At 49.5% G+C, this 71,488-nt stretch overlaps 2 protein-coding genes across 2 annotated transcripts; one reads left to right on the top strand and one right to left on the bottom strand.

Moving 5' to 3' along the window:
• The first annotated feature begins 33,896 nt into the window (after window positions 1-33,896).
• On the top strand, window positions 33,897-45,764 carry CAV3 (caveolin 3). Its single transcript, XM_006083907.3, has 2 exons — window positions 33,897-34,086; window positions 45,024-45,764. Exons 1-2 carry the CDS (start codon window positions 33,973-33,975, stop codon window positions 45,363-45,365), a joined length of 456 nt encoding a protein of 151 aa, XP_006083969.1. The 5' UTR covers window positions 33,897-33,972; the 3' UTR covers window positions 45,366-45,764.
• A 7,026-nt stretch (window positions 45,765-52,790) lies between these two features.
• Window positions 52,791-70,115, bottom strand: OXTR (oxytocin receptor). Its single transcript, XM_023749406.1, has 2 exons — window positions 69,197-70,115; window positions 52,791-53,180 (listed from the first exon to the last, which is right to left on the bottom strand). Exons 1-2 carry the CDS (start codon window positions 70,113-70,115, stop codon window positions 52,933-52,935), a joined length of 1,167 nt encoding a protein of 388 aa, XP_023605174.1. The 3' UTR covers window positions 52,791-52,932.
• Between the last annotated feature and the right edge of the window lie 1,373 nt (window positions 70,116-71,488).

Genomic DNA, 71,488 nt, shown 5'->3' with positions numbered 1-71,488 from the left:
GCCTCCCTGATCTCTCCCTGCCCAGAGAAAAGTGAGCTACCTCCTATCACACCCACTTCTGTGTGCTCGGGGCACCTCTGCAGCCGTGGCCTTTCAGGGTTAGAGACTCCTCATGCCCCTGTCGTGTCTTCCCAAGTGGACGGGAAGCTGCTGGAAATCAAGGGCTACAACTGTGCTCTGTGTCTGTTCACATCACACCTGTCCCCAAACCCTCAATGACATAGGATCACATTCATCCCTCTGTCCATGCCCACATCCATCCATATGATTATCCATTCACTCAGCAAATAGTTCTGTGTAAGCGTAAGTGATATGGGAATCAATCTCACCTACAGTCAGAGAGGAGAGAGATATGGAAGGAGACAAGTGAAAGACAGCCAATCAATGCCTGGAAGGGGAGGTGGGGGATCCTGGCAGTCCTTCCACGGAAGAAAGCACCTGAGTTGCATCTTATGGGAAGAATGGAGGTTAATTCAGTGCAACTAGGAGACCTTTCTTAGACAGGCTTCCTGACACTCCCCCGAGAGTCTCAGGAGCTAAGGCAACCTCGCAGGCAGGGAGCCTAGAGGATCCTTACCCTGACCTCAGTCTCCCCCACTGGAACCACCCATTGGCTGACCCCGCCAGCCACCAGGGTAGAGAGCAGGGTGGAAAGGGTAAAGGTTAACTCTGCAGGTACAAAGCTGCTGGGGCATCCAGCCATGCATCCCTGGCTGCAGCACGCTTGGACTGACTGCTGTTCCCTGAACCGCCCTTGGCCTTCAGACCCTGTGCCTTTGCTCATTCTGTTCCCTCTGCCTGCAACTGCCTTGCCCAGCTTCCAAGCCCATCAAAATCCTAAGCCCCCTTCATGCCACACCCACAGGCTGTGTCCTCTGAGTGCTTTCCTTATCTACTCAGAAAGCAATCTTTTTAGCGCTTATATCATTCTCTTGTGTGTCTTTTCCCCTCCATCTCCGCTAGTATCTGAGCCCTCTAAGGGCAGGGACTGTAGCTGACTCATCTGTAAAATCTTAAATCATTGTCTCCTCTAAGTCATGAGCCCGGAATCTGTCAGGAACTGTGAAGGGTCTGAGACTTTAGACTTCTTGTTAGCCTGCCAGTTTCATGGATGCTGGCGGAAGACATGAGACACCTGGGTCAGAGACAAAGGACATGATCACTCACAGAATAGCAGTATCCAGGTGGTCAGCATTTTTGCTCCAGTCCTCTGAACCCCAGTTCCCACAGGAGCACATGAGGAGAACCAGGTAACACCTGCACATGAGTGGGTTGCATTAAGAGAGTAACGCTGAGCTCGGGAAACCCAAATATTTTCTAGTGGGCAGGAAGCTCTTTGTTCCAGAGGAGGACTATCTGACTCCCAGGGATGTCTGCTGTACATACATCCGGAAAAGATGGCCCAGAATAAAGGACAGATGGGCCTCTGCTTGCAAGACATGCAGAAACACCAGAGGCCCGTGGAGAAGAGCCTCCCTGCAGAACCCGCTGCACCCCACGGAATGTGGTATGCCTCCCCTCGATCTCATGCTGCCCTCCTGGAAGCAAACATTGGATTGAGTCTCCAGCCCTGACCTGGTCCCTCTGGGGGGCTCCCTTCCATCCAGTGCCAGGACTCGCAGGGGTATCACCATCAGAAACTGGGGAGGGGCTGAGAGGTAATAAAGAACCTGACTGGCTCCCCAAAACCCATGGAGCCCTCAGCCATGCATAGGGATGGGGAAGGGAGACCAGAGCGAGGAGAGGCAATAGAGTTTGGAGAACCCAGAGCAGGGTACAGAATTCACTTGAGCCTCATTTTTCCCAAATGGAATAGAGCCTGAAGGACAGTGGCCAGCTCACAGGGTGGTTGGGAGGATGAAATGAGTTCAGGCCTTAGTCTAGCACACAGTGGGGCTATATGTGTTAACAAAAAAGAATGAAGGAAAAAAAACTGATGTGCACAAGGAGAAGACTGAACACGGGGACCAGAGGGCCTGCCCTGCTCCCGAGCAGGGAGCAGAAGCACAGCTGCAAAGCGAAGCGCCTGGTTACCCCCGTCCCTCCCCTGCTTTCCCAGGCTCTGGCTGGGCTCAGGCAGATGCAATTTCCTACACCATTGACTCCGATTTCCATCCTGCATCTTCATTCACAGACAGGACGTGATGACATCCAAATGGCTGAGCACGGCCCCAGACTCTGGTGGTGCTCACTTGGGACATTTATTACCCACTACAAAGCGGAGGCAACGAAACTGTTTTAGCATCTTCCCGAATGCAAAACAAGTACCCAGGCGACATCCATGCTACTATTCCTACTCTCATCCTCACATTGTTCACTCCCTTCAGCAGCCACGCCGTGGCCCGTATCACTGGAAGGCCATGCAGACAGCCACTGCCACACACTGAGCCTGCTGATGAGAGTGCCAGCCCCGAGCCAGGGCTTTGCCTACGTGCTCCTATCTGACCCCTCCTATCTCACCACAACCCCAGGGACAGCCATTACCAGCATTATCCCCATTTGACAGGTCAGAAAGCTCAAGTTCATGGACGCGAAATAACTTGCCTCGAGTTCTAAGCTCAGATGTAAACCCACACTGGCCTGACCCCCAAGTCCAAGCTTTACCCACTGCATTCTGCTGCTATGGGGAGCCTGGGAGGTCCCCTACCCGCTCCTGCTTGACTACAGAGGAACAGAGGAGTCCTGCAGAACAGCCATGGCCCATGAGTCAGAGAAAGTCCCTGCACTAAAACTTAGAAGTTTGAGTCCTGACCTCTATCCCCCATCCTGTGTTCTCTGATAGCTTCACCTGGGCTTTGTGAGACATAAACACAAAAATACATTAATGCAGAGAAAATTCAGAAGAGTGGTTGAAAGCGGAGGGGGTGGGGGGGAGGGCAGGAACCACAGCATTGTGGCTGGGAATGCTTTTCCAATTCATCCAAGTCCAAGAATTCCATGGTCAATTAAAGTAGCATGCCCACCAGGGGGCGCTATGCATTTGCTAACTGAGTAATTAAGCAGCCTCAATCCCAAATCATTCAGCATGCTCTTAACTTAAAATGTGTGTGTGTGTTGGGGGGGCGGGGGGGGGGGAGTGCGAGGAGAGGGGGGAGACTTGCTTTCTGACTGCGGTATAAATATTTTCCTTGGTTAGAAAGTGAGGGATTCCTTGGCTCTTCAACTTCCAAAAATATAACTTCTGGTGAAAGGGCTTGCAGAATCAGCTTAATAAGCTTTTCTGGTCTTGGCAATGCAAAGCGTGTGCTGACCTGGGGGTCCTGCTGGGGGTTCTCGCAGGACATGGAGCCCCCCAGCTGCTGCTAACCCAGAAAGCACTCACTTGCCTGCGTGTCTATAGGGTGCGGGAGACGCAGCACCCACGTGGGTTGTTCTGTAGCTCCTGGAAGATGAAACTGAGCAGAGGGGCAAAGGGATGTTACATCCTCCAAGAGCCTCGCATCCTTCTTGGCAATTTCAGGACCTTGGAGGAGACTGCCATCTGCACAGCTCCAGGGGCAGGCGCCCATCACAGTCCTCACGAAGTGCCCCTCTTTCCCTGGAGCTGCGAGAGCACAGCCGTGCTTACAGGCCCTGATGGTGAGCAGCCAGCCAGCCAGCCATCCATCCATCCATCCATCCATCCAACAATATTTCTGAGCAACTGCTTTTAGCCAGATCCTATGATAGGCTCTGCTTTTTGAAAAATCACAATCACAAAAATGCCAGAGAGGGGGGTGGCAGCTTTGGACTGAAAAAATGAGTCCCATTTTGTGAATCCCACTCTTCCCATTTCACAGATGAGGACACTGAGGTCTTCAGAAGCTATTTACATGCTGACGATGACAAAACTAGAAAATGGCAGCACTGGCTCAGTGCCAGGCCTCCTCCCCATGCTGCTCTTCAAGGGGCCTTTGACCTTCACAGTATCTCTAACCTTTGGAAAGGACACAAATCATTGCTCCCATTTCACAGAAAAGCAAATGCAGGCATCCAGAAGGCAACCTGGACGTGTTATCAAGATCAACCTTAGGCAACTCTGAAATGTTTCTGGAGAACTGATATCTTCCAATTCCTGCAAGTCATTCCCGGTTGTGAATCACACAAACACTGAGCTTGTGTTCTCGCAGCATCTAGTGCCTTTACAAATGCCTTCCTTAAGAAGAGCTGTCACACACCATCCCTGCCGAACACACCACCCCCTTCTGCCCCTGATTTGCTGCTTCACATTCAACCGTGGGAGTTCTTTTGTGTCGATGTTTCAGAACATTTATTGTCAGAAAGGTAAGAGGCTGACTGCAGCCACCTCAGTTTGGGTGCATTTCAGTTGCCACAAAAGCAAGAGGAAGAAAGAAATAAAAGAAAAGAGAACAAGGCATTGGAAGTGTGGGGGGTGGTGAGAAGAAAAGGGGGTGAAAGAAGAAAGAAGATGGAGCAAGGAGAGGAAGAGGAAGGAAAGACGTTGGGGGGGGGGGTGTATGCTGAGAAGGACAGGGGTCATCTGTTAATTTTCCCAGGAAGGATCTGGAACAGCCAGGACAAGGGCGTTAAAGTGCACTGCCTGCCTGAACAGGAGGCTGTTCCCCTCGGTCTCTGCCTCTCAGTGTGTGGACTGAAACCAGTTTAATGCAACTTTCTCAACCTCCCCTGATTGGGAGGAAGGGTATTGGGACTCAGACAAAACTTCACTAAGAAAAAGAGAATTTTATTATCGAATGAAGACTGTCAGAGCAGGGCAAGACCACACAGATCTCCAAGGGAGGGCTCTCAACCTTCCAACCCTCATCCCCTTCCCATTAACCCAAAACACAAACCAACCAGAAAAAAAACGGCTTCCTTGAAGTGTCTAAACGGATTAATATCACTACTATAAATAAAGCAAGGCTACGGCGATTTTAGATGAAAATAATTTTTTTCCCTGCAAGGGAAATCAAATCTTTATTTTATTCACATGATATCAATCTACTTGCCTGGCCCAGTTTTTCTCTCCTGGGTCAAAAGTAGCAGCTAAAACATAACCAAGATCATTTCTGTACATCAAGGCTGAGGTGTGCCTTTTTTATGCTGACAAAAATGGGAAATGATGTACAAGAAATGCTTACGTGTTTTTAGGAAATGAGAGAGACAATTTACTCCCTAAAATATTTAAAGTCAATTTGATGTAAGTTGTCTTGGTCACTAAGTCAAGCCTGAGTTCCCAAGCACTTGGGGAAGATCTGGAAAAGGCTGGAGAGAAAGGAAAAAAGAAACAGTTTCAAATGTGCTTTTCAGCCTCAAAATTAGGGGGGAGGCGTGCATATCCTGAATTCATCCTGCAGACACATTTGATGAAATGTTATTTTTTAAAGCCACAATATCACCGAATCCTAACACTGACAAGACAATTTTTACATGGATATGATGTATATATAGGTACATTTTGGCTATAATTTCTTGACATATGAAATACTAAGAAGTGAGGTGGATGTTTATTTCATAAAATTTCACTACCAATATATTCAACATTTCAATACATCTGCCGAGTGGGCCACATATCTGAAGTCAGGCTCCCAAGAAGCAATCCCTAGGGGAGGGTGCATTATGGGAAGGATTTATTGAGAAGAAATTGTAATGGAGTGAGAAAAGCAGTATGGCCAATGAGGAAAAATTGGACAAGGGGGCCATATAAGCAGCTCCTAACCTTACCCCGGTCCCCTGGGGACCTCCAGAGAATGAGTTACAGCTTGGAATTTATTCCCCCACCTCAAAACAGGAGCTGGGCTTTCATACCCAGCCCTACAGTCACCAGCTATAGCCACCCCAAGGTGCTACAAATTTCCAGAATGCACTGCTCTCTACACCTGTGCAGAAGGCCCCAGTCACCCAAGGGTGCGCCTAGAAGCAGCAGCAGGTGCAAATGATGGAAGCAAAGCACACAGAAGCTGTGATGTGAATGCTTCGAACCCGTACGAGAGACGCGGGGGCGCCTGCTGAGAGGGTCCACTATACCAAGCTGTGTGGAAGTTAATACTTTAGAAAGTTTGAAAAGGTCTCTCCCTGACATTATTCTAAAGAAAGAGTGACTGTGACCTTCACTGATTCCAGCCGAGTTAATTTCCCTTCGGCAATAAACAAACCTTGGTATTCCGGATCAGCCCTCCACTCTTCACACAAAAAGGCAAATGATGCGATGTTTGGACACACTATTTCTCACAAACTGGCTATCTTGGTGGCTAGCGCGGACTCCCCACACAGTTTTTCACCCCAAGGTATGACAGTGATAAGACATCCTAAAAAAATTAATCTTCTCTTGGATTTTTGTCCCAAAAATCTTAGCCTGGCATTGCCCAAATAGCACCAATATAAAGCCAATCTTATTTTTCCTAATTAAGCTCATTCCCTCAAAGATTTTTGACAGCACTTCAAGGGACACAGCTTCTTCAGTGCGGCATGCGAAAACAAGCAGCCAAGTACATTTTTTTAATGGGTTATGAAATTAACCTTGAAATGTGATTTTTCTCGGCTAAGTCATCTTTTCAGCCGTTGACTGGAAAAGCAAACAAAACAATACTCTGGGATTTATTTTTCATTTTCTCTCCAAGTGAAGATTTGTCAGCACTCAGAGTTCATGGTTTTCATGAGTCTCTTCAACAATAGGAAGTTCTTGTCATTCTTTGTGATTTAAAAAATTAAAAAAAACTATTTTATAACCTTGATAGATTCATGATTCCCTATTCTAGTACATACAGCCTAATGCCAAAGAGAATTGTTCCTTATTTTTTTTAAAAAAGAAATCTGTTATTTAAGATTTCTCTGTGTAGCTCAAAGCTGCGCCACCTCCCTTCGGTGTTCAATGGGGTCATGAATAAAGTGGTCCTATGGCAAGTATGCAGGTTATGCATGCGGTTGGCATTGTGGACTTCCACCCTTCCAACTTGACCTCCCACAGCTAGGGCTGGGTGCCAAACCTGCCAGGAACCTAGACCAAAAAACGGTCCCTCGCACGACACCATTCCCCAAGTGGTCAGGCAGTTGCCTCATAGCAGGTGATTGTATTAGCACTGGCTACAATGGAAGGGGCATTGTTTTATCCTTAATGGTCTAGACTCCAACTCTGGATACACATTGGACTTCCCTTTGCACAATGTTTCTGTAAACTACCATCTAGAGCAGTGGTTCTCAACCTTGGCTGCACATTAGAATCACCTGGGAATCTTTTTAAAATCCTGATTTCTGGGCCTCATCCTCCAGAAATTCTGTTTCTTTGTTATGGGGTGGGGCCATAGACTGAGTTACTAGCACCACATTGGCAGCAATGCTTTGCAGTGTTGGGGCAACATTCCCCAGGAAGTTGCTTAGGCTCTAAACCACTGTCCATAATACAGCACTAATTATCCCAGAGCCAGGATTTACGAGTTCAGCAATCAAGGGTGAAAATGGGTGTGCACCATTCACCATTGCCAATGCTACACGAGTGAACCACAAGCATAATGTATGCTCCATGTCCATGTGCCCTCATGGCAATCTCGTCTAGGAGTCTTTTTCCAAAGGGAGGAAGACGTCCATCAGGAAATACGTGATTTCACTGGACTGGAAATTAAGACGGCCACCCAGGGACTTACAGCTCCTCATGACCCTGAATCAATGGGCAACAAAGGGAGTTTCTGAGCCGTCTGGGGTGATTGAGCCTGATTACCATGGGGTAATTGGACTGTTGTTCCACAACAGACGGACGCATTGCAGGGGATGTGGCACCATTCCCTTAGGGCTCTCTGAGTATTACCATGCCCTATGATGAACATCAATGCCAAGTTACAGGAAAGAAATCCAGGCACGATTAGTGATGGCCTGACCCTTTGGAATGAAGGGCAGGGTCAGTCATCCAACCAAGCAAAACCACAACCGGCTCGGGTGCTTGCGAAGGGCAGAGGGAACACATTCACTAGGCAATGGATGGACCTAGTTATAAATACAAGCTCCAAAAGAGGGACCAGCTGCAAAAGCATAAATCTGACTGCTATAATTCTTCCTTATTTAGTTGTGAGTAAATGTGAGTGTGTATATTTTATGTTACATTTGCATAAATATAACAAAAAGATTGAGCGACGTGTGAAGAAAAAGAGAGCTGAGCCGCCGTGTGTCTGGTCTCCATGTCCTCTCCCATTCAAATGAAATACCAGGTCAACACAATAAAAAGCAGTGAAAAGCAATTTTAATTATTTAGACTTTGCTGTATTGTTTAAGCTATAAGAGTAATCCATCATGCCAAAAGGATACAAGCATCAACCGGAAAGCACTCCCACTAGACAAAGCTGGAACAATTGGAGCAATAAAATACCCCCCACATAAATACATAAATAAATAAATATCTGGGATCCCTCACTGATGAAATTGAATGAATAAATACATAAACAGGGGAACGTGATAACTCTTCCTTACAGAAGAATTCCCATGAAATGCAGAAGGAATGGGGGTAACAGAAAGCCACCGTCAGAGCTCCACAGGAATACTGGCTGCAAGATCCGCCAATGAAAACTAAACTTAGTGGGTAAAAGTTTAAGGAGAAACAGGATATTTGATCATCTTGTTCCCCATATCCATTAATTACACAATGGGACACAGTAACTTTACAGTGAAGAAAGCTGGCAGATACCTCGTGAGCAAGGTCAGCATCAGCAGCAACAGACACACCAATATCATGAACCCCGGTATTATGCCCTGATAGGGCACCTTCGCCTACCCCCCAAATCCATAACCTCAATCTATGTGATCATGAAAAATCACACAAACCCACATAAGGCACGTTCTATAAAATACCTGACCAGTGCTCTTCAAAACTATCAAGGTCATAAAAGACCGGACTGAGAAACCATCACACATTAGGAGGAGACCATGGAGACATGCTGCCTAAATGTGACATGGGGTCCTGATGGGGTCCTGGCACAGAAGATGGACTTCAGTGGGAAATGGAGGAATCTGAATAAAGTTTGTAGTCTACTTAGTGGTCTTGTACCAGTAGTAATTCCCAGTTTTGATAAATGGATCATGGTAACATTACAGGAAGCTGGGTGAAGGGTATATGAGAGCTCTCTTTGCAACTCTCCTGTAAGACTATAATTTTTTTTAAAAAAAATTTTTTAAATAGCACAAGCTTCTTGTAACAAGTCAAACCAAATAGAAAGTATAAAAAAAACTTCACCCTCCCTTCCCTACCCATCCTACCCCTTGAGTGACCAGATTAGTGTTAATTTTATGGTTACTTTTACTCATATAAAAATATATACAGACATAGATATATATACATACATATGCTATATTAAGGTTTTTCCCTTTGCTTTTTATTTTTGTGTCTAAAAAAATTAGTTGCAACAGCATAGATGGTATTATGCTAAGTGAAACAAGCCAGTCAGAGAAAAAAATATATAATATGATTTCACTCATATGTGGAATCCAATGAACAATATAAACTAACAAAAAAAATAGATACAGGTAACAGACTGACAGCTGTCAGAGGGGAGGGGTTTAGGAGTCTGGGTGATAAAGGTAAAGGGATTAAGAAAAAAAGCCTCAAAGACACAGACAACAGTATGGTGATTACCAGAGAGAAAGGGGGGTGGGGGAGGAGGAAGAGGGTATAGGGGACTAAATGATGACAGAAGGAGACTTGACTTAGGGTGGTGAACACGAAATACAATATACAGGTGATGTATTATAGAATTGTACACTTGAAACCTATATAATTGTATTAACCAATGTCACCCAATAAATAAATAAATAAATAAATAAATAAATAAATAAATAAATAAAATAATTGTTAAAAGTGAGGTAAGTATGTCCTGATTTTACCTTTACAGAAATCCCTTTAAAAGGCTCCGAAGGTGACGGGATTAAGAAGTACTAATTGGTAGTCACAAAATAGTCGTGGGATATAATGTACAGCACAGGGAATATAGTCAACAATGTTGTAATAACTATGTACGGGGCCAGGTGGGTACTGGAAATATCAGGGGGAACACTTTGTAAAGCATATGATTGTCTAACCACTAAGCTGTACACCTGAAACTAATATAAAACAATGTTGAATGCGAACTGTAATTGAAAAATAAAGTATAAAAAAGAAAGGGCGCCAAAGAGACAGTCTGCTGTAGGATGCCCATCAAGACATGCGGGAGCCCCTCTGCACCCCCGATTTATTTCTGGGGCTCTTGCAGTCTCTGCTCAAAACCCTTTCCTCTATCTCCACTGTATTCCTCACCTCCAAGTTTCTAACCCCAAGTGATTTCCTTCCCTGTTTGTTCATCTCAACACCGCACCCCCTACCCCGCCTTCTAAATCCACTCTGCGTAGTCCATTCTTCTGTGGCTACTTCCTGCCCCTTTCCAGTGGAAACCAGTTCAACCTTCTGCCTCCTGCCAAGGCCCGTCTCCTCGCCTCCTCGCCGGCATGGGCTCCCTCACCAGAGTCCACAGCAAGCAGCTAAGCATCCTTCAAGGTATCTGGCAGGGAAGCTGTAAATATACCAAATGCTTGTTCCTGCCACACTGCAACTTACTCCAATGTTTTCAAGTCAAGAGTGCTATGTGGTGGCATTGCTCAGTATTTCTAGACATAGCTCATCCTGAGAAATGACATCTTATTCTTCGCATCAACATGGATCCATATTTGTCGCTGATATGAGCCTTGGAAATAGGGGAGAAAAGGATGTTTGCTGCCATCGCTAACATGAAGATCACCAAAAGAAGAAGGGAGGGACGTGACCATGAGGAGAGGGGCTGGTTGCTCTTTCAGGGTGATGGATTGTGTCCGTGGTGACCTGTTGGGGACAGAGCAGTCCCAGGAATCCGTGGGACCAGTTCTTGTTTGTCTCCAGGTACACTATGATCCCATCTCACTGCCTAATGGGATGTAAAGGAGCATCTGTGGGCCCTTATTCTGATTTCTTTTAGGCAAAAGTGGAGGGGGGATTCTAACTCATCAGAGGATGTCATCAAAATAATTGTTTTTTTGAAACTTACAAATCTAACTTTATTTGGCACCAGTCAGGCCTGGCACTGAATCTGTCTTCCCCTTTGCTTGCTGTGTGACCCTGGGAAAATTGTTTCCCTCTCTGGGTCTCTTTTCCTTATATATAAAAAGATAATATTATTCATCTTATATAGTTGCTGTGAGGGTTAAAGAGAGAATATATGTAAAGTGCCTATGCTAGAGCTTGGCATTTAAACTCCCCCCCCATCTTAAAAGGATAAATTATATGAATCATTAATTGATATAGAGATAACAGATAGGTAGAAAGGAAGAAAGAAAGATGTGTGTATATGTAGATGTGACATTTGGAGACGTTTCATTTATGTGGAAGTGCTCACCCACCCAATTTTGCTAGATAAACAAGTAGACGCTGTTCCTAAAGGCCTCTCAGAGCTCCTGGGGGTGCCAAGCAGCGGCTGGTTGGAAAGCGGTGGGTGGGGCTAGCTTGCTCTCAGGGTACACCTGTGGCATTCTTCCAAAGACAGACTGTGAGTCAGATTTACTTCCCATTTGTAAACCATCTCAGTGAGTTGAATGAGCTTCCTTTCTTTAAGAAACCAAGAAAGAAAATAAATTACATATTTTGAATAAGTAATCTACTGCACTCGAGTCACCATCCATTGCCTCCGTGAATGAGTGGGAACAGGTGAAATGAAATGGGTCCTACCAGTGGTGAAACCAAGCCCAGATCTGAAAGGCAATTGCTGTTTATTGAGTTCTGTCTTACACATGGTACCTGGATTATCTGAATTAATCCTCACAAGGATACTTCAAAATCAGGACTATGATTACCCCTTTTTTTGAAGAATTAGGCTCAGAAAGTTATAATGCATACAAAGTGCACATCATAAGTGTGCAACCTGTCATAGTTACCAATGTAATTATGAGTATTTACCAAAGTGTCACAGCTGCTTAGTGGCAAAGCCAGGGCATTCTGAAAACACACACTTTTAAAACCAGGTGCTTCCCAAGACTTTGCAGAAACTTACCAACTTTCCTCCTTCCTTTTCCCCTCTATCCAAATGACAATTTTTTGAGCACCTACTTTTACCTTCATGTCCAACAGCACCTTATTATTTGCAAGGTCTGCTCAATTCGACACTTTCTTTGAGTCTTAATCTTGTAAGGTAAGCAGAGCAGAAATTGTTTCCTCTTTCTACAAACTGACGCTCAGGAAGGTTCTGCTGTTCACAGAATTCTTAGATATAGCTTTTCCTCGGCATTCATGCGCGTGCACACCTGCGCGCACCACCCCCCCCTCCATACCCCCCATCAACCCCCACACCAATCCCCTGGGGTTACGGTCATTCATGTTTTTTCTTTAATTATAGAAATACTGTGCATGGATTTATGAAATTGGAAAACTGCCAAAGCTATGATAAAGACAAGTTCAATTCTCCAGTAAGCGCACTCCTCAGAGACAGTGGCGGCAATGTTGTGGTGTAACTCAAAGGTGGAAGATGGTGGACAACAGGCTAAAGCTAAACCACCAAAAAAAAAAAAAAATTGGGGGGGGGGTCAAAACAGTGTTTAAAAAAGTGTAAATCAGTTGCTAACATTTAAAAATGGGGGACTTCATATTAACACCACGATTTCTAGCTTCTCTTTAAAAATTTGAGGAGTAGCAATACATGGCAACAGCTGGCTAGGAGCCCCCTTTCCAGGGGGCATGTTCTCTCTAATCTTCCTCAGGCCCTGCCACTCCCTCTTTTTTTTTTTTTTTTTAATAAAAAAACATATATTTTTATTGATTTCAGAGAGGAAGGGAGAGAGAGAGATAGAAACATCAATGATGAGAGAGAATCGTTGGTCGGCTGCCTCCTGCATGTCCCCCACCGGGGATCGAGCACACAACCCAGGCATGTGCCCTGACCAGGAATCAAACCGTGTGCCCTCCTGGTTCATAGGTCAATGCTCAACCACTAAGCCACACTGGTTGGGCCCCAGCACTCCCTCTTACTACATCTGGTCTGAGTTTTGAGTTTCTATTAACCACTGGTGCCCGCAGTCATCAAAGTTATAATCATGGAGTATGTCTTTCCTGTCCTTGGTCTATGCAAATAATTTTTTGCATTTGAGATCATCCTGTAGAAATAATTTTTCACTTGCCTTTTTCAGTTGACTTTATCATCATCAGTCTTTCCCACATTATTAGAAATTCTCTAAATATTGTCAATGCTGTATAGTATTCCATTGTACCTTATTTCTGACTTTTTGCCATTATCAAGGACTGTGGTGGTTTCTTTTAGATTACATTGATTTGGAAATTTTGCATGTATATGAGACTGGAAAGACTGGAGTATCTCCAATCACTGGAGTCTCCAGTTCTGGGACTGATCTTGTTGGTCCCCTTCCAATGCCATCCATGACCCATGACCTTGGCTACAGTGGTTACAGCTCTTAATAACCCACTACCAGTGTCAGGACTCCGAGTTCAGGTTCTGAAGTGGTTCCCGTGGAGTCAAGATATTCACTTGTCTGCAGGAATGATGTAGGGCAGTGATGGCGAACCTTTTGAGCTCGGCGTGTCAGCATTTTGAAAAACCCCAACTTAACTCTGGTGCCATGTCACATATAGAAATATTTTGATATTTTCAACCATAGTAAAACAAAGACCTTATATTTTTGATATTTATTTTATATATTTAAATGCCATTTAACAAAGAAAAATCAACAAAAAAAAGGAGTTCGTGTGTCACCTCTGACACGCGTGTCATAGGTTCGCCATCACTGATGTAGGGGGTGATGTTGCATGGAAAGGAGCCACCCACCATGCTGCCCTAAACACAGGACCACCCTGCAATGACCCATCCCATCTGCTGTCCCTGCCACCCTGGGAGTCTCGCTTTTACCCTTACCCACCATGTGAAATGCCACTTGCTCTGGGAATTTCACCTTTTGGAACATGACTCAGAATACAGAAGAAAGCTGAAAGGACCTTGGCAAAGTCAAAGCTACTGTCATCACCAAGTCCACACAGAGGAGCCTTTGCTCAGGCCATGACTCACACTGGAGACAGATTTCTAACAAGGTCAGTTATCTGATAACCCACATCACAGCCAAGGAGAAACAACGAATTAAGAGGGGACAGAAATCAGAGAGCTGGCTGATAGTAAAAAGAGGTGCCAGTTGACAGTGAGGAGAGAAATGAAAAAGCTATTAAAAAGCAGCCAAAATAATTTTTTAAAAAACCCATAGCAATCTCGGGCCCAATGATAATAGTGGCATCATGTGGAGGGGGCAGGGCAGTCAGTAATGCCAAAAGTGAAGGCCACCACTGAGCCAGAACACAATTTCATTTCGCGCAAGGCTGAGCTGGTCTGGCCAGAGAGGCTGCGGGGGTGAGAGGACCTGCCTGAGGACACAGCGAGTGGCAGAGGCAGGACAGGGGCAATCCCTCAGACCCCACCCTGGCTGCAGCACCTGACCCTTCCCCACACTCAGGGTCCTGTTAGCGGTGCCAATGGGTGGGGGCAGCCCAGAGCCAGGAGCATGTGAAAGCTGGAGCTGCCATTCCCACCAGACGCCCCGGTGGCTGGGGGGTCAGAGCTTCTGTAGAAACTGAACATGACCCAGGCGATGGGAGACAGCCGGGACCGCCCACCCCCCCCCCTCCCGGCTTCTCATCCAGTCCTGGGCCCCACCTGCATCCTGACTGGGGGTAATTCCTTAACCCTCTAAACCCCACTCAGCTTCATGTGAAGATTTCTGTCCCTGTTTTACCTGCCTCACAGGCAATCTCAGGGACTAAATGTGTTGTTAGCACATGAGACCTTTCGAAGCTGTTACATTGTGTGGGTAGACAGCGCAGCAGTGGGAAAGGGCTGGGCCTGCTGGCTTCTAAAGGCGAGACAGTGCTCCATACGGCACTCCATCAGCTAGCCCGCCTGCGGGGTTATCAGGACGCTTGCTCCGTGACAAATGGGTGTCAGAGAGGCTTGGTTCTAAGACAGAGCAAAGGGAAAATGACAAAACAGACACTAACCGGTGACTCTATCAGATAGGAAGCCTGGAGTGATCATTTTGGCGAAGCAATAGTTAGGATAAGACATATTATTTTTGTACTTACACATCTTTTTTGAGAGTGGGTGTGATTTTAAACATAGCTTATTATGAATCCACTGTGTCTATTGGGGTTACTTTTGCCTTACTCCTGATGAAGGGTGCCCATGAACGCCACCCCATCTCTGTTAAGACTGGCCAGCTGAAGATTGGGTAAGAAAACTGAGGCCAGAAAGGTGAAGGGACTTGCTCAGCCGGGGGACTGAGTGGCAAAGATGAGCTTCAGATCTTTACTTCAAAGACTTGGTCAGCATAAGGACGGTCTAAGACAGTGGTCGGCAAACTCATTAGTCAACAGAGCCAAATATCAACAGTACAACGATTGAAATTTCTTTTGAGAGCCAACTTTTTTAAAACTTAAACTATATAGGTAGGTACATTGTTATTAACTTAATTAGGGTACTCCTAAGGCTTAGGAAGAGCCACACTCAAGGGGCCAAAGAGCTGCATGTGGCTCGCGAGCCGCAGTTTGCCAACCACGGGTCTAAGAGACCGAGGCTCAGAGAAGGGAGGCCACGGGTGGGAAGCCTTGCACATTTTAGCTGACACTGACCATCGAACGTGGGGTGAAAATGTTATCCTCTTAATGGGCACCTAACTTCATTTGGGAAAATATCTTGATGAGACATTTGGGGAGAAGGGTCACAGGAGGCCGTGAAGATAGAAGAAAATGAGCAAATTGGCATTCCTTGGAATTGCCCAAGAATGTGCAGACAAGGAAGGAAGGGAAAGAGAAATGAGAGGAGATGGACAGGAATTTGGCTGCAGAAATGGTAGGACATGCTGTGTATAATGCCTGCAGAGGGCCGCCTTCCCCCTCCAGGCAGAGATGCCCCAGCCAACTCAGTCAGGAGGCTGCAACCCAACCCCTCCCCCTGGCTCCTTCCACCTCACAAAGGAATGCCTAACACATTCAACCTGCCCTGCATGCATGAGATTTTGATCAGGAGAGGAATTCAAGTGTCACATCTGGGCCCATTAAGTGCAAAACAGAGAAAGCAGGATGACCTACAAGACAGAGAAGCAGGAATTCCAGACTGAAGTCACCCGAAGAAGGAATCCCTCCCAGGAACTCACTGAGACTTTGGGGAGGGGTTCAGACTTCCATGGAGAATGGTCCAGATGGGGCTCTGGTCCAGGTAGCTAATATTACCTCCATGACAAGGGCCGAGGGACCCCACCTGACATCTGGTTACAAGGCATTTGCAAAGAATGTGACTGTCCACTCCCTGGAGGATTTTAACACAGAGCGGAGGAAGCCAACACAGAAACCCCCGAGTCCTATGGTCTCCCTAAGCATCCCGGACCCACACCAGCCTCACCCATCAATGTGACTCCCCTTCCATGCTGCACATGTGCACGGGTGGAGTCCACACCTTAGTTCTAGCATGGCGCTTAGGACGGAGAGCTATCGCAGAAACCTATCTTAGAGCTAATTCTAAATAAGAGTTCCATGTGCACGAGAAGCAGGGATGTAAGAGTGGCAGCTCTGTGAAGGGGGCATTATCTGCTGGGCCCGCTGGTGAGCGATGGGATGGTCTCTTGACGGAGGGGAGATGGAGCAGGGCTTCGGGAGGCAGGGATGGTTTTAGCAGAATGGCCTTGCCGGGAGAGCCCTGGGCCAGGCGTCAGCGCCTGGGCTCTCGTCCCACCGCTGCCCCACCCTTGCTGAGTGACCCTGGGAAAGTCACTTTGGGCCTCAGTTTCCTCTCCTGGAAAATAACTGCAATGACATCTGCTCTCCCAATGTCAAAGCAAATTCAAAGTGAACGTACCGTGAAGAATGGTGGCATTTTCAGAAGTAACAAGCAGGCAGGCTTGAAAGTGTGCCCACCTTGTCCGCCTCCCACGTGGCAGCTAAATGGAGGGAGAGTCAGAGAAAGCCCTGGGCCTTTGTTCTAAAGGCCACCCTGCCACATTCCAAGGACAGATACAAGGGGAACAACCAGGCTCCAGGCTGAGCGGGACCTTTAAAGGAACGGGAATGATGGTGGCAGCAGCGACAAGAGCAACTGAATGTGTCCATGCGCCAGTCACTGTTAAAACACATGTTTCACGTATTATCTCATTTAAGCCTCCCAATCAACCTATGAGGTTGGTACTACGATTATTATTCCCATTTTTGCAGAGAAGGAAACTGAGAAACTTGCTGGAAGTCACGCAGCTACTCTTAGCCATTGTGCTATAATAGTGATTATTATAAGTGGTAATGTTGCTATCATAGTTATTAACACGACTATACAAACAAAATAGTTGTATAGTAATAATAATGATCATTACCCATTGCATTTGGTTCCCCCACAGCTCAGTGAGGAAGGCATTTGATACCCATTTCCTAAGTCAGGAGGGAAAATGAGGTCCGGGAACCACTCAGAGTCCAGGGGGCAAAGCCGAGATGTGACCTCCTGCACACACATGTGTCCTCTTGCACACACATGCGTCCTCCTGCACACACATGTGACCTCCTGCACACACATGTGTCCTCCTGCACACACATGTGACCTCCTGCACACACATGCGTCCAGAGGTGTGGCCAGCCAACGCAAGCTCACAGGAGATTTTGAAATAGTAATAAAAATTACCACCTGGAGAGACCACCTGGCTCAGGGTGAGCCACCCTCCACTGGACCATGTCTTGAAGACTTAACGTCAAAAGTAGGAAGGCAGGTCATCCTAGCTTTCATGGCATATTTCTTAGGGACAGGAAGCACCAATAGGGTTCTCTGACCCTTGAACCCTGGTGATGACAGGGTTGAGGTGAAATTTACAAAGCACAAGTGACTGGTGACAATAAAAGAAGGTTTTAGTCCAAGGAGGAAAAATGAATATAATCAATGGTGAAAAGGGAAGAATAAAGAATATCTTCAGTTGTAAACACAATTTTTAGCTTGTTGGTTTGTTTTTCATAGAAAAGATGCTAGTCAATTGTTTTCTCCAGGTACTCAGAAAGGTAAAAGAATGGAAAATATTTCAGCTGGAAAAAAGGAAGCATGTCCTCCACGTGAGCTGATAAAATACTAGGAAAGCAACCAAACTAATAGATTGAAGCAGAGAATGGAGAAATTAAAAGGTTATTTAGTAGCTCATAGGAGGCTCAGACAACTAGGTTTGCCCCGCCAGGATTAGTGTTAGAAATCATGTCACAAAACTGGGTCAATGAAGGTGCTACAGCAGCTGCCACTGGGCCCAGACGCTCCTATACACCCCACATCTCCCCCATGGGATGGGGCATTGCCACAAGAATTGGTGCCACAGGAAACTGGATGTGGCCACTGCTGCCTGCCTCACTCCTATCAGCAGCCTCCAAATCAAAGGTGTGGTTGCATCTGATTAGGGGATTCCAGGTCTTGTGCCCACACCTTAGCTGCAAGGGAGGCTGGGAAGAAAATGGCTGACATTTTTAACATAGGGTGACCAATTCATCCTGATTTGCCTGGAACAGTTTCAGTTTTTAAACTGCAAGTTTCATATCCTGGGGCTCCCTTAGTCCCAGTTGGGACAGCATCCTTTGATGGGGATGGGGAATCTGGCTGGTGAGGTAGGGAGGGCATAATGCCCCAAAATGCAGGAAGTTCACATTCCGAGTAGCCGAAAAGAATGGAAAATGCCCACCGGATTCTCCAAAAGAGGCCAGAAAGACTCCGCTCCTGATGGAGTTCAGGAAGAAACGACATTGGCTGAAGGCCGGGAGCAGGCTCTGTGAACTTGCCCATTCCCTCAGCCACAGAACCCTAGAATTCTGGAGCACCGGAATTGGTAATCTGCAATGATTCTTCCCAATGACGAAGTCTTGCAGACACTCGAAGCCATGCATCAAACCGTTACACAGAGCTCCACTGCTGCGACGGGCGAATCAAAGTGAACTTAATAAGAACCCAAAACGCAACACTATTTTTCATTCCACTGGAATAAACAGGGGATGATTCAGGATGATAATCACTTCACAGAAGTAAGCCTCTCCCTGCAAGTCTTCCTAGAATCCACAATTGTCACTTCCAGAGGGCACGGCACAGGCCCTGGGGAGGGGGTGGGAGGGGCGGGGGGGCGGGAGGGCTGATTGTGGGTGTATTGGTTGCTTGTCTCCCAGCAAGCACCCCTAATCCTCCTCCTCTGCTGAGGTAGTCAGAGCATCCCACCCCACCCTGAGCCCCACAGCTAGGAATAAGCATGTGACCTTCACCTGGCCAATCACAGAATCCCATTGCCCAGACCCAGCTAACCTGTCCCAAGCCAGGCCTATTGAGTTTCCCAATTTTGAGCTGGGACAGAGGCGCCCTGGCTTGGGCTCTTAGTGCCAGAAGAACTTGAAGCAAAGACCTGCACAGCCATCTTCCCTGTTATGTGGAGAAAGTCTGTTGGCAGCAGCAAGAAATGGAGCCTGTGAGAGACTGGCAGAGACCTGAGAGGTGGGGAGTGAGACAGAGCAAGTGTCCTAGTGGCACCAAACCCCTGCTCCGGTCCCTGAGGCCTGGTTCCTGCAAACTACTTCCCATTCCTTTCAGGCCTGTGGGTCCACAAGGTCCCCCTTGCTTCTGATAAAGTCCCTGACTAACAGGCAAGCTAAGGTCATGGGAGTTATAAAGTCGACTGGAATGGTTACATTCTGTGAATTGCTCTGGGCATGTTGGGGAAGAGCAGTCAGTCAAATGGAAATGGAAGCGGAGCACATTCACGTTTGCTACCACTCCCATCTTAACCTCTTCTGCAGCGAGCCACCTCCACTGAACACAGGGCTACTAAACAGACCCAGCTTCAGAGGGCTGCTGTGTGACTCGAGGGGTGACACATGGAAAATCCTTCCAGCTTGAAGATTTGATGATTTGGGTTATAATCCAAACTCTCGAGTGAGGCGGCTGAGGTCCAGAGAAGTGGCCGGTGACCCTCTGAGTTACACAGCTGGTAAGGACAGGCCGGCCTCGCAGCCGGGCCCAGACTCCACGTCCAGTGCTCCTTCCAGTCCAGCACCACCACATGAAGGACGGAGGTGCCCAGGGGACCTCGTACCGTGCAGAGGAAATGGACGAACTGACGAGAGGCCCAGATCAGGGAGTGCTTTGCTTGGCTCGATGGGTTCCTTGGCCAGACAGGCAGACAGAGCCGGCCCTCCCCAGGCCCAGGGAAGGAAGAGGCCACCTTGGGAAGTGGTGGGGGTGTCCAGACAGGTCTTGAAGGGAATCAGGTGACCAGGGGCATTTCTTTCGCAGGGACTGATGGCAGCAGCAAAACTCACTGTCTGCCTGAGTGGTGCCTGTTGGAGCTCCTCTTCGGCTAAAGAGTTGGACAAAAAGGAAGGGAGGCAAACAGGGCCAGGGATGGAGAAAGCCACCTGCTCAGTTGGTACCAGACTTTTGACATCAGACTCAGAAATCCGTTCCTGCCTAGACTGAATCTAAAGCCAATTCATTTCATTGCAAATTAAACATCCACCATTCCAAGTGCCCAGCCCAGCCGTGGGCAAACTACGGCCCGCGGGCCGGATCCGGCCCGTTTGAAATGAATAAAACTAAAAAAAAAAAAAAGACCGTACCCTTTTATGTAATGATGTTTACTTTGAATTTATATTAGTTCACACAAACACTCCATCCATGCTTTTGTTCCGGCCCTCCGGTCCAGTTTAAGAACCCATTGTGGCCCTCGAGTCAAAAAGTTTGCCCACCCCTGGCCCAGCCTCTGGCAGCACCATGAGTTCATCAGGTGTTATCAGTTAGAGGTACACAGAGTTATGTCACGATAGTCCTCAGTTTAAAAACTAGCTTGAGCTGGGAGGAAAAAGCATTAACCACCTATAGGCAAACAAACACATCAGAGAGTTAGTATCTACATAAAGAGTCAATACAAATAAGTAAAATGTGAAAAAGACATGAGGAGAAAATTCCCCCTGGAGAGAAAAGAAACATAAAATAACAGGGGGAGAAAAATGTTTGGCATCACCAATTACCAAAGAAATGTAAGTAGAAACCATGATGTGTCAAATAATCTATATATATAAAAGCCTAAGTGATGGTTATGACCGGGAGACTGGCCGGTAGCTATGACATGCACTGACCACCAGGGGACAGACGCTCAATGCAGGAGCTGACCCCTGGTGCTCAGTGTGCTCCCACAGCCAACCTCCCGCAGCTGGACAACCTCCTGTGGTCCTTCCCCTGGCTGATTGGCCCTGATCGGGACTGGGCGAGATAGCCCCGATCAGCCGGGAGGGACCCCACCTGTGTACGAATTCGTGCACCAGGCCTCTAGTAATAAATAATACTAAAGTCCAATGATGGCAAAGTTGCAGAAAAACTAGTAAGTTTAAATACTGCTAATGGCAGAGTATTTTGGAAAATAAGTTGAGCCATATAATTACAGATACCCTATGACCCAATGATAACACTCCACAGAATTTTTCCCAAAAGAATCTGAAAGGCCAATGCCCAAAGATGTTGTCCCTGCAACATAATTTAATGGCGCACCAAGAAAAGTTGAAAAACAATCTAAATATCCACAATATGGAAAGAGTTCAACAAATGACAATATGCCCTCCTAATGGAATGTTTTGGAGCCATTGAAAATGACAATTGTGAGGATTATGTAACAGCTTAGAAAATGTTTTTAATATACTTAGTGCAAAAAGAAAAATGTATAGAGGCAAGAGTTACAATTATGGAAAATTTTTATTTTCAGGGGTGCAAGAATAAAAGGAGCTCAGAATAATGGAAAGTGCTGTACGCTGGGAGGACCATGGGGAGTGGGTGGTTCTCAGATTTCTCATCAAGGAATTGGGGGCAGTGTTTCTCTCTCTCTCTCTCTCTCTCTCTCTCTCTCGGTAATTAAGGGGGATTGAGATACCCCCGAATGAGATACCATGTGAGAAGAATCGTGCACAGAGCAGGACCGTCCATGCTCCTCTTCTCTCTGCAGCCCAGGGTTCTAAGAGGGTGTGACCTGTAGGGGCGGGGAGCCGGAGGGGAAAGGGTTAGATATCAGATATGGACAGTGCCTTCTGGCCAGCACTGCTCACACCCCATATGCTCTGTCTGCAAACCCAGTTTATCAGCAGGCCCTGCATCCTTTTCCCTCAGGAGACTCGGGCTTTCAGCACCCAGAGACTGTTCAGAGGAAAGAGAGGCCATAGGAGCCCCAAGCCGGGAGGAGCCTGAAGGTCATGAGCTAATTAATCCCATACTGCCTGAGGTTACAGTCTCTAAGGACATCCGGGTCTTTGGCCTCCTCTGAGACTCACAAGACTTGTGGAAGAAGGCAGAGTGGAGAATATCATTTGAGGAGGAAACTGAGGCTCCCCAGGGTTGCACAGCCAGGAAGTGCCAGAGATGGCAGAAGACAGGCTGGTGACTCCCAAGCCCACATGCTGTTGCTCAATAGGGAGGTCACTGGCAGAAACTGAGCTCCTCCCCAAAGCCCAATTCCTCTTGAAACCTTCATAGTAAGGAGACATCTGCTTCACCAGAAACGTCCCAAGGGAAAGAACTCGGGTTGTCTAGACCTGAGGTTTCCAAACTTGAGCGTGATAAATCACCCGGAGCTCACCGGGCCCCATCCTTGTTTCCAAGGCAGTAGGTCTGGGGTGGGGCCCGAGACTTTGCATGACTGACAAGCTTCCACGGGATGCTCAGGCTGCCAGTCCGAGGACCACACTTGGAGAACCACTGGTCTGGAGTCCTGAGAAGTGTCTGAGCTTAAAGATGCACTTGGGACAGAAGGGAGGAGAGGTCTGCGTGTAACCTGAGGAGAAAATGCATCCTTTCGCTCCCAGCAGGGGAGTGAAATGAGAGAAGAGGATGGAGCAGACAGGAGGAAGGCTGTGGGCTATGAGAAGGAACCTCTCTCATGCCCGGCCAGCATGGCTCACTGGTTGAGCATCGAGCTACGAAACAGGATGTCATGGTTCGATTCCTGATCAGGGCACATGCCTGGGTTGCGAGCTTGATCTTCAGTGTGGGGTGTGCAGGAGGCAGCGGACCAATGATTCTCTCTCAGCATTGATTTTTCTATCTCTCTCTCCCTTCCTCTCTGAAATCAATAAAAATATATTTTTTAAAAGAAACCCACCCACATTCCAGCACCAATTTCCATTGCAGCCAATAGACTTACAATCACCAGCTCAGTGTTAGTGGTTGGAGAGTGTGGAAAGTGAGGGGGTGAGTGACGAGTGTTGTGTGGGAAAAGGGGTGGGACACACGGCCAACAATGGGCAGGTGGATTGGCTGGTGATCTGGATTCCAGCCACCTGGAAATTAGTGGGACAGGCTTTGGGTCCAAGGCTGTGGATTCAGGGGCTGAGGCTCTGTCATAAAGCTCCTGGGGCAGAGCCAGCTGAAGAGGGTGAAAGGATGGTGGTTTTTGGTGGCATCTCTCATGTGCTGGCTCGATATTGTGCATTTCTGAACATGGTGTGAATGAAATGACCTCACCCACTGGCTGCACTGCCCTCTGGGCACAGAGAGGTGAGGCTGAGTGCCTGGGCCAGCAGCCGGAACCGCAGTGGCTGGCGTGAGGATGCCTGAGGTGCCACCACGGGAGCCAAACTCCTCCAGGGAGGGCTTTAGCATCTTCCAGAATCCTCTGTTACAATGTCCTCAGGAAGCTTATTTGCCCATGAGCTCAACAAATGTTTACAGAGCACCTACCGGGTGCTGGTGCTAGAAAACCTCCACACAGCCACAAGCTAAGGCTTTATAGTGTTTTAACTGGCAGCCGGCCTGGTCAACAGAGTGAAGAAGCAGGGAGCCGAGTTAACAAGCCGGTGGATGGCGACTTTCATCCTAGTTGTTAGCGGCTGGCGCTGTTGCGATGGAGGGGGTCCTTGTCAGAGAGGCCAGCGGGGCCCAGAGCTGCCCATGGGCTGTGTGACTCCAGGGAGCCAGAGTCCTCATGCCAAGTGTCAAAGGAGTGTGAGGATCAGGGGAGTGAATTTGGGGGGAGTGGAGAGGCAGCCGGGGACACAGGAAAGATGTTGGCCTGGGTTCACCTTCATGGCCACCCGGACCCCAGGTTCATGAACATGCAGATGGTGGAGCTCCTGGGGTGGGAGCGTCTGAGGGGGGTGCATTAGGTTGTGACTTCTCTGGCAACCATTTTTCTTTCTCCATCCCAGACAAGAACCGATGTTTCCTTCTGTAACTTGCAGTTTCTTGAGTTTGCCACCCTCGCCTGTGCCTCAGGCAGCCAAGACTTAGCTGTTCTGATGCTACTTCCCTGAGGTTCCTTCTAGCTGATTCATTAACTCCTTGAAATGCTGGCCCGTCCTCAAAACAACAGGTCTCCTCCGTTCCCAGTGGCCTTGCCGTGTGCGTTGGTGAGTCTGCAGGGCTGTGTTTGCTCTGGAGGTCTGTCCTAGGGGTGGGGACTCCCTCCTGCCAAATAATCGTGCCAGGGTGCCCCGCTGCCATGGTCTGGAACGGGGTTTCTCACCCTTGGCACTACTGACTTTAACAAAGGGCCAGATAGTCCTTTGTTGGGGGGCTGGCCTGTGCGTTGGAGGATGTTCGGCAGCATCCCCGCCTCTGTCTACCAGATGCCAGGTAGTTTCATTCAGTTTGGGTCCCCAAAAGTAGACCCTGAGACAAGGAATTCAGCACAAGGAGCTTATGTGAGAGATGCAAGGAGAGTCAGTGGGAAAGTGGGGAAATGATATAACAAAAAACAGGAGCCAATAGTGGGCGTGTCATCAAGCCATTGTGGGTGACTGGCATGTGATCCTGCGGGGGGCCTCTAGGAGGCAGTGTTGACACATTCCGCCCAGTCCTCTCTTCCCTGCTCCACAGGGTGAGGAGCTGGGGTACTTACACACCACTTCCTGTCAATCAGTGCCCGCTGGCTGTTCCCACCCACGGGGACCTCTCCCTAGCACCTTCCCTCCCAGCTGCACTCCAAAGTATCCCTAAGATGCCACCCCATGACGGTCAGACTCAGTAAGGTGAATGTCTAGGGCAGTGATGGTGAACCTTTTGAGCTCGGCGTGTCAGCATTTTGAAAAACCCTAACTTAACTCTGGTGCCGTGTCACATATAGAAATTTTTTGATATTTGCAACCATAGTAAAACAAAGACTTATATTTTTGATATTTATTTTATATATTTAAATGCCATTTAACAAAGAAAAATCAACCAAAAAAATGAGTTCACGTGTCACCTCTGACACGGGCAGACTCAGTAAGGTGAACGTCTAGGGACTGCTCACATCAGACCCAGGACCTCCTGTCTCACACTCCATGCCCCTTTGCGACATCAGCCCCAGGATCCCTGGGTAGCATCTCTGCACTCTCCAGCAAAAGACCACCTTCAGCTGCAAACCACAGGCCACCCCGTTCCCTTTCAGAACCACCCCGTGGCCGAGGGAAAGCTCTGGCATTGCGGAGTTCAAAGCACACCCACGTAGCAGCTGTGTGACCCCAGCATAGTGCTGCCCCTCTCTGAACTCAGCAGATCCAATGACAGTGGATACAATGTGCCCAGCACAGTGTCTGGTGTGGAATCCTCAGAGTCCAGTCACTCAGCACACATGTAACTAACAAAGGTCACCCTCCCTCCGTGCGAAATGCGTTACTATCGGTGACCAACAACAAGTTACTGGGCACTGCTGTGCTTTCTGTGATTAACTCATGTGCCCACTCACTGAGTCCTAGGAGTGAGGAGGCATCACCACCCACTTTCCAGAGGAGGAATCAGACCGGGCGAGCTGAATCACTGGCCCGAAGTCACCCTGGGCATGTGGCAGAGCCGGGATGGATCTGAATTTATACCGCCCAATTTACCTCTCATCTTCTCAAAAACACCTCAATGTTTCCTGTGTTTAACGGAACTATAATGGCCTTCGACGTCGACTCAAAGGCACTCGGATTCCAGCTGAAAGCAGCCTGTTGCTTGACTCAGCTCTGACGTGAGTCATTCTGTGCCCAACAAAAGCCGCTCCCGATCGCTTCCAGAGCCGAGAGCACCCCGTCCGGGGGCGTTCAACTGGGCTGGGGTGGGACCCACATTCACAGCCCTGGCCTTGTCCCCAGGGGAGGCAAGCCTGAGGTGCCAGGGGCCCACACCTGTGTAGCTCACGGGGACACATACAGCAAAGCACAACTTTTTCTATCATCTCCATTCACAGCATCTCCTGGCTGAGCATTTTCTACTCCTATTCTCTTCCCAGACATGAATCAATGTGGTATTACCTCCACACTGTGCGGGGTAATTTATTCACTCAACAAATATCTAGAGGGCCACTACTGGGCACCAGGCACCAGTTTCCAAAAAGCGAAGTTCAAAGGAAGAATTTATTCCTACTTCTTATACATTTTCCCTGAATCAATTTCTTCCCAAAGTCATTGTTGGTCCCGGAAAGGGCCAGTACAGTTAATTCCTCAGAACCCACTGTCAGAAACCTTGAAAGGCTCAGTAACTCCCCAGGTGACCTGGCTTCTTTAAAAGGAAAGACTCTCCCGTTCAGATCCCTTTAGGTAAGTCCACCCCAGTCCACCACGCCTGCACTGGGGCAGCTCACGAGGCGGCTGCTTTTCCCTCCACATGTCCTCTCCTTTAATGCCTGTGTCCTGTCAGTTTGCAAGCTTTCTGTCCCACCTCCCTTGGTCTCCTTGCCCCAACTCCAAAGCTTTCTTCTCAGCACCTCTCCGGTTAATGCAAACCCTCCTTGATTTATTACAAAAGGATGTGTGACCCAGGAACATGCAGATGGAAGGGGTGCACAGAGCAGGTATGGGGAAGGGATGGAGCTTCCTTCCCCTCTGGGAGCACCACCCTCCCTGAATCGCCCCGTTCACCAACCGGGAGCTCTCAGATCTTCGTCCCTCTGGGTTTGTCTGAGGCTTCATTAGGCAGGCAGGATTGGCTAAGTCACTCCATGTCCAGAAGGCTGGGGGTGTGGGATGCCAGGAATGAGACAAAGACCAAATCCGACCTGTTATTATAAACCACAGTGTCACACTTTCCCCCAGCCTGGCCACTTCCTTCTCTCCCCACTTCCTTGGCTCCAGGGAACCAACCAACTGGACCACTCTGCGCCTGGACCACTAAATAGGGATAAAACTAAGGTCTGTCCTGTTTCCCCTAAAACAGCGGTTCTCAACCTGTGGGTCGAGACCCCTTTGGCAGTCGAACGGCCTTTTCACAGGGGTCGCCTAAGACCATCCTGCATATCAGATATTTACATTACGATTCATAACAGTAGCAACATTACAGTTATGAAGTAGCAACGAAAATAATTTTATGGTTGGGTCACAACATGAGGAACTGTATTTAAAGGGCCAGAAGGTTGAGAACCACTGCCCTAAAAAAATTAATTCCTCAACCCAAAGGCACACAAACAGCAGACATATATATGCATGCGGGTAAAAATTAAAACAACTTAATGCTAGCTCTGCAACATATTAAAATGAAATATTACAGTGATCCCTCACATATCTGAGCAAAACAAAGACTTCCTGTGTATCTGAACAAAATAAAGACCAACCACAAAAGTTCCATTTCAGTAGGAATAGCTTTTATTTTATTTTTTAAAAATATATTTTTATTGATTTCAGAGAGGAAGGGAGAGGGAAAGAGAGACAGAAACATCAATGATGAGAGAGAATCATTGATCAGCTGCCTTCTGCACGCCCCACACTGAGGATTGAGCCCACAACCCAGGCATGTGCCCTGATGGGAAACTGAACCATGACCTCCTGGCTCATAGATTGACGTTCAACCACTGAGCCACCCCGGCTGGGTGGAATGGCTTTCATTCATTGGGCAGAGGTGCCAAGTCTATCAGATAAATGCAACCTGAGGAATGTCCTTTGCTGCCTCAGTTTAATGATACTATTGAATGTCTCAAAATGTTGCTTCCTGGGCTGACCAAGGACTCTTCTCTACAGCACCCTATTAAACCTCTGACAGTGATTCCTACACTTCCTATTATCTTTGTGTCCTTCGACCTGGGCGCAATTTAAACTAGGAATGGCTGGGACACGTTATTTCCTTTCTGAGCCTCAGCAGCTGGCCCTGCACTTCTAACCCTGACACCGGCCCCGGTAACCACCAAAGGCATCTTCCCGATTTCCAATCTGTCAAGCCCCTTCCTCACTGCACATCTAGATCTTGTAGCTCTTCTTGCCTGAGTTCTGGAAAGAATGTGCTGTTTCCCATAAAAGAACAACCACAGGGAGGGGGCGGGAGACAGGGATATCTGTAATACTTTCAATAATAAAGATAAAAAATTTTAAAAAAAAGAACTGGGAAGAAACACATTTGCTTCCCCTGAGGGCATTTAAATTTGCGACTCTGACACTGTCCTCATGTCATCCTATTAGTATCTATCCTATGTTACAGGTCAGAAAACTCAGGTTCAAGGTCATGACAGGTAGATCCGCTCAGGTCAGTATGACCCAGAAGCCCATGCTCTTCAGACCCACAGGATTCTGCATTCTCCACTGAGCTACCTTGTTTCCTACCCCAGTCCACTCTCTGAGAGCTCTGGCTGTTGAGAACTCCCTCCTTATGTGAAGTCCCAAATCCACTTTTCTCCTGCAAGCATAGCATTCATGTGAAGAGAAAGGGAGGCAGGAGAGTCTGGGGGCTGGGTGCCAATGGCTGCCCAGTAGGCTCGGCTCAGCTGGGGCCAGCAGTGTCTGCTGTCCAGACAGACTGCCCTGGCATGACGGCCCCAGCATTCCCACAGAGCCGGAGGCTGTGGGCTCGAAAGGAATCAGGTGCTCATGTGCCAATAGGCAAAAAGCAGAAGATCCCTGGAGACCAGAAGTGGGGGTTGGGGCACCGGGAGGGCAGAGGGGAGGCAGGAGCCTGGAACACAGCCCTGATGTGGAGCAGGGGTTGACTGGATGCGCTTTGAAGACAGGCAGGAGCCACGAGCCAGAGGACGCTTGGCCTTTGGAAGCTAGCACGGCAGGAAGTAATTCTGCTGGCCTGCTGACACCTGGACGCTAGGACTTCTGAACTCCAGAGTGTAGACAGAAATGTCTTGTTAATTTACAAGTTTTCATTCATTACAGCAGCTAAAGGAAACTAGTTCAGTTAGAATTTTGGATCCTTTCACCATACATTAATTTTGTAGGGCTGTCGTAAGAAAGCACCACAAACAGAGTGGCTCAAATAACAGAAATTTATCCTGCTGTGGTTCTGGAGGCTACATGTTGGATCCAGGCACCTGCAGGGCGGCACCACCTCTAAAGGTGCCAGGGAAGGGTCTGTTCCAGGCATCTCTCTTAGCTTTGGGGGGTTCCTGGGCTTGTGGCACAGAACTCCAGTCTTCACATGGCATCTCCCTGTGTGCGTGTCCATTTCTGTGTCCACATTTCCCCCTTTTTGTAAGGACATAGTCATGTGGGATGAGAGCCCATCCCGAGGAGCACATATTAACTTGATCATCTACAAAGACTCTATTCTAAATAACGTCCCAAACAGTGATTCCATATGCCCCAACCTCTTAAACCATGGAGCCCAAACAAGGCTCCACGTAGAGTCTGACCAGTGTAGAGCTGAGTAAAACAGTCACCTCCATCATTCTAGCAGATACGTCTCTGCTAATGCATCCTGAGATCACATTGTCATTTTTGGGAACCATTACAAAAATCTCCAAAATATCTGGTAGGAATCAGGTACCAAAGTGTGGTAAGAAGAGATGGTTTTCTTATCCTCATTACATAGATGAGTAAACGGAAGCATGGAGGACAGACCAGCTGATTGGCATGTGGCCATTACTCCCAGCTCTCTTTCCAAATCCCAAGCTCTCCCCTCCACCAACCAAGACTCTCTGACTGTCAGATTCTTCATCTGTAAAATGCAGAAGATGGGTCTCTTCCAGCTCTGTAATGCTGTGATTTATCTTCTAAATGCAAACTCTGAAAGCAGTAGTGAACAGAAAAATAGAGGCCTTCTGCCTAGATCTAAAATGCCTAGGAAAAAGAAAAAAGTTTCCTTTTCTATTACTCATCCTAGCCTTTTTTTTAAATCCTCACCCAAGGATATGCTATTTATTTATTTTTTTAGAGAAAGAGGGGAAGGGAGAGGGAGAAAAAGAGAGAAAGAGAGAAATATTGATTGGTTACCTCCTGTATGCCCCAACCAGGGACTGAACCTGCAACCTAGGTATGTGCCCTGACAAGGAGTGAATCCACAACCCTTTGGTGTATGGGATGCTGCTCCAACCACTGAGCCACCTGGCAGGGTGCCTTATTTTTTTCATAATTGATATAGCTTGCTGGTTAGTGGTAGCTCTAAATTTGACAGTTAATTGAGCCTGCCGATTGAAGGGCTACAACTTTCTCAATGACTTGATCTATATCATCTTTCCTATTATTTCCTCTTTTCATACTCCACAAACTTTTGTCTTTTCGCACATCCCATTTTCAAAGATGTTCCTCTCTCTCCAAAACAACAACAAATGTCTTTAAAATAAGAAGCAGAGTCCTCCATAAAACCGCAGGCAAAAATGGGCTCTGGGAAGTCACTCTCCCTCCTTCCCTGTGTCTCACGTCAGGAGCATCGCCCCAGGGCTGACTTGACAGCCTCATCTTTCAGTGTGCTCTTCCCAACGTTTTCTCCAGGCTGCACAGGCCTGTTGGTGCCCGTTAGGGTTTCTCCCTGTGCGTGAGAAATGCGGCAGGTTCACCATCCACGTCTGACAGGTGAGGACACGGGGCACAGAGAAGGTAAATAGCTGAGCCGCAGTCACAAAGTTGGGGAGTGATGGGGACAAAGGACCTCAAGACTAAGGGCTGCTGGGTTAAGTGCTCGTTGCTACATCGCCTTTGGAAACAGGATTGTCATATGAAATGAGAGACAGCTCTGCCTCTCTGCCTCCAATCACCCTTCTGGTTCAGCTGAAGGGTTACCACCCCCAGAAAGCACTCACTGGTCACCTCGGACCACAGCATTTCCTTCCTCTGGGATCCAAAATCTGTATGGGCTGCCCCACAACCTTGGCCCTCATCACTGATCATCAGATCCAGGTTGCAACAGTTTCACACAACAAATGAACCAACTTACACACTCCATGGGGTGTTAGCATAACACCAGCACTCAGTGAACTCAACAAATGGTAGTTGCTATGACTTCTATTATCACTCATGCTCCCAGTTACTATGACCAGGAATCAAGCTACCCCCAAATTAGTGACATTAAAAAAAGTCTAATGCTTAGGGACACTGGTATACATATTTTAAAATTTTTAAAAGGCACAAAGAAGATAGCGTGGCTCTGTTCCATGATGTCTGGGCTGCAGCTGGAAGGTGTGAAGGTTTAGGGGTGACTCGGAGACAGCACTGGAGTCATCCAAAGCCTCATTCACTCACACGTTTCAAGGCTGATGTTGGCTGACAGCTGGGACCTCAGCTTTTCCTGTGGTCTCACCACATGGGCTAGTTTGGGCTTCCTCACAATATGGCAGCTGAGTTCCAAGGGCAAGAATCCTGAGAGGACAGAGCCAGGAAGCTATATCCTTCCATGGCCTGGCCCAACGTGCATCGAGTCAGCTCTGCGGCACCCTGCGAGTCCGAGTAATCCAAACCCCGGTCCAGATTGAAGGGAGGAACACAGACCCATCTCCTGGTGGAAGGAGTGTCAGTCCCATTGTAAGAACACAGATACAGCCAGCCCCGTTCTAAGAAGACAGATGCAGCCATCTTTGAAAAATACCATTTTCCGTAATCATTACCGTCATCTGCTACCATGCCTTCTCCTTTAGGATGCGTCTCTTCCAGGTGGCTCCCCCAACCCTGTGGCAATCCTGCTGCCCCAGTTTTCACCACACGACTGGTCCAGCAGTGGGCGAAGCTCGCGCCCAGGCGCAGATTCCTGCCATGTCCCACATGAACACAAGCAACAACTTTCTTGCTTTGTCCCAATCACTTTGCAGGAGGAAGCGCATATTCCTAGGACCTGGGCCCCAGACAGGAGGATAAAACAAACAAAAACAAAAACCCAGGCAGTTCCTAAGAGATTTAGCTGCAGAGTTTTCTAGTTGCCAATCGTTTATCCCTAGTGCCACTGTGGGGGCTGACCATGTGCTCAGCTTAAAGTCTACATTTCTAGCCTCCTTTGCCAAGAGGGGTGACCAACGAGAAATAAACAGAAGTTGTTTAGTGGGAAAGCTTTCTGTGGCAGCCGATTCAGCTGGCAGATGCCTTTTCCTTCCCTGTGCTTTCCTTTATTCTTGTCTAGACTCAGATGCAACGGCTGGAAGAGCAGCAGTTAGCCTGTGCCCTGAGGTGGCTTTGAGAATAGCAGGGCAGGAAGATGGAGGTCTGGGCCTCATGACACCATGTGGCCACCACCGAAGTTCTGAACTACCCGTTTGTACTACGTGAGAGAGAAAGAAAAAGCCCCTACCGTGTACAAGCCACTACTGTTTTGCATCTTTATTATTAGTAAGTAGCCAATCACAGTTATGAGAGAGCCCTTATTACCTCCAGCTTTTTGATCAGTCTTCCTGCCTCAAACCTCACCCAGTTCCAATCGCCAGTGACGTTCCTCACACACAAATCTGATAAAGACCCTCTGCTGCTCTGAAGTCGCCAATGGCTTCCCAGCACCTCTAGATAAAATGCATACTCTTTAGTATGACATTCAGGATCCTTCATACCCCAGCCCCAGCAGAGCCTGATCTCCTGGCCTACACCCCAGACGACCCATGCTCCAGCCACTGCACACTCCTCAGCTTTCTAGTTCACACTAGTCCTCATGTCTATAGCCCTCCTATGTGAAATGTTCTATGTGGTGATCTCCTGCTTGTTCTTAGCACCTTATTCCAAAGCCTACTTCCTCCAGGAAGCCTTCCCTGATGCCCTCAGAGTGAGCCATTGCCTCCTCTGGACTTCTAAGGCAAGTTCTTTGTAAAAATGCCTCTGATCTGTAGCACTGTATTACAATTTATTTTTTTATAGGTATGTTCCCCTAAACTGAGTTCTTCAAGGCAGGGACAGGGACTGATAGGTCTGTTTAGCCCCACTGTTAGCAAATCCCGAATGAGTGAGTAGATGGATGGATGAGTGGATGTATAGACCCTGGTCCCTGGGGACACAGAGTCTTCATTCTTCATGCTGCGGAGACTTCGAGTGATGGCTGAGTTGGAAGAGGACACATAAAAACTGAGCAGGCACCTAAGAGAGGTGCACCCAGCGATGCCCGCGGTCCATGAGGAAGCTATCGCTATGGGTAGGACCAAGAGCAGCGTAAACGTGGACCTCGCCATGTGGCGTCAAGAAGACAGAGGAGGGTGGGCATCCCCATCGGTGGTCTCCTTCCCTGTCCCACCCCCATGTCACAGTCCATCAACTCCCTGTCCAGGGAAAACCCCAGAAGGATGAAAATCTCTACTCCAGGCCACCAAGTAGCCGGGCCAGGTAAGAACTACTCTAACACGAATCCCTCCCAGCCAGCATTTCAGTTCCTTGGTGAAGCCCTTTCCCACACATGAGCTGGCCTCCTCCTCCCAACAAAGGCAAACAGGGCCCGATTATTATCAGGGGCCCATTTTACAGGCGGGCACATGGTGGCCCAGAGAGGGGAGGTGTGTCCACCTCACACAGCCAGCAAGAGGCAGAGCCAGGGCCCCACCACTCCCCTAGGAGCTCAAACGCTGACACGGTGGTGACATGGTGGGGCAAATTCCAGGACCTCAACCAACAGCCCAGCTGGAGCTGTGGGCGGGAGCAGCGGGGGTGCCAGGCCCTCTGCCCTGTGAGGCCCAGTGCCGCAGCAGCCCCCTTTAAGGAGCTCTGGGCCACCCAGCAGAGCGCCGATCTTAATTTTAGCTTGGAGGCCTGCCACCGAGGCTTTGGTGAGAGGCAGGCTGGAGCTATGTGGGACAGCTGTCAGCTGGCATGCTGGGTGGGGCCTATTTAGCCGGCTGGGGCACAAGCCTGGGGACACTGAACTGGTGTCCCTGCCCCGAGTCTTTCCCCCCGGGTCTCCCAGCCCCACGATGATGGCCGAAGAGAACACAGACCTGGAGGCCCAGATCGTCAAGGACATCCACTGCAAGGAGATCGACCTGGTGAACCGGGACCCCAAGAACATTAACGAGGACATAGTGAAGGTAGGCTCGGGCCTGCCCCGGCGCCGCCCGCCCAGAGGGTGTGGGGTGTGCAGAGCAGTGGGTGCTGGACGGGAGGGCTCTGCTCCACACAGTCAGCTTCCCTGGAAAGAGGCCTAGTCCCTCTGTCTTCTCCAATTCCCCCCTGAAAACCCAGCCTGTACACCCCCCAAAGGACCTTTACATAAACAAGAGCAAGAGTGAGCCACACCCGGGTGACCCAGGCGTTGACTGGGCGGGGAGCATGTCACAGAGCCCTACTACTCTGAAGCGCTTCCCACTGGCTCCTGGCCCTCGTCCCAGGATGAAGACGAGGTGGCCAACATGGGCTCTCCTCCAGGCCAGGGGGCATTTCTGCGGTCTCCACAGTGGACTCGGGGCTAATCCCTGGAGGGCAGCTTCTGCCAGGGCTGGTGGCCCTCCCAGGGGCACTCACCACCCCCGCCCTGTGGCACTGCCCAATGTCCACCCCCCAGGTATGGGGCCATGCCCAGCACTCCTGCCAGCCCCCGACCTGACCCCTGGTCCAGGGACCAGGCCAGGGCAGAGGCCTCTCAGAGAGCACCCAGGCCCCTGAAAGGAAATGCTCAGATGGGGGACAGGTGGGCAGCCTTAGGGAGTCAGCCCCACCCACGGCCACTGCCAGAATCAGGCCCCTTTCCTCGCCCGGCTGCCTCCAGACCCACACCCTCACTCCAACCTCCGCTTGGTACCCACAGGGATCTTCCTACAGCTGACCCGCTGGGAGCAGGGGCCCAGCCACCAGCATCAGAGTCACTGTTAGGGCTGTTAGAAGGGGCCTGAGCCTCCTGATCCTGCTGAAGGCATCAGACCTCAGACAAGCACTTTCCAATGGAAACAATGTGACCCATTACAATTCACCCCACGTAATTGTACATTTTCTAGCAGCCATGATTTTAAAAAGGAAAAAGAGATACTAATTTTCATACTTACGATTTAAAAGGGATATTAATTTTCATACTTTGATTTCACCCAGTATATCCAAAACAGTATCATTGTAATATGTAACCAATACAAAACAATGATCAATGAACTACTGCCCAGTCTTTTTTTGGCTTCAAAATCCAGTGTGTATCTTAGACTCGGGGTGCATCTCAATTCAGACTCCAAATTTTTATCAGGAATCCTTGCTCTGTATGTAATTGCATAAAATGTACAGTTGAAATGCCCAAATAAACTCACATGCCCAAATTGTTCCAAACATTTTTAAAAGTTTGCCAATCCTAGAACCGAATATCAGTTTTTACATTTTAATTAAAATTATACAAACCTTAGAATTCTTAAGTTGTACTGGCCACAGCCGGGTGTACTGGCCCAAAGCTCACGGCCACTGAATGACACGGTGTGGCTCAGAACCGTCCTGAGCACCCTGCCCTGCCATCCTTCAGTGGGCACTGCCCATGCTGAGTCTAACTTCTCCCCCTGGCTTTCAAACCCCAGCACCATCTTGATCCCAACCTTCTCCCACCTTCCAGCCCACATGCCAGGAGCTGACCACACCCACCAGGACACACTCCTGTGTCTGTGCCAGGAGCACCCAGCTCCTCACCTCCACATGGTGAAGGCCCTACTCAGCCTTCAAGACCCAACTCAACCGTCACCTCCACCAGAAGCCTTCCTCAACTCCTCCAGGCAGTTGGTGGCTGGCTCTTCACTCAGGGCGTTTACTCCAGAACAGCTCATGCTATGCTAGTATTGCATTTATATATGTATGTCATTGCTGGTGGAGATAGGATAATTACAGCACATGGTGAAAAGGCTGCAAAGGGAGCATTAGGGGGCAAATTTTGCAAGCTAAAAGGCGCGAGGTAAATGGCAAATAGTATTCGTCACGGTTTGCTCAGTGTGGTCTAGAGGGAACAGTCCCACACTTGACTTTAACAGATCTGGTTTCAAACCCAGGCTCTTCTACCTAAAAATGAGGATGCTGGACAAGTCACCTAGGTTTTCGGAGTCTGCGTTTCCTCTGTGAAATGAACATAATATCATAATATCCACCAGGAACATGAATCTCAGAGCAGCTCTGTGCAATAGAAATATACCGTGAGGATTAAGCGTAACAAGGGGTTTGAGAGTGCCTGGCACAGTCCCTGGCACACAGCAAGGATGTGATGAGTGTGAGCTGAGTGGGAGCCCGGAGGAGCTTGCAGGAAAGAGAACTGAGCCAGCGCCAGGTTTTGCTCCCAGGCTCCCCTCTGGCAGCCCCTCTGCTGGGAATGGAGAACAGGACCCCAAGAGAGAATGTGGTTTCCAAAGGAGACCCGCAGTAGGAGACAAATGGAGACTGTCGGGCCCTCCTGAGCCGGGAGTGGGCCTGCCAGGCTCTAGGCCCAGATTATAAACCAAAGGAGGGATGGGGGGGCCCACAGATGCAGCTGCTCACGCCGCCTCCCCTGGGGCTGAGCCCCAGAAAAATGTTTCTCCCATAAGAGATAATAATCTTGTTAATTATTTGGTAGAGGTATTGGCCATTCCCTGGTTTGGATAGTTATTTAACTTTTCTTTTTCTTTTCTTTTTTTTTTCATGAGTGAAAAGTGAAAACGTTTTGAAATTTAGAACAGGGATCTTAAAATCAAGTCAGACAAATACCACAAAATAGACTTCAATCAGACTTCAGGGTGGTGTAATGGTCTGTGAGGGAATTCAGAGAGGAGGGAGGAAGAGAGGAGAGCGTGGATCACCTGGGCGTTTTTCATCACCTGGGGAGAAGACCAGATGGAAGGAGGAAGAAAGAAAAGGGGGTGAGGGGTGAGGGAGACAGGCTGAGATGAAGGCTCGGAAGGCATCTGCTAGGGATGGTTTCATGAGTGGTAATGGCTCCATGTGGTCTAGGATGAGTGATACAGGAAGGTGTTGAAATGAGACTGGGTACAGAGACCTAAGTTCTGGTCGCAGTCCTGACACTAACTTGCTGTGTGATTCTGGGAAAACACCTTTCCCTCTCTGGTCCTGAAGAGGGAGATAGATCCAATGTGCCATGGATCTGACCCCCAGCAGAGGGGAGGCACTCCCTTTAGTCTTTCCAGAGCTCCAACCTCCCCAAACTTCCTGAGCAAGGCCTGGGGCTGCCCTTGAACCCAGGTGGGAAATAGGTGCTAAGACAGAGGGGAGACCTGTACAGCCCAATAGACTTGAACTGTGTTCTCCAAGATTCTGGGCCAGGCCCAGGGCTGAGGAGCTGGGAAAACACACCCATTCCCTCTGCTCCCACCATCACCACCATTCGTGGAGCACTGACTCCACGGATCACTGCTGAGTGCCTGCCATGTGCCAGGCACTGTGCTGTCTCAGACCCCATGCCCGGCTCTAGGGGGTGTCGGGGGTGAATGTGCGCCAATGGTCCTCGGGGCTCCAGCCCGCCAGTGAGGACACCTTTCCCTGCAGACCCACGTTGCACAGCCTCCAGCCCTCTCCCCATGCATTCCTGCAGGCCCCAGCCCCACCCTGAGTCCTCCTGAGTTATTTCTGAGGGCCCAGGCGGCTCTCTCCCTGCCTCACAACGAGACTCCAGGTGCTGTCGCAGTGACACTTGAGCACAGAGGGCCATGCAGGCCCTTCAGTTTCTGGCCCCACCCGCTCTCTCCTTAGGCACTAAAAGTCGGCCCTTCAAACAGGGCAGGGACAGACACGGTCCCAGCCCAACACTCTAGATTCCATCCCACCCCCAACCCACACCTGCCTGCAGAAAAACACACAAGCCACAGCCTTTGCTGCAAACACCCAGAGGGCCAGCTCTACCAGCTCTGCTCCCCATGTGGGCCCCCTGGACACGCTGGACAAACTGACCTGCACTTCCTCCTTCTTCTCAAGAAGCAGCCAACCCAACTGGCAAGAGGAGATAAAACTAACAAGTGTTCAGGGAGCTGCTAAATGCCATAAATTCAGGCCAGCTGAAGTGCCCCGGAGGGGGGGCGGGCGGTGGTTAAGAAGAAGACATCACTCTCATCTGGGAAAATCAGGAGCCAGATTCAGGGCGGGTGGTATCCAGATGCATTTTTTAAAAAAGGGAACAATTTTAAGTGTGGAAAGGGGAGAACAGGCTTTCCCAGAGGAGGAAACAAAATAAGCAAAGGCCACAATTATTGAGAAGAATGTAGGGCAGAGTCAGAGGCCCCTCCCCCACTTCCCCCACCCCAGGTCCAGGCAGACAGGACAGGACTATCGGGTCACGCACGGCACTGCCCCAGGAAGCCCTGGACCATCAGCCAGGCCGAGCTGGCTCACAGATGAAACCTCTTTGCTGTTCTGACTGCGGGAGAAAGGGGGACTAAGACAAAGCAACGCATCTGAAAGGGAATTGGAGGGCGAGAAGGCAAAGGGGCAGGTTGAAGTTGGATTGTGGGAGGTCACCCAATCTGCCAGTCGTTCCACATGGCAATGCCTTTCAGAAATGCCTTGCCCTCTGTCAGGTATCACCAGGAAGGGCCACTCTGGACTACCTCACACTGAGGTATTTATAAGTTAGTGTTACGGGAACTTCTGGATATCAGCTAGTCTAGAGTTCTTCAAAATATGGCCCACTTCCCTGGGGAGCTTGTAAAATGCAGATTTCTTGGACCTGCCACCAGAAATTCTTATTAACCAGGATCAGTGAATGTTTTGCACTTTCAAGTGCAAATAAGTCCCCTTTATCCTATAGAAGACAAACTTGGAGTCCAGAGTTACCACCAGATTTCCCTAAAGACACACTGTATCAGCTATGTATTGCTGTGTAACAAATCATCCCAAAACTTGAGGCTTAAAGCAACCACCATCTGATGATCTCTCACTGTCCTGTGGGTTGAGCAGGCTCAGCGGGGCAGCCTGCAGGGCTCACTGCCGGCAGCTCCTGTAGCTGCAGTCAGATGACAGCGGGGGCTGCAACCACCTGGGGCCTCGCCTGAGCTGGAACATCCAAGATGGCTCATTCACATGCCTGGCACCTTGGCGGGTATGGCTGGGAGGCGAGGCGAGGCTCCAATGCTGGGATGGCTGGGCCTCTATCTCTATGTCGTTTTGGGCCTCTCCCTTTATGTGGCCTCTCCACCAGTCTCCAGAGCAGGGTGTGGCAATGGACTGGTCTCTAGATTAGGGTATAAAAGTGAACTTCTAATGTGGCTTAGAGCTCCCCAAAGCAGAGGCTGCCACGCCCTCCTAAGGCTTAGCTCTGGAAATGGCACAGCATCCCTTCTCCCTCGTTCTGGTGGTTAAAGCAAGTTGCAGGGCAAGCCCAGACTCAATGAGGATGAGACGATGCGAGATCATAAACGCTGAGAGGCATGACTAATCAGGGGGCATCTTTGAAGACTAGCCCACCCCCCACCAAAATCTGGTGCCAGGCATGCCTAGAACTCAGCCCAGGGCTATTTCTACTGCTCTCCTTCCCACCCGCACCGACTTCCTGAAGGCAGAGACTGACGGGGTAGGAGGGAAAGGACAGGGCTCAGGAGCCCTGTTGGGGGTTCTTCCGATAGGTCCTTTCTCTCGCCCTGGAGCCTTCTGTCATCTCAGTCTCTTCACAGCTCTTTTACATGAGCCCAAGTAAGACCCAGCCCAGGCGACCCAGATCCATCCTGTAGGGTGCTCTGGCCCTCAAGCTACAAGGAACCCCTCACCTCGCCTCCCGCCCTCAGAACTGGCCTGTGCCGCCATCTGTGCCTCATCTCCTGCTGGGGTACCGGGCCCTGCGATGACCGTGGCCAGGGACAGGGCAGAGGGAATTCAGGACTTGGTGTCAGGCCAACGTGGGCTCCACCCTGCTCGCCCCTTACATGCTGGGTGAAACACTAGATATGATCCCTGGCCAGAAACCAGCATTGACAGGGCCAAATTATGGGTGTTGCTATGGTTATTCCAGATTGTACAGAATTATATTAATGTTATTACCAATTACACAAAAAGCAAAGCTTTGCCATTTTTCAACTGTTTTGCTGCAATCACCTCATGTTAGCTTCCTACTTTCTAGGCCAGTGTTTCTTAAACTATCTCAGTAGAGGGTCCCTTTTATTACTATTTTTCCAATCTGTTTATACACCAATACTTTTGTAAAATGTAATAAAAACTAATTACTAGAGAAATCAAATCAATAAAAGGCATCCACAATGTAAGCTCCAATTTTTAGTATGATTAGAGTCAATAGACATAAAACTACTGGGTCAAATGGCTGTGAATATTTCTAAATGCTCACTCTCCACTTCTGCACCTGCCTGGCGTGGAGGGGCACTGACTGAGGACCACCCTTTATGGAGCAAGGTAATAAGCGAACAAACTACGACCCAGCAAAGCTAAGCCACCCCCTGGGTCTTCTGACTCCAAAACTAAGTCTGTGTTATAAGGGTCTTGACCTAATCCTCTGATAGAGTTAAAAAATAAAAACAAAAAGTCCCAGAGGCCCGAGAGGGAAAGCACCAGGCCCCAAATCACACAGTGGTCACTCAGTGGTCAAGTGGAGGCTGGGACCAGACGTCTACCAAATACCCTCTCCAGAGTGTCCAGGGCCCTGGATGCCCAAGGACTGAATCATGTGGGCATGTGGGGGAGGTATTTTTGACAGGAGGTGGCTGCTGGCCTCCCCCGCATCCTCCAGCAGCGCCTGGTCCTGCTGCCTGGCACCCTCCCTGCCCTCTGAGACTGCGGGGGCTGCGCTGGCTGGTTCCGATTAATCAACTGGCCCTCTTGCTGTTCCAAAAATAAATATGCCAGAGAAGGGGGCACCAACTGAACGAGCGGCCACATTCCCCGCCTCCGCCTCCCACCCCTCCCTCCAGCTGCACACGGAGCTGCCCATGGACCCAGCCCCCGCCCCACCACCCTCCCAAACAGCCATCTCCCCTCCAGCTCCTGAAAACGGATTAAGAAATGAAGTCACCGTGTGCTTCTGATACACAGGCATGACTGCCTAGAGCTGCCTGCACCGGGTCTTATAAATACCTCCCCAAACTAGCACGCTATCTCCATGCTTAATCCCAGTTAGGGGAACAGCTGCCTCCTCCCAGCCCAGCCCATCCCTCTCAGGGCACATTTTCTGATTCACAGATCAGTTGCCCCATGCGTAGTGCCCAAGGGCAATTACTGAAAATACAAATGTCAGCACCAATGGCTTCTGCAACAAAATGAATGATAATTAAAAGACACAACAGAGAGATCCTTGGGGGTAGGATTGTTACTGTAAGTAGGAGATGAGGGAAAAGAGGACCTGTCCATTTTATCAGTGCAGGCTGAGGTGTGTGCGTGCGTGTACATACACACACATACACACACACATACACACACACATACACACACACATTTATGGCTAGGTAGGCTGAAGAAGTGCACTTATGATCTGGGGTGTCAACAGATTTCCTTAAATATATTTTCATAGGAAGTTCCAAGCAACTGAACAAATAATGACTATCACCAGCACCTACCACATGCCAGGTGTCATGCTAAGCACTGGCCAAGAGGCGGTGTGCCTAACGCAGAGCGGATGTTGAATCAATACTTGTTGAGTTGAATGGATGGATGAGAAATTATTTCTATTCCTCATAACAAGGTTGTAAGAAGTAGTAAACCCATTTTACGATGAGAAAATGAAGTTCAAAGAGGTTAAGTTGCCAAAGTCATTCATCAGATCAGCAGCTACACTGGGGTGCACACCCAGATTTGGGACTCTCGTCTCCTGCTGAAAGCACGCTGTGACAACCACCAACAGCGAACAGTTCCTAATCAGTGTTCGGTGCCAGGCAATGCTCAGTATTTACATCTTTTAACGTACTGAATCCTCCAATAAGCTTCGTAAGCCTAGGGAAATGAGGCAAAGAAAAGCTACGCCACTTGCTGAAGGTCACAGAGCCATAAGGAGCAGAGCTGGACTCGAACCTTAGCAGTGTGGCTTCATCAGTCAGGGCTCTTCCCACTCTGTTGCCTCTTAGAGGCCAGACACAAACAACCAAATGTGTCGTGTGGAGGAATATGCTAGGATAAGTGAACAAATCGGGCTGGGCTGCAGCGGAGCCGGGGCCTTGCTGACTGCTGGGAGCAGGGTAGGGAGCTGGGAAGAAGGGCCCGGGGCGCTGCCTTGGGCAGGTCTTTACTGACAAGGACCAGTCCTCAGAGGGGCAGTCACCCTCCCCGACAGCAGCATCTACCCCGGGGTCTGACCCTGGCTGGGGCAGTGTGAAGCGCTCAGATTAGAATCAGGACGCCTAGATTCAGCCTGCGCCCTGCCTCCTCTGGCCTGCTTGCCCCCTGGGAGGTGAGAGGCAGGGCTGGGTAATCTGTGAGTGGGGAGGCGCCCTCCTAAGGAGCAGCCATAAGAAGGCTGGAGAGGCCACAGGTGCTCAGTGGGAGAGGGAAAGGAGGGAGGGCTGGTGGGGACACAGGCAGGGAGGCACGTCTGTGCCCAAATGCCTCCCTCTGCTGGCAAAGTTCCTGGGGCTGCAGCATGCTCCAGCGGCCAGCCTGGCACTAAGAGGCATGGGGCATGGACTGGGCATTGGCCACAGCGGAGGAGGGGCAGGCAGCAGGTTCCAGGGCCCATGAGTTTGGCTGCCCCTCCATAGCCATGGTGGGAGAACCCAGGGCAAGTCTGGAATGGTCCCCCGGGCCTCTACTCCCCAGCTGCTTGGGTTTGAGAGCTCCCCTAAGGAGCAGCAACTGGATTTTTGGCCCATATAAACCAGATGTAGATGCCAGCACTTCCCATCCACTCTTCAAAGCCATGAGACATTCTCCAACCAACTTGGGCTTTCTTTTCCAAACATCCAGCACACTACTTTTCCATCTCTGCCTCCAAACCACATGGCCCCCCAAATTCCCAGCCAGCCACCACCTCCTGGAAGCCCTCCAGGAAGAAGTGCCATCCTTCCAGGAGGTGAGGACCATATGCATGCTCTTCCCCTTCTATCCAGGGGGCTTCATGAGGCAGAAAGGGCCGGGGGCAAAATTTACAGGAGGGTCGGGGCAGGCCCTTTCTGATTCCCTAGTCCAGTGGTCGGCAAACTGCGGCTCGCGAGCCACATGCGGCTCTTTGGCCACTCGAGTGTGGCTCTTCCACAAAATACCACATGCGGGCGCACATGTATAGTGTGATTGAAACTTCGTGGCCCATGCGCAGAAGTCGGTATTTTGTGGAAGAGCCACACTCAAGGGGCCAAAGAGCCACAGTTTGCTGACCACTGCCCTAGTCAGCTTTTCCAGATTGAACTGCTGCCTGACATCTCACCCTCTACACTTTGCTCCCTGCTAACATGCCTCCATACGTGGAGCCTCAGCCAGAGCTGTCCCTGGGGACCCAGAGATGGAAGACATGGCGCAGGAGCCCAGAATCCAGTCATACGAGAAAAACAGGACTCAACCTTGAACGTACAGCACGGTTACACCCACTCCCTCCCCCAAAAAAAGTTACACTAGAAAGAATAGCACCAAAGCAATAATATTTTTAGTGCCAGAGAAATACAAATTGGAGATGGTCTTTGTTTTATTTTGTTTTTGCTATTCCCTTAATTTTCTGCAACGTGGCTATGTTATTTTATAATGAAAACTAACTGTAATAACACCATTGTGCATAGAGGAGAGAACCCTCCCCCCCCCAACAAAAGTGGGGAGTGGGCCCACCATGGAAGACTGAACTTTGAGCTCAGGCCCCAACAGCCCCCACCGGGGACCCCTCCCATTAGTCTGATTAGTCGGTGCCTTCATTCAACCAACTTTATTAAAATGGCCCGAGATGGTCACTACCCCATTTTACAGACAAGACAGCTAAAGTTTAGTGACACTAGATGGCATCACATATGAGAAAGCAGCTGGAACAGAGCTTAATGCACAGCAGGGACTCAAGAAAGGCTAGTTAAGTGGCTTAGTTGGAAGCTACCATTTTCTAAATCCACAGATTATCTTCCCACTTCCCTCAAGGGGCCTGAGTCACCCTTCAGGAGGCTGTGTGGATCGGGTTCTCTGGGCACCCACGTTCCAGCTGCACAGAGGGACGTTGTGGGCAATGGGGACAGGACATGTGAGGCCCCTGCCAGACTAGGTCAAGGAAACAACCTGCTTTCTCCTCAAGGTGCTTATCAGCAGGCTCGGCCCCTCTCAGATACCAGACTCCCTCACTGGCCGGAACGGCATGCCTCACTTTGCCACATGCCAGATCCTAGAATAGCTCTCAGACCTGTGCACCTCTAACTCATCCCCACCACCCGAACCAGGCGCCAGGTCCTGCCTGGACTCTCCAGCACGCCCAGCTGGTCTCACATGCATCTTCCCCACCACCCCAACCTGTGTCAGAGCGAGCTGCTCCCTGCACAGAGCCTTCTGAGGCTGCTCATCGCACGGACGTCTGTCCTGCCTGCCTCTCCAGCCTCACTCCTGTCGTCTAGGCTTGGACTTCGGGAAGCACCTGCATCTCCCTGAGAGCACACTGTCCCACCAGCTCCTCGCTCCCAGCAATCACTGCTCCTTCTGCCCCAAACTCTCTTTCTCAGCCCACAATCCTTCCCTAGACAGATGTCTCTTCCTCCAGGAAGCCTTCCCTTCCCCAGGCTGAGTTCAATGTCCTCCTGTGGGTGCACACAGCCCCTGCCCTTCCCTTACCCGAGCACTTATCACGGTGGTACAACTGCCTGCCATGAGCTCTGGGTCCACTGGAACCTTTGCTGCCCACCATCTTATCAGCAGGCACCCCTAAATCTTTCCAGCGTGACTATGATTGTCCAAATCCCTAGGATCATAAAATAATAGAATTTGAGAGCCATGCCTCTAGGCCTGCCTCCGACTTACCTTTGGCTTGAAGCAAGTCCCTCGGCTCCTCGGGCCTGCTTACCCACCCGTAAGGTGAGGGGTCAAGTCCCCCTCGGGACCTGCGGGGTCAGGAGCCCTCCAGGGTGGTCTGATGCTCACACACCGAAGCTTGAAAAACGGGTGGGGGCCGTGACTGAGGATCCCCTTCCTGCCCCCACAGGTGGACTTCGAGGACGTGATCGCGGAGCCCGTGGGCACCTACAGCTTCGACGGCGTGTGGAAGGTGAGCTACACCACCTTCACCGTCTCCAAGTACTGGTGCTACCGCCTGCTGTCCACGCTGCTGGGCGTGCCGCTGGCCCTGCTCTGGGGCTTCCTGTTCGCCTGCATCTCCTTCTGCCACATCTGGGCGGTGGTGCCGTGTATCAAGAGCTACCTGATCGAGATCCAGTGCATCAGCCACATCTACTCGCTCTGCATCCGCACCTTCTGCAACCCGCTCTTCGCCGCCCTGGGCCAGATGTGCAGCAGCATCAAGGTGTTGCTGCGGAAGGAAGTGTAAAGCCAGGTGAAGCGAGGGCAGGGGAGTTAAGCCAGGCTGGCCCCACGGAACTGCTCCCCGGTGACTGCTGGCGAGCTCTTGCTCTGTAAGGACTGCTATTTCCCCCCAAGACGGGAGCATTGAGTCTAGAGAAACCAGAAAGAAAAGAGAGCCCCGCCCCAGAAGCACAGTGGCCTTCCACTCTGCCCCCGTCCCTCCCTGGTGCCCCCGTGACTGGGTACGTGGGAAGATCATTTGCTAAGAGGCAGCTACTGAAAGTCTTTGCGATCACATGTACTGTAACAGCACAAACCAGCACTCTGTTCCCACCCAGGGTCGACCTGTCCACATGCGCCACCCAGGAAGCCACCAGGGACTGTGGGCACTGGGGGGTGGCTCCAATAAAGGGTTCCGGCTGCATTCGGAGAATGCTGTGTTTTGTGCGTGTCTGTCAGGTGCGTGTGTGTTCTGATCAGCTCCTAAAATAGATTTCGCTGCCCTGAGAAACCGACAGGGAACAAGCTGTTTGGCCCTTTCTCTTGTCCAAACCCAACAACCAGGGCAGAGTTTGGTTTCTATTGGGATTCTTCTTGGTAGCTGGGCATCTGCTCCCCAATGTTCCTTGGATTAGTTCACACTGACTCTGTTCCTCCCAGGCCAGCTAGAGGTCAACAACAGAAGAAAATGGCCCTTGGATGGAAGGGGTGGGGGCCCTCTCTGGCACCGCTGAGGCGAGGGCCTGGGGTCAACCCTCTCAGAACCTTCCCTGTGGCTCCCCAGACACTGAGCCCCTGGCATTGTCAGTTGGCACATGCACACCTTCAGCCCTGAGAGGTGTGATGAGAGTATAAGCCAGTGATGGCGAACCTTTTGAGCTCGGCGTGTCAGCATTTTGAAAAACCCTAACTTAACTCTGGTGCCGTGTCACATACAGAAATTTTTTGAAATTTGCAACCATAATAAAACAAAGACTTATATTTTTTGATATTTATTTTATATATTTAAATGCCATTTAACAAAGAAAAATCAACCAAAAAAATGAGTTCGCGTGTCACCTCTGACACGTGTGTCATAGGTTCGCCATCACTGGTATAAGGTCTAATGTGTGCACGTGTGGACTCACGGTGTAAATAAGCAGCAATAGAAAAGGCATGTCTCACCTCCTCCTCAACCCCCCTACCACCCCCCCCAATAAAAACCAGCTATCTTATATTCTTTAGGGATGCTTTTCCCAACTGTGTTATCTAGAACTTAGTCCCCCCACAAAAAGAGGGGATGGCTTCTGTTGTTAAATTTGTTTGGGAAATGCTATATATTCTCTTAAAAGATTTCCAATAGACACTGACACATTAAAAGCTCTGAGAAGTCCTGCAGAAAAGAAATTGGTTAGGCCCGTATCCCCCAATCCTATTTGACTTTTTAATGCAATAAGACTCATTTAAGTCTCATAAAATTAAGGTTTCACCGCACTTTCCAAGTTTTCAAAGGCATCACCTCATTGGTGCCTGGCCATGAACCAGTGGGTCAATGGGGCAGTGTGGTGGGATGAACCACACAGGAACTGGGAGACAGGGCGCAGGCAGCCTCCTTCTAGTCCTGCCTCTCCTCCTAGTTGCCTTCTCTGGCCTCAATTTTATCATCTACAAAATGATCTCTAATGCCCATTTCAGCTCTAAAATTTTACCCATTTTTGTTTTTTCTAGTGTCTTTTGAAGTTTTCAAACACAGAGGAAAAGTTGAAAGGTTTGTGGTGAACAACTATCCACCCACCACCTAGGCTCCACAACGAGCATTTTACTACTCCTGTTTCGTCACTTCTCTATCTGTCCACCAATCTCATCTTTCTCTGTGCATTATTAAATAAGCTGCAGATACCAATATATTTTGCTCTTAAACACATAACCAATCCCTTAGTTTTTTCCAAATGAGAAAGTTACAGCCCAAAGAGGTCAGCAGACTTGCCGAAAGGTGCACAGTAGCCAGCATCCGCTCTGCGGTCCCAGCCCACGCCTCTCTGCTCTACGAGGCTCTGCACATTCTCACGTGGACATGGCGAGCCCAGGCTCCTCCTGCTGAGAAATACTGAAGCCAGTATTACTGGCATCCTCCTCCAGGGACCTGCCCTTCCAACACCTCTTGAAATCATGAGGCCGTAGTTTCACACTTGGAATCTTGGGTTACACAGAGATTTGTCACCCTCTTGGCATTTGCTGAAACCTGATTTGACTAGGACTCCAATTTTTCATGTTCGCGCTCTTTCGCTGGGGGCAGAGTATGGCAGGTGCTCGATTACCTGTGAAGTTCATGGAACTGGAGAAAGGACACCCCCTTAGATGCATGTATGCCTCAGGAGTTCTGTTCCTTCCAGGAATCCCTTGAGAAGCAGGACACGGAACTGCACCCCGGGGAGTGGGGGGTGATGCGAATGGGCCAGAGGAGGGAGGTGGAGATCCACTCCCTCTTGTATCCTGCACCCAGGGAATGAGGCACTCTTGGTTAAACTGAAGGTTTGGGGCCCAGCTCCAGCGCGTGCCTCAGTAGTGGTGCCAGGAATGAACACAGACCCATTTGTGACTTCACAGGTGGCCCCTATATCCCACTTGAGGAAACACTTGCTAGGGTCCCTTCAAGGTGACAATGTAGAATCCTATTAGACTGTGGCACACAGTGGAGGTGGCTACATCATACAAGAGGTATGCTTCTGGGATGTGGAATGTTTTCTGAGAATTCTGATTCATGAGAGGACCTGTGCCCAAGGACGAGGGGACCAGGACCCCACCCCCCACCCCCCTCCCGCTGCCCGCCACAGCCCAGATGCACCTCTGTAATGATCAGGCAGGTAAGCATGCAGTTCTGCAAGGGAATTCAAGTGTGCAAGCACCAGATATGGTCATTGTTCTTAGGAGTGAGAAAGAGGACAAAACAATGTATGAAAAAAACAAGTTTATTAGATGCACCTTTTTTAAAGCAGTGAATGAAGCAGACATCTCATTGCTGGGCACACCACTCACCATTTGACACAGTACACAAGAGCCACCATAGCAGAACAAAATCAAGTAATTCACATTTTGTAGTAAGTGATATTTCATTGCAATTAAATTCAAAAAGGTTAAGCACTTTGAAATCAGGATCTTCATTTAAAAACGCAGCTTCCTGCAGTCTCAATCCATAGACCCATCCTGAGAGGACACCAATTGTGTGACAGATTTTTTTTCAGGGCCCAAAGAAATAAGGCTCAGAGTCTTCAAGTATTCACATTCCACGTCTGACCATCAGAACAATGACACATTCCAGAAGAAAATCTGTGTGCTCCAATCTACTGGCACCTCCAGCCACACGCTGGGTTTGTAAACTGGAGGAAGGAAACGACTGAGCTCCAGGTAGCATTCTGGACCCCATGCTCTTCCCTCCCGGCTTCTGTTGGGCAAAGGCTAAGAAACAGTGAACATATTCTCCAAGATGAGCCTGGGAAGGAGACGTGTACAGCCAGGGGTGCTGCTAAAATCAAATGTTACTGATTTGCTACAAAACACAGTGCCTGTGCCATATGAGACCCAAGGTACCATCCAGAGCTTGCACAGAACTAGGAAAGTGTCCCAGTTGGTTCTGGTGCCCAAGAATCTTGCAACTCCAGGGTTCACAGGAAGGCTGTGCCCCAGTCAGAATAATATACTGAGTCAGTCTCCTTGATCCCCAGTGGCTTTGTAGGCTGCTGGGATGACCACTTCCCTGGGAACAGCAGAGATGGGGGCATCTCTGGCTGGTGAGCAGAGAGGCTCAAATGCCAACAGACCCCACCCTTGCTGCACATGCAACCAGTGCCCCGGGGTCCTGTCCATAAGCACCGAGACCCTGAACCAGCATCCTGTTTGCTTCCCACAGAGCAAGTTGACACTCTGAGAGCAGCCACATCAACACTGTGCAATGCCTCTGGGTCCAAAGGTGATGCTTACTATCTTCAATCTCCAGTTTGTACTGCAGACCTGGAACTAAATGCTGAGACTTGAACACTGGCATGTCAGGGCCTGCCTCTCTTCTCCCTGTGCCTGTGTGTGTAGACTGCAGTGTGAAGGGGGAAGAGGAAAGTGTGTATGCAGAGAGTAGCCTTTTGGAAATGCTCTTACTGTACCACAGTGAGTCCAAAAATATCTGTGGAAATTTTAAAAATTCACAGTGCCCCAGAGTGCCATTGAGCTGGGCAGTCTCAGTCAGAAACCTCTGATCTATAACGTATTTAACAACTTGTAGGTACTTTTTGGACACCGTTATGTTCTGCCTCAAGGCTGAGAGGACATTTGAGAACATGTTAGGAAAGCCTTTGAGACCCCTGTGAGTTGTCTTTCTAAATAAAATATAACACCTGCAGCCACAAGGCCTCCCAGTGCCCTGCTAGAGTAGGGTGGGCGTCTCGTCACTGCTGGTCCTTTGGCCAAACTGGAAACACCAACTCTTGCAGAAAAACTAAGTATGAAAACCATGGGATTCCCGAAATGGTGAGTCACATAGAGAAACAAAGTGCTGGGAGGTAAGAGATTCCAAGGAATTCATCCTTCAAGCTGAATTGAGCTGGTGAAAATTTTTGTTTATTTTTTATATTTTTAAGTGTTTAATTCAGTGGTTTTTAGAATATTCTCAAAATTGTGCATCATCACTACTAATCCCAGAGCATTTTCATCACCCAAAAAAAGGAACCTTGTATCTATTAGCAGTCACTCCCCGTTCACCCCAGCGTCCAGCTCCTGGCCACCACTCTTCCATAATCTGTCTCTATAGATTTCCCTCTTCTGGATATTTCACATAAATGGAATTATATAGTATGTGGCTTTTTGCAATGGCTTCTATCATTTAGTATAATGTTTTCAAGGTTCATCCATATTATAGTATGTATCAGTACTTCATTTCTTTTTATTCTGAATAACATGTCATTATAGAGATATACATTTTGTTTATCCATTCATCAGTTGATAGATATTTGGGTTATTTCCATTTGTTGGCTATTATAAATTATGGTGCCATGAGCATTTATGTACCAGTTTTTGTGTGTATGCTTTAATTTCTCTTAAGTAAATACCTAGGAGTGGCATTTCTGGTGTTTCAACTTTTTGAGGAATTGCCAAATTATTTTCCAAAGTGGCTGCACTATTTTACATTCTTACCACAAGCAATGTACAAGCATTCCAATTTCTTTACATTCTTGCCCATCTCTTTGATTACAGCCATCTTAGTGGGTGTGAAGTGGTATTTCACTGTGGTTTTGATTTGCATTTTCCTAATGAATAATAATCCTGAGCATCCGTTCATGCGCTTACTGGTCAGTTATATTATTTTCTTTGGAGAAGATATAAAAATGTCTATTCACTTGTTAATTCAAATACATGTTTTGTCCATATTTGACATTGGCTTATTTGTCTTTTTATTATTAAGTTGTAAGAGTTCTTGATGTATTCTGGATACAAGTATATGATTTTGCAAATATTTCCTTTCTTTCATTCCGTGAGCAAGCTGTCTTTTCACTTTCTTGATAGTGTCCTTTGAAGCGTAAACATTTTGTGCCCATTTTTATGAGGTCCAATTTACCTAATTCTTCTTTCCTTGTGCTTTGGGTGTCATATCTAAAAAACCATTGCCTGATCCAAGGTCACAAAGATTTATGCCTATGTTTCTTCTAAGAGTTTTGTAGTTTTAGCTCTTACATTTAGGTCTTAAATGCATTTTGAGTTAATTTTTATATAGAGTGTGAGGTAGGGGTCCAACTTCATTCACTTGCATGTGGATAGCCAGTTGTCCCAGCACCATTTTTTGAAAAGACTATCATTCCTATTAAATTCTCTTGTCACACTTGCCAAAAATCAACTGGCCATACATCTAAGTATTTATATCTGTACTCTCTGTTCTACTCCATTGGTCAATGTGTCTGTCATTATGCCAGGACCAGACTGTTCTGATTACTGTAGCTTTCTAGTACATTCGAAAGCAGGAAGTGTGGATCCAATTTTGCTCTTCTTTTTCAAGGTTTATTTGGTTATTTGGGATTCCTAGCATTTTCATATGAATTTTAGGATCAGCTTATCAATGTATGCAAAGAGCCAGCTAGGATTTTGAGAGGAATAACATTAAATCTGTAGACCAATTTGGATAGTATTGTTAAGACCCAGGACAAAGGATGTCTCTCAATTTATTTAAGTCTTCTTCAATTTCTTTCAATGATATCCTGTAGTTTCCAAGGTATAAGTCTTTATTTCTTTCATTGAATTTATTTCTATTTTGTATTCTTTCTCATACTATTATAAATTTAATTATTTAATTTTATTGGCATATTGTTCATTGCTAGTATAAAGAAATACAATGACATCAAGCAGGTAGTGAAGCAAGCATGAGAGGGAGCCTCAAGGGCAGCCTGGGCTACACTGCGGACCAGGTTGTCTCCTGCGACTTTAACAGTGACACCCACTCCTCCATTTTCGATGCTGGGCTGGCATTGCCCTCAATGACCACTTCATCAAGTTCGTTTCCTGCTATGACAATGAATTTGGCTACAGCAACAGGTGGTGGACCTATGGCCCACATGGCCTCCAAGGAGTCAGAGCCCCCTGGACCACCAGCCCCAGCGAGAGGAAGACAGGCCCTCAGCTGCTGGGGAGTCCTTGCCCGAAATCAATCCCCCAGCACACTGAGAATCTCCTGACCTCCACAGTTTCCACCCAGACCCCCTGAAGAAGGGGAGGGGCTTAGGGAGCCCTACCTTGTCATGTACCATTAATAATATTCACTGTACCAGCAAAAAAAAAAAAAAGGAAGAAACAAAAAGAAATACAATTGATTTTTGTATAATGACCTTGTACTCTGAAATTTTGCTGAACTCATTAATTTTAATGGGTGTGTGTATGTGTACACATTCCTTAGAATTTTCTATGAATAAAATATCATGTCATCTACAAAGAGATTTACTTATTTTCCAATTTGGATCCCTTTTACTTCTTTCTTTCCCACTTGCTACTTAAATATTAGCTTGTTAAACATTTTAAATCCAAGTTTTAATCGGCTGCTTGTGCCAAACTCCTGTTCCCAGGGCCATCCTCTGACAAGAGGATGCTGGGTCAGCCACGCAGAGGCACACACTCTCTGGGGTCAGGAGGCTATGAGCACCACCACCCCATCTGAGGCCCTGCTCCACTCCTTACTCCAAGTTCAGGACACGAGGCTTCCATATATAATTGGTCACCAACTGTACACTTACTACTTTTCACAAGATCACAGAGTAAAGGAGAAAAGAGATACTGGAGTGAAAGTACAGGCCCGGGAAACACAAACAACCCGCCCAGCAGCCAGGCAGCAGTGGGGTGGGGGCAGCAGAAGTAGCTGTGGGAACCAGGGGAGCTCCCAGGACAGTCTGGTGACTGAGTCACCCTATCACCTTCCCCCGTGCAGACCACTTCCCCTCCTGTGTCAGGATCCCACCCCACGCAAGCTGCCCCGAGGTGCGGAGGTGTACAAACTGAAAGGTACCTATACATCAATGGCCACGGCCACCAAGGAGCGGACTGTCCTGTCACACAACCTGATGGAAAGAGGCAGTCAGCCAGGCTGGTCACAGGGAGGAGAGCTGTGAGGAGCTCCTCTGGCTGGAGCTGTGCCGGCTCAGGACAAAGGTGGAGGAGTTGCTCTTTTTGCTCACGCTTGTCTCCCCAGGCCGAGAGCCCCTCCGGTAGCTGGAGGAGCAACAGAGGACGCGCTGCACGAGCTCGTGGAAGAGGTGGCCCGTGAAGAGCATGTAGATCCAGGGGTTGCAGCAGCTGTTGAGGCTGGCCAGGAGCATGGCGATGATGAAAGCTGAAGCTGCAGGGGTTGGGGGTGCAGAGAGAAAGAGAACAGGGCATCAGGACTGGAGTGCTAACCACGGTTTCCTGAGAGCAGCTTTTTTCTGGTACCAGGAGCTGGGCCACAGACAGAGTACTAAACAGAAAAGTCTGGCCCTGGCTGGTATGCTCAGTGGTTAGAACAGCCATGGGCAAACTACGGCCCGCGGGCCAGATCCGGCCCGTTTGAAATGAATAAAACTAAAAAAAAAAAGACCGTACCGTTTTATGTAATGATGTTTACTTTGAATTTATATTAGTTCACACAAACACTCCATCCATGCTTTTGTTCCGGCCCTCCAGTCCAGTTTAAGAACCCATTGTGGCCCTCGAGTCAAAAAGTTTGCCCACCCCTGGGTTAGAATGTCGGCCCATTCACTAAAGGGTCACAGGTTCGAATCCCGGTCAAGGGCACGTAGCTAGGTTGCAGGTTCAATCCCGATGTGTCTCTCTCACATCAATGGTTCTCTCTCTCTTTCTCCCTCTCTTCCTCCCTCCCTTCCATTCTCTAAAAATCAATGGGAAAAAAATATCCTCTGGCCCTAGCCAGTCTTTCTCAGTGGTTAGAACATCAGCCCGAGGACTAAAGGGTCTCAGATTCAATTCCAGTCAAGGGCATCTATCTCGGTTGCAGGCTCCCCAGCCCTGGTCCGGGCACATGAGGGAGGCAACCAATCCATATTTCTCTCTATGTCCCCCCACCCCCCGCCCCACTCCCTTCCACTCTCTCTAAGAAAAAAAAAATCAATGGAAAAAATATCCTTGGGTAAGGATTAACAAAAAAATATAATAAAGAGACAAAATCTGTCTTCCTTCCACATCCTTGCTCTGGTTGTGCACTCAGACTGCCCCCAAGCCCTCCCAGGCTCAGCCAGCCCTGGAAGGCTCCAGGTCATTCTCTCATCAAACACCTCCCACTGCATGCTTCCAACAGCCACCTGTTGGTTCACCACTCACCCAGTAGGTGGGAGTGCCTACAGCTCAGAGTCCAAGAGCGCAGAGTCTGGAAGCTGCCAGACCTTGTTTGTATTCTAGCCCCATCAGGGACAAATGATTTTAACTCCCCCCAAACTTCTGTTTCCTAATCTCTAAGTGGGGACAAGTGTACACAAACCCCACAGGAATGCTGTAAGGATTAATGAGTGCCCAGAACATAGTTAAGTGCCCAGTACATTGCTGGCTGCCACCACAGCCATGTGCCAGGCACCAGGCTAGGCACTGGGAACACAAAAATAAAATGAGTGGCACCATGAGGTGGGTACACTGAGGAGGAATGCAACTCTCTAGGAGCGAATCACAGTGGGCCCCAGAGAAACCAGCGTTGGAGCTGACACCTGAAGGATGCTCATGAATGCTCCAGGCAGGGCAGGGAGAAGGGAATGACACAGGCAAGGCCATGGTGGCCAGAAAGTGGATGCTATCTGTGAAGATGCCCCTAAGAGCACTGCTTTGACATGACAATGAACTTTTACCCCCCCCAAAAAAGTGACACTAAAATTAAATGAGGCCCTGTGTACAAGCCATTATCCTGAAGACTTACTGAGTTTCAGGCAGAATTAGTGATCAGCAATCAACTTCATGACATTACTTATCAAAAATGTCACAAATTTAACCTTCAAAGAGAAAGAGAAGTCCTAACCCTAAATACTTCTACGTAGGAGGAGGAGAGAAAAATCTGGGTTTCTTTCAATGGACTTAAATCAGACAAACTTCAGACATCTCCCATCAACAGAGAAGGACCGGCAGCACCTCCAGAAACCCAAGGAAAATCGAATTCCCAAGGATTCTATTCACAACCACATCCTCATGAGCGAAGCAACTGCAAAGGCTGGGAAAATCCTCTGGTCTTCCGTCTCTTCTGGGAAAAGCTTTCAAAAAATAACTCCAGGACTCAAAAGCTAAATCCAGGAAAGGATTTTTCATGGGAATGCTGGAGTTTCGAGATCTAGATGCCACCATGGATGAAACCTGACAAGCTCAGGGGAGGCCTGCATGGTGGGCCTTACAGACTCAGAGACTGAAAGGAACTACATAGGATGGTCTGATCATAAAAATTCCTAACGAAAAGCTGGTTATGGCAGGTAGTGACATCCTAGGCCTGTAGCTTCCTTGACAAAGGTTACTCTTTACCTCAAGTGAGCCTGTGTATTGCCTTTTTGTAACTAAGATAACATGCCTTTGAAATATGAGTAATGTTCTTTCCCAGACCCCCTCAGGGCACACCCACTGCTGGGAGACCAGGGAACCCCACATTGTCATATAGCTCCCTGAATACCATCTCTGTGTGTTGTAAAGGTAACTATCCTGTACCCACCAATGTAAAATAAGTATTTGTCTCTCCATTTTGCTTTTCATGCAATCCCAGAGATTTCCCTACTTTACCTCTCTCACCCCCTTAATCTACCACCAATGGACTTCATGTAACCCCCCTTATGGCTCCTCCTTTGATGCTAATGTATGAAATAAACTGCCATTTTCCAAAGCACTTTCTCAACCTGTTGAGATTTTGCTTCCAAGCAACTATAGTCAGTTTGACTCAAAAGAACTCATAAAAAGTTTCTACAGGTCTGGACATTTCTTACGCCAATACCACCATCAATGCAGAATAGAGCTATTGGTCTGCAACGTGTCCTAGCACCAAAGGGAGGAGGGCAGTTGTTTGTGAAACAAATTCAGTGGTTCTCAAAGTGGGGTCCCCCAGATCAGCGGGAACTTGTTAGAAAAGCTGGTTCCCAGGCCCCACCCTAAACCTACAGAATCAGAATCCTGGGGGCATGGTTGAGTGGTTGGTTGTAAACAACCCTCCAGGGGAGTCTGATGCACACCCAAGTTTGAGAAGCATTGGTCTGATTACTTGGTGCACCTGGAACCAAAGCAAGCTAAGGCAGACCAAAATAATAAAAAATAAAAATCGTGCAAAAGAGAAAGCTTAGAGAACAAAAGAGGAAAATCAAACCCTTAGACTAAAATAATTTAAAAGAGAGAGTGAAGAGGAGGAAAGTCAATAATACTGAATTTTTCACTTTCTAGAAAAGAGAATGAAAAAAATATTTGCTCTGATTTGAATGGGCAAAGAAGATGAATTTAAGTTTAGAAATTCTGGTGAAATATCACCAAGACTAAGAATACATCATAATTAAAGATATAAAATGAAAGAGGCAAAATCAACACATGAAAGTGAAACTTTTAAAAGGCATCAAAAATAATCTATCAGACACCAGGGGGAAAATGTAGGCGTCTGAGGCTATACAATGGGATAGATGAAGTTCAGGCTTAGACAGAAAGGCACCGTGATTTACCTAGCTGTGTAGTTAACGGTATAATCTTAGTTGATTTAAGCTACTTGCCTTCATTTAAGCTACTTGCCTCACTCTTACGTGTGGATCTTTGTAATTTATTGATCCTATTTTTTAAAAACTTACATAAACAACACAAAAGTAAACAGCTGATAAATTCTGAGCGGCTGGCCAGCCTGGGTGGGAGGTGTGGGGCCATGGCCAGCACCTCTGCCCCCCACCTGGTGGCCACAGACACAAATAACCTGCCTGGCCACAGGCAGCCCTCTCTACGCTGATCCTGCTCACATCAAGCTGCCAATGCTAAGGACACATTTGGACTTCTTTTAGTTGACACATATCCTAATCACCCAAAACCTGAGAGTTCTCCCCGTGGTGGAATTTCAAGCCATCAGCAAGAAGGAGAGCTACTTGGGAATAAAAAACAGGGACTATGGTGGACATTTCAAAGGGGAAAAGCAGCAGGAATAAAAGACACACAGGTGAGAATGCTCCGGAAAGAGCGTTCAGGGACTGCCAGAGCTGGAGAAGGGCAGTTTCATGGGAGAAGAGACTGGAAAGAGCCGGGCTGAGGAGGACTTTGAATCCAGGCTGAGTCTGAACTGGAGTCTACAGGCAATGGGCAGCCACGAATGGTTCCAGCAGACGAGTGACTGCACCTCAACTGCTGTCTGCACTTACTACATCTTGTTTAGGCTACAACATTGCCCTTCCATAGGGTTGTTACAGAGACCTTATACCCCCGACCCTCACCCCAGCCTAAAATATTTACTATTAGGCCTTTTACAGAAAAAGTTAGTCAATCCTTGATGTCTAAAGGAGGGGCCGGTGTTAAAAAGCATAGAAAAGGGCTCAGAAAGGGGAGAGGCGGACCCAGGGCAAGCTCAGCCCACTGCTCCCCACATTAACAGGAGGACCTATCTTTGCTTTCCAGTTACCCAGGCCTGGCACAAATCCTCGCTCTGCCACTTTGCAACTGTGTGCTCTTGGACAAACTACCTAACCTCCCTTAACCTCAGTTTCCCCATCTGTGAGACAGGAATAATAAAAATAACTTCTTTACAGAATCCTTGCCAATTTTCATTAGACAGGGTTCCAAGTGCTCACCATGACTCCTGGCACTCAACTCCAGTAAACACTCAATAAAGCTTAGCAATTGTCATTACTACTACAATGATGTGTACGCGCTCAATAAATGTTACTTTTCTTATCAATACCAGAGTTAGTGCCGATGCCTGTGAAACAATGGGGGAGGCTGCTCCCTGGGCTGGGCTGTGTCTTGGAATCTGAGGCAGCCCGGTATGGGACACAGGACGGAGGACACTCACAAGGACTTTGGGAAAACTGAAGAAAAAAATATGAAAGAGCTTTGTGAATGGCAAAGTGTTTGTTCAAGTACTTAGCATCATTATTATTAATGGTTATGAGATATGATTAACTGAATAGTTTTTTAAAGCCCAAGGTCTGGGGACTCCTGATCCCAGGCTGATTAAAGAAAGTGTCCTTTGCTATTTTTGCCATGACTTCAAGGATTAAAAACAAAAACAAAAAAACATGATCAAGACTCAGAGCCCTGGACTGGGTTACATGACACCAAAGGAACTTCAGATGATCTGTTTCGGAAAATCTTACCCTGCCAGAAACCCAAAAGGGAAGGTGGTAGCAACTCTCCAATGGACCCCCCACAAAAACAACCCCTTTCCCAGACCCGCCCTGGTGCCTGCACACTGCTCTGTGGTTCCTGCCTAGAAGCGGGGGCAAGTGGGAGGCACTGGTCTAGGGATTGGTCCTCACACCTGCTGGACCTCAAGCTGGGAAAAGGAGAAGAAGAGAGAGGGGGAGAAAGGGGGAAGGGGAGGGGGAAGAAGGCAGAGGAAGGGGGAGGGAGAGGGAGATTATGAGACATCCATGTATCCTTTCATGCTACTCTGGGTGCCAGCCACTGAGTCAGGCCTGGGGACCTGCCCTCAAGGGATTTACAAACACCAGTGGAAAGAGAGAAGTACAAGACAGGCACTCTATTACACAGGGAGTGGCAGCATTTGGGGGAGAAGCTGGTGGACCCAAGACAGGGGACCACAGGTGATCTTTAGGGAGAGGCTCCAAGCAGGAAAGATAAGCAGAAATGACCATGTACCAAAAGCAGACATTTCATGCTGGGTAACTGTACCCCAGGAGACAGAAATCACTCTGTATTTCCACTCGGCACCGTGATTCATGGAGAGGTGGGTGGCTGAGGGCCACCCCAGGACTGTCTGCCCGAGATCCGCCTACCAGGCCCGGCTTTACTCAAGCCAGGAGAACTCCCCTGTTTGGATATCCCAGCACTCCCTCCACGCAAATTTCCCAGCACTCCTGTCACTGAAGGCCCAAATTAGCCCAGAACAGCTGACGCACAGCTGCCCAAGGCCTCTCTGGGCTGTGCTGTCCCTGAGGCGGTTCACATACAATTCAAAGACATGGCTCAGCTGACATCTCTGCTCTCATCTGAATCAAATCAAGCTCATCAACTTTTATACCCCAGAAACCAACAACTAGGTTCAAGGCCTCCCCACTCCCCCATGTCAGTACCCCTCAGCCCACCCAGGAAATCAGGAATTAGGGTCTAAGTCCTTTATTCCTATGGGGCTGTGTAGAACTTGGGAGTCGTGGTCTAAGGAAGACCCTTTTTTTTCCCACTGTACACATATATACTAGTAAAGACTGAAAAGCAATATGTATTACAGAGGGCCTTCTTTGAAAAGGCCACAACTTGACAACATTGGAATTGTTCTAAAAATTGGAATTGTTCTAAAAATCACAAGTGTGTGATCATCCTATGTATCATAGGGTCAGGATTAACAGCCAAATTTGTGGGCTACAGAGTGTTACAGGGGCTTCTATTACATCACTGCTCAAATCTAGGGGACATGTTCTGCTCTCTGGACTGAACCTGAGGAATAGCCACATTCTGAAAACAGAAGGGCAGGGGCCTTTTGGCAAACGACCAGCCCTTCTCTACCCCGAGGGGACAACAGGGCCCTGCAGCCCATTGGACCATATGTGCAAAGGCAAATTGCATGTTTTGGTAAAAGAGAAAAGAAATTAAAGACTTACTACTCAATAGGCCAGCTCATGGGCATTGCATAGACACCACCTGGATGCTTGTTAAAAATGCAAACCCCACCCAGTCCTCCTGAATCAGAATTTGCATTTTAACAAGATCCCCCACATGATTTGTGTACACACTGATGTTTGAGAAGTATTCCTCTATTAGGTGAAAAATAAAGTAACTGTCTAATGATCTCAACATGGCTTCTTTACATAGTCAGCTCCTACTCATCCTTCAAAAACCCTTTCCAAATGTTGCTTCCTCTCTGAAGTCCTCCTGATTTTTCCCCCAGAAAGAAAATCAATGAATCCCTCTTAGGGCACTCACAGTACTTGATAAATAAATACTTCTCTTACAGCATCATCCCTTCATACCATCGTTATTTATGTTTATAACCTGTGGCTTTCCTTCGTGGCTCTGTCCCTGGCGAGCAAAGACTTGAACTGAAGCATGAAATTAGCAGACAGAAGTCCTGATACATCAGCCACCTCCACTAGCACATCGGAAAGGCAAAAGGACAGTTTCCCAGCTTGATGACAGGAGATGGCTCCTAACAAGATGACTGGACTCAAGTGTAATTCCCTCTAGAAAAACTAAATTCACACCCAGATATCAGGGTCAGGTGGAGGGAAAGAGAAACAGGATGAACAGTGTGAGGCATGGGCCCTGGAGGGCAGAGACCGTGGTACTGGAGCATCTGGCAAATGGGTAGAAATGCCAGCTTCTGGGGAGCACTCTATTCTTAACCCCTCGGTGGCCAGGAGTGAGGATCACAGGAATCAGGGGCTGGGACACTGAAGACCACCTGGTTACACCCCATTCTGTCCACCTGTCACACCAGGGTCCCTTGTTTCCAAAACCCAGAGCTAGAACCTCCCCACCACACCTCCTGCTGTCTCCTCCAGTTTTGCTTTAGCTCGAGACACTCTCGCTCCCACCACCCCTGCGCTGGCCACCATTCCTCAACTGAGACTGCAGCCCCGCAGCTACAACGCTGCTCTTGAGCTCCAAGCAATTCCCACCCCTCACTGCACTGCACTGACTTACCTCAGGACCCTGGCCCATCTTGAACTTTCTTTTTTTTTTCTTTATTGATTAAGGTATTACATATGTGTCCTTATCACCCCATTGCCCCCCAACCCCCATTCATGCCCTCACCCCCACCCCTCCAGTGTCTGTGTCCATTGGTTAGGCTTATATGCATGCATACAAGTCCTTTGGTTGAACTTTCTTTTTTAAAAGCTAACATTTATTGTCCTAGCCAGTTTGGCTCAGACTGAAGGGTCCCAGGTTTGATTCCTGTCAAAGGCATGTACTAGGGTTGCAGGTTTCTCTCTGGCCCAGGCCCGGGTCATGGCTCCTGCAGGAGGCAACCAATCGATGTGTTTCTCTCACAGCAATGTTTCTCTCTGCCTTTCACTCTCTCTTCCACTTTCTCTAAAAATCAATGGAAAAATATCCTTGGGTGAGGTTTAAAAATAAGTAAAATAAAATAAAATAAAAGCAAATATTTATTGAGCACTTACTATATGCTAGGCACTATGCCACTGGCATATTCCACCCCCTTCCCAACCTAAACTCTATTCTTTTTTTAAAAAGTATTTTTATTGATTTCAGAGAGAGAGGAAGAGAGAGATAGAAACATCAATGATGAGAGGGAATCATTGATTGGCTGCCTCCTGCATGCCCCCCACTGGGGATCGAGCCCGCAACACAGACATGTGCCCCTGACTGGAATTGAGACCGGGACTCTTCAGTCCGCAGGCCAATGCTCTATCCACTGAGCCAAACCAGCTAGGGCTAAACTCTATTTTTAACCCAAGAAAACTGAGGTCTAGGCAGGTTTGGGGGTCACTGCTGCCACTCCATCTGACTACCCCATGGGACATAAGACCCCAACACCAGCCTGGCAGACACTAGGGGTGTCCCTCCCAGAGGTCCGTGGTATACCCAGAATTCTGGGGCCAACCTTGGCCTGACTGTCACAGGGTTATGAATACAGCAGCTGTTGGCCTTGGGAGGGCAGGTGAAGGCCTGAGGGGGGCTCCCTGCAAGCTCTCCTCACCGAGGGCTGGCAGACCCCGGCAGAGGCCGTGCAGACAGAACCCTCGGGAGACACGGAACAACCGGTGGTAGAATGAACGCACTGGCGTTCAGAGGAGGAAGGAGACCCCTGGCTGGGGAGACAGAGTTTCATGAAAGGGGCCCTGGAAGAGGCTGCCAGGTGCCGTGTTGGGGTTGTCCCTGCACAGCTCCTGAGAGCATCCTTCTCACAGACCCTGAGGTCAATGGCACCCCCTGGAGGTGTGCACAAAGCAGCCCACACTGGAACTGGGCTCTGAAAGATGGGTCTCCACAGAAGAGACAGGGGTGGGCCCTCCTTGGTGAGAACACGGTCAGCGTGAGAGCCAAGCAAAAGGACTTGTGGGAAGGGGCCAGTCGGCAGGCCTGGAAGGGGACACGAGGCCAACGGGCCAGAGCCCAGGCAAGGTGACAAGGTGCACTCATCTGCTGGATGTCAGTTCAGGCCAGGCCTGCATGTGGCTCTAAACTACTGCTTCTCAACCAGACGACTCTGCCCCTTCGGGGACCTGGGCAATGTCTGGAGATGGTTTTGGTGGTCACACTGGGGGGTGGGGAGGGGTGCAGTAGCATCTAGTGGGTAGGGCCAGGGATGCTGCTAAACCTACTACAGGGCACAGGACAGCAGCCCCTCCCGACGCCACACTAAAACAAAGATTATCTGGCCCAAAATGTCAATAGCCAAAGTTGAAAACCTCTGCTCTCAACCAAGAAGGTGGTAATGAAAAGGAAAAGGGAAGTGTGACGTGGGGTGTGTGCTGAGCTAAGGGGATCAGTGGACAGCGGGGGAAGCCAAGCGACAGGCGTCGAGCCCAGAGTGCTGAGAGGGCAGTGCCGATAGTGGCCATGAGGCTGGGTGTTGCCGGAAGGAGCCCAGGTCACAGAGTGGGTGCAGGGCTCTGGTATGGTGCGCCTGGGACAGAGCCAGGAATCAGCTTTTTAAAGAAGTGCCAGCAGATCCCGACACTCAGGCAAATAGAACACTGAAAATGCTGGCCTGGGACAGGCCCGGTGCAATCTAGCAGGTCTGAGATGAGGCGACTGGGTTCAATTCCAGCTCCACCACTCACTCAGTGTGCTCCCTGAGCCTCAGTGTCCTAATCTGTAAAATGGGGATAACGCCCCCTTCCCTGGTTGTGTTTGGGTGAGGAAAGATGGGGCCAGATACAGGGTCTGGCACTTAACAAGGGGTGGTACTGATATCAGCTAATCCAACTCCTCACCTCACTGAAACTGATACCCAGACAGGGCATCGTGTCCCATCGGGAGGTACCATCTCCATTGCTCACATGGGAATGGCAAAGGCCACAGACCACCCGGAGGCATACCCCACAGGGACTCTCATCACTTCCCAGTGCTATCTCAGGGTCCAGGGACTCTGGCTGGTGGGGACTAACATACAGGGTCCAGCAGAGCACCATTCAGCCTCCACCCAGCCCCCAGAAGTGAGCCTATGGGCTTGCCTTTGCTTCCAACAGCTAGCACAAGGTGGTGGGGTCATCAGGCGGGCCAGCCCCTGAGGCAGCTGACAGGCCAGCCCTGACCCCAGGCCTCACCGAGTCCCTCCAGAGAGCTGATCTCCTCCCACAACCCCTGTCCCCCTCTCCCCAACCCACTCAGACACCCATCAAATGGGAAAAAATATGTAGCAAAGCCTCCCCCAACAGATTTTTATTTTTTGCTGCTATTAATCAAATCTTTAAAAAGAAGAAAAGTCACCTTTGGCCAGAAACTCAAAGGGAAAACATTAGCACTAGCCAAGAACGTAAAAGAACTTGCAATTGCTTAATCAGACAAGAGTATGGTCCTTACCTGTCCCTCTAATTGCAATTTATACCCAGAAGGGCCAAGCTAAGACCTCCCTGTCCAGTCTCCTCCAGCCCAACCTTTCCCACCGCTCTCCATACCAGGGGGTTGCCTGAAGAGCAGGCCCCTCTCCAAGTTGCCCAGCCCACCCACACCTTGGGCACAGTGTCCTTGTAAGGTGGCAGGCCACACTGGAGGGACCTTGGTTCCACAAAAACAGGGAGGGGCTGGGAAGCTATTATCAGATGGGAAACACTTAAAACCAGGCCTCTGAGCATTTCAACCTTCCTTCTGGTACCACACTCCTGACAGGTGTTTGGTTGCCCCGGTGATGGGGCATTTACTTCTTCACCAGGTAGCCAGTTCTGCTGCTGAAGGGCTGCTTAGAAAGTCCTATTTCTCTAAGTCCAGCTCTACACACGCATCCCTGTCCTTTCTCCTGCACCTCCCTCCTCCATGTCCCACGTATCTGTTCAGCAAGCATTGGTTGAGATCCCCATGGGTGCCTAGCCTGTGTTAGGCACCAGGCACACACCAGTGAACAGGACAGGCAGTATCCCTGTTGTGACAAGGCTCACAGTTCACCTCTCCAGTCTTCACTCACCTCTCCTCCACATACCAACCTGCCTGGACACAGCGCCTATTGTCCAGCAGGCTCTGCTTGCACCTCTTCCCCCTCCACCCAGGCTCTCAAGAGAAAAATGTCCATCTGCTCCCACAGGAATAACTGCCCACATCTCAGTCAACCCCGAGAATGCAAACAGGACCTTTAACATGTGGAATGGGGGAGGGGAGAAGAGTGACCCTGATCATGTGGCCCCCATGTGCCACCCTTCACAGCATGTCATCTTCGTAATAACTCCACGGGTTTGCTACCTTTGTTGTGCACAGGAGGAAGCGGAGGCTCAGAGAGATGAAACCACTTGCTCAAGGACACACAGGAGAAAACAGCCAGCAGCCTCCAAACACAGGTCAGCTGTGTTGCCCTTTGCCTGCACCTGTGGAGCCCAGGACCCTATGGTGCCCGCCCGCTGTCCTGGCCAATGCAGTGGAGGCCCTGCTCTGTTCTCTGGGCATTTCTTGCTCCTGTGGAAATCAGCAAGTTCGAGAGAAAAGGGGACTATTCTGAAAGATGAATATGGCTCATCTATGAATGAACTCTGAGTGAGATTTTCCTTTAATTCAAAAGGTTCTCCTCCAGCTTCCCAGTTTCTGAGAATGGTGACTAGACAGGAGCCACTGCTTGGTGTGTTCAGGCAGCACATCTCACCCCATCTGCCAACCTGCCCCCCTTCTCTCTCACCTATGCCCCCTGGAGTGGGCACTTCACAAGGGACACACTGGAAGGGGAGAACTAGGGACAGAGATTAAAAATCAGCTCACCATACCCAATCCGCATCCACCAACCCCTGGAAAAAGGGACACACCCTCGCTATCTCCTTGCTCAGAACTGCCTCAGGGCTGGAGTTCTTGGGACCAGCAGCAAAACAAACTTCAGCAAGTTCAAGGGGGAAGGTTGGTGCCAAGTCTTTGGCTGTGGAATTTGATTCTGAAGGATACAGGTGGGGCTTGTCACACCTGCATGGATGGGTGTCTGGTCTCAGCCCTCCTCCTGCAGTCCCCAGGCTCACCTAGTCAGCACTCCGGCATGTGGCTGCTTTAAAGGGGGGAGCTCATTAAATTACCACCATGTGACCTGTCCAATACCTGGAGGCTTGACAGGGGCAGCCCGCTATCGCTCTTATCACTCATTGTTTTTACTTCCAATCAGTGGAAATATTGAAACTGTTTTCCTCTTAGCTCGGCTCTTAGGAAAGGAAGCCCTGTGTGCAGCTCACCTCCACACAGAGACTTTATTATTGCTGTGATTATAATTGTCTTACTCTTTTGTCCCCTTATCTAAGTTTGCTTATGTCTACTTTATCTTGCTGCAGTACCTGAATCTTAGTGCCCCACCTCAAATTATTTTTGGAATAAGGCAGTGATGGCGAACCTATGACACGCGGGTCAGAGGTGACACGCGAACTCATTTTTTTGGTTGATTTTTCCTTGTTAAATGGCCCTGTGTGCAGCTCACCTCCACACAGACTTTATTATTGCTGTGATTATAATTGTCTTACTCTTTTGTCCCCTTATCGAAGTTTCCTTATGTCTACTTTATCTTGCTGCAGTACCTGAATCTTAGTGCCCCACCTCAAATTATTTTTGGAATAAGGTGAGCTCTCAGCCCGTAAAGGCAGCCCCTGGTTTGAATGAAGGTGTAGGCGTTGGGGGAGAGGGCAGTCAGGGGGGAGCATTGTAAAAGGGGCACCTGGGTTTGGAGAGAACACCTGAGAGTGAGCCCTGCTGGAGGCAGGGACCTATATCCTGCAAGAGGCCTCGGCCAGCATGACTTCCCCAGCCATTCTGCTCTGTAGCTGCTTCTGGTTCTGTTTTCCAGATGAAGCTACTGGCAGAAGAGATCCCACATCTGGCCCCTGCTGCCCCGGTCTGAGTCTGTCCGTCCAGGGGTTTCCCTGAAGAATGTCACACTGTCCACAACAGGCTCCCAGAGCTCCATTCTCCACTCCCAGGCAGTAAGCAGAGCAAGGAGCCCTGACCTAGGTATTTTGCATCTCTTGTAAATCACCTTCCTCTTGGACAGGAGAGTGGGGGCTGTGCACTGATTCTACTTTGCTGATCAACATCTCCTGAGTAACTTGAGAGCATCTCTCTTTGAATCTTTCCTTAACGCTTGCCGACAGTTTCTAGACTGAGTCATATCTCCAAGGTAACTGTAAATACCATCATTTCTGATGGCCCAGTCGGCTACTTGCAATTATCCAGATTAATGTCAAGTGGGCACAGGATGTGTATTCTGGCTGAGCCCACGTCCACTCGGAACCCTGCATGCCTTGGCCAGGCTGGTGGCCAGAGCCCGATTCCTCTCCCACGTGGGCTGGCACCTGCTCCTGGCAACACGCTGGAGGCGGGGAGGGGGGGGTGCTGGCGACATGTAGCCATGAATCCCCTGTGGTCTGCATTTGTACTCTTCTCCAGCACCCAGGACAGAATGCCCCGGAGGACCAGGGGACCTGGGCTTTCCATGTGAGACCCAACCCTGAACTAGGAAAAAGCAAAGGAGCAAAGGGAAGAAAGACGTGAGGTTCCGATTCAGAGAGTCCATTTCTTTCCCTGCTCCTGGAGCCTGAGCATGAGCCCGTCTCTATGAAGTCCTCGCCCCAGGATACCCTCCGGGGACCAGAAGGGCTCTACCCTCACTTTACCCAAGGGGCACTTTCTCTTCTCTTTTCCTGTGTCTTGTTTTTAAGACAGACAAATAAATTGCTTGGTGTACTTTTTGTTGTTGTTATTAATCCTCACCCTAGGATATTTTTTCCATTTTTTTCTTTTTCTTTTTTTTAGAGAGAGTGGAAGGGAAGGAGAAAGGGAGACAAGGACGAGGAGGAGGAGAAGAAGAAAGAGAGAGACAGAGACAGACACAGAGACAGACGCATCGACAGGTTGCCTCCCACACGGGGCCAGGATCAAACTTGCAACCCAGGTACATGCCCTTGACTAGGAATTGAACCTGCGGCCCTTCGGTGAGAGGGCTAACACTCTGACCACTGAACACACTGGTCAAGGCAACTTGGGGTACTTTTAAAGTGTAGAAAAGATATACACTTCACTGGGTGATTATGACATTTGCTGACCACATACTCTCAATCTTTGGGGAGAAAAGTGAGAAAGAGGAGAGCAGGTAAGGGGATGGACACAGGAAGTCATATAGAAGGGAGGGAGGAGGGGGAAAAATCACCAGGGAGGAAAATAAATGGGAGTGGTGAGGAGGCTACAAAGAGAGGAGTCAGAGTATTTGCCGAATGAACGAAATGAATGCTGAAATGTCCTCACCTAAAAGTCAGATACTAAGGGTCAAGGGGAAGCGGGGATCCCTCACCAAAAGCCCCACAGCTAGTAAGGGTTGGAGGGAGCACTAGATCCCAGGTCTCCCCAATATCCACTCTAAGGGAGCGTCAGTCTCACTTCCTCAAGGGCTGGTGTTTGAGCTCCTCAAGACCTGGGTCTGGTCTCTCCAGGAGCCTGCCCAGGAATGGATGGCCTGGTGTCTCATCTTACCTACAACACCTCACTGCTGGCTTCTGCCCAACCTAACTCCCGAATAAGAGCCCTAGCCCAGGAAGAAATGGGGGGTGGATAGGAAACCTGAGCTCTAGTGGCTGCTCTGCCTCTGACTTGCTGTGTGACCTGGAGGAAGTGCCTTCCCCTCTCTGGATCCCTGAATCCCCTCTATAAGGTGTGACCAGGGACTGGGTGATGAAGCCAGCTGGCTTTGCTGAGTCCTCTCAGCAACCTTACCCCTCACAGCTAGAATGGCATAACGAAGGTGCTCAATAAATACTGAAGACAACTGACCCAGGAATAATGCTAGACTACCTGGGAGGGCTGGGAAAGCCAGGAGTCTGTGCTTTTGGGGAGAGAGCAAAGCAAAGTTACCCAGCTGAATGAAGGGAGGTTTCCGCTTGCACCGGATGGTTGTGTTTGAGACTCTTGGAAGCAGTAATGATTATATCAGGAAATGGGACATTTGCGCTGTCTCAAAGGCAGGTAGGATAAAAGCAAACCCCTTGGTATCTCCTGACAAACACTGGAGTCCCGGGCATCCCAGTGCAGTTTTATGTGCTTACCCTCAAACAAAAAGGTGTGACTTATTCACCACCACTGATTACCCCTCCTACTCTTTGCAAATTGTGGGCAATGAGACAGCAACTGCCTGGAGCTCCTAGCCACCCAGAGACAGCCCCTAGTGCCCCCCCCCCAGCCCATAGTGCTCTCTGCTTCCCCAAACTCCCTCCCCACAGGTCACCCCATTCTTTCCTCTCCTCCTCTTCTACCAATCACCCAGACACCAGCCACGCTTGGACACCCTCAGCACTGACCTCCACAGTCCTCCAACTGGAGGGCAAGTTCCCCACCTACAGAAATCACCCAAATCTCCCCATCAAATTTGAAAATGTGGGTCCTTGCTCCCCTCTCTCCCCCCACAGCCCCAGCAGAAGCACATTCCCTAGCCCCAGGCTTGCCTATAGCACCAGGTGTTACCTCTCTACCATCTCCACCAAACCAGGGCTCAGAGACTCATCGCCACCTCCCCAGGTTGCCCCGCCCAGCACCCTATCAGCACTTGGTTGGACCAATGCAATCGCCCATCTACCACTGCCCTTATCAGAACCAGAACCCGTGGGTTCAGGCTGACTTGAACTTAGAATGGAAATTCAACGCAAAGTGAACTTAAAGTGAAGGGATCTTGAAGTTGGGCCGGGGTTCAAGAGTGACCTCCACCACTCGCCAACAATGCTTAAACGCAGTCACTTGAACCTCCGTTTCCTGGTCCGTAATGAGGAACCATTACCATGTGCAGCACAAGGACTGTGCTAAGGATTTTATGTGCATTTTTCTCATTTCATTCCCTACTGCCGAGTGAGAGCTGGTACTTTCATCATTATTGTCATTTTACAAAAGAGGAAGTCGGGGCTCAGGGAAGTTACACCTAAAATCACTTGGCCTGTGGATGATGGAGCCATGCATAAATCAAACCCAGCTCTGCAGGATTCCCACCCCACCCCCAAGCCTCCAGACCCCTGGATGTGCGGAGGCAGCAGAAGCAGGGCCCTGCCCAGCCAGCATGCTTGCTCCTCCCGGTCTCCCGCCCCGCGCTACCTTCCTTGGGCGCATTGGCGTCCCAGACGCTCCACATCTGCACAAAGAAGAATGGTGTCCAGCACACGATGAAGGCCAGCACGATGATGAAGGTCATCTTGACCGTGCGGATCTTGGCCCTGGAGATGAGCTTGACGCTGCTGACTCGAGCCAGGGCCGCGCCCTCCCTACTGCCCGCCATCGCGCCCTCGGGCCCCTTGGCCGCCCCCTCCGCCGCCGTCTTGATCCGAAAATTCTGCCAGATCTTGAAGCAGATGAGGCTGTAGCAGGCGGTCAGCACGATGACCGGCACGATGTACACGGCGAGGGTAATCCACGTGACGTAGGCCTTGGGCCCCCAGGGCTGGATGAAGCCGGCCCAGCAGTCGAAGACGCCATCAGCCACCTCGCGTATGGAGAATATGTGCACCTGCGGGGCGCTGGCCACCAGGCAGCCCAGCCACGTGATGAGCACGGCCAGGCGGTCCGCGCGGCGGCGCAGGGTGCGCAGCGGCTGGCAGATGGCCAGGCAGCGGTCCAGCGACATAAGCAGCAGCAGATAGGTGGAGGCGAACATGCCCACAACCTGTAAGTACTTGACCAGGCGGCACAACAGGTCAGGGCCGTAGAAGCGGAAGGTGATGTCCCACAGCAGCTGGGGCAGCACCTGGAACACCGCCACCACCAAGTCGGCAATGCTCAGGTGCTTCATGAAGAAGAAGAGGCGCGAGTGCTTGTGGCGCGTGGTGCGCAGCGCCAGCAGGACGCAGGCGTTGCCGCTCAGTGCCAGGAAGAGGATGAGGCACAGCACAGCCACCTCCACGCGCGCCAGGGCCTCGTTGCGCTGCGGCCCGAGCGTGCGGTTGCCCTCTGCCCCTGGCGGTGCCGCACTCCCATTGACCACCTCGGCGCTCCAGTTGGCCTCAAGGGTACCCTCCATGACCGTGGCCACCACTGCGTGATCCTGGCCTTTGGTGCTTTTTAAGGCGTGATGAGACGGGGCGGGACCCAACGGGGTAGGGCGCAACGGGGAGCCTCCTGGCGTACCTGGGGGCGGCTCTGATTTCTCTCCCGGAGACTCCGCGGGCAGATCTGCTGGGTGGGACCCTGAAACAAACCCCCAGAGCCTTGAAAAGACCACCACGGTTCTCTCCCGACACACGTGCAGCGAAGGTGTCCCCTTCCCAGAACCCCAAATCCTCTGAGACTCGGGGCACAACTGCCAGCCCCGGGATTGCTCAGCCGCCACCCCAGAAATCCCCGTTTGCGGTGCCTCCTCTGAGCAGCTGGAAATGAGCACAAACCTACCGGACAGCCAGTTCCTTGAGGGATTCAGTCGCTTCGACAGAGGAGAGGGGAGAGTCCTAATCGGCCACTTTGCCCCAGGACTGGGACTCCTCCAAAACTAGCCACCTTCCCCAGGGATCCCCAAACTAGCTACCCGCCCCCAGGACTCTCAGCACTGCCACTTCCCGCGAGACCCCCAAACCTTTCCTAGTAAACGTTTCTCCCGTTACTTCCCCGGAGATCCCCGGCAGCCCTTGCCTGGAAAACCACAGCTCAGGACCCCACTGAAACCTCCTGTTTCTAAGACGCTTAACCATCCCCCCAACCCCGAATTTCCACAGCAGCTGCTTCCGTGGAACCCCAGCCCAGCGGTCCCTTCTAGGAAACCCTGCCTCAGTATCTGCCTCCAGGACGCCCAACCGCTGTTCCCAAAACCCCTCCCGCGGGGGTCCTCCCCGACCCAGTCCCCTCCCGAAGGGCGCTTCCCCAACCCAACACCCTCGGGCATCCCAACAGGCATCTTGGTCCCTAGAGTCATGGGCTCTGCCACTTTACAATCTTGGGGCACCCCGCGCGCCTACAGGAACCAGGAGAGCGAGGCACTTCACCACTTTCACTTGGATCTGAAATGGCCCATCAGTCCCAGCCATCCCATCCACTGAGGGGCGGGATCCAGGTACCTGCACCGAATCCACAGACTGGCCTGAAGTTGGCTCCCGGAGTTGCACCACCGCGGAAGACTCCAAAGATGCGAGCGCTCCCAGCCCAGGTTGGGGTGGCTGTGTTGGCGCCGTCTGACACTATATTGAGTTCTTGCACTCTGGAGCCTCCGCAAAAATCCCCTCTCCCGCAGCCTGATGGTTGCAGGATGGGGACAGAGGCGAGCGAGGAGCGCCACCGAGGCTGGTGCGCGCGGACAGCATCAGCCTGCGGTGTCGTCTGCCAGGGGCCGCTTTTCTGCAGCGAGTGACCGGGGCTGCACCACCACAGAAACCCGCCGGGGGGCGCAGAAGGCTGACAGAGCCG

This window comes from Myotis lucifugus, unplaced genomic scaffold (assembly GCF_000147115.1).
Source record: "Myotis lucifugus unplaced genomic scaffold, Myoluc2.0 scaffold_8, whole genome shotgun sequence".
Classification (NCBI taxonomy): domain Eukaryota; kingdom Metazoa; phylum Chordata; class Mammalia; order Chiroptera; family Vespertilionidae; genus Myotis; species Myotis lucifugus.
Note: the sequence above shows the minus strand (reverse complement) of the source record. Positions and strands in the feature narration are given on the sequence as shown.

What these genes read in the sequence shown, in the direction of transcription:
- CAV3 (XM_006083907.3), top strand. Translation starts at nt 33,973, where the DNA reads ATGATGGCCGAAGAGAACACAGACCTGGAGGCCCAGATCGTCAAGGAC. An exon ending in TTAACGAGGACATAGTGAAG is followed by an intron (nt 34,087 to 45,023) that starts GTAGGCTCGGGC and finishes CTGCCCCCACAG; the next exon opens with GTGGACTTCGAGGACGTGAT.
- OXTR (XM_023749406.1), bottom strand. Translation starts at nt 70,115, where the DNA reads ATGGAGGGTACCCTTGAGGCCAACTGGAGCGCCGAGGTGGTCAATGGG. An exon ending in CGCCAATGCGCCCAAGGAAG is followed by an intron (nt 53,181 to 69,196) that starts GTAGCGCGGGGC and finishes CAACCCCTGCAG; the next exon opens with CTTCAGCTTTCATCATCGCC.